Genomic DNA, 72,089 nt, shown 5'->3' on the forward strand with positions numbered 1-72,089 from the left:
CTTACAGAAGCTTTGAAGTTTTATGAGGTCCCACTTGTTGATTCTTGATGTTGGAGCATAAGCCATTGGTGTTCTGTTCAGGAACTTTTCCCCTTTGCCCATGTATTCAAAATTTCCCCACTTTCTCTTCTATTAGATTAAGTGTATTTGGTTTTATATGGAGGTCCTTGATCCACTTGGACTTGAGCTTTGTACAGGGAGATAAGAATGGATCAATTTGCATTCTTCTACATGTTGACTGCCAGTTGAACCAGCACCATTTGTTGAAAATGCTGTGTTTTTTCCATTGGATGGTTTTAGCTCCTCTGTCAAAGATCAAGTGACCATAGGTGTGTGAGTTCATTTCTGAGTCTTCAATTTTATTCCATTGATTTACCTTCCTGCCATTGTACCAATGCTATGCAGTTTTTTGTTGTTGTTTATTTTTTAATTTTTATTTTTTTATCACTATTGCTCTGTAGTAATGCTGGAGGCCAGGGATCCCCCCAGAAGTTCTTTTATTGTTAAGAATAGTTTTTGCTATCCTGTTTTATTTTGTTGTTGTTATTCCAAATTAATTTGAGAATTGCTCTTTCTAACTCTATGAACAACTGAGTTGGAATTTTGATGGGGATTGCACTGAATCTCTAGATTGCTTTCCCAAGATGCTTTCCCATTTTTACTATATTAATCTTGCCAATCCACGAGCATGAGAGATCTTTCTATTTTCTGAGGTTGTCCTTGATTTCTTTCTTCAGAGACTTGAAGTTCTTGTCATACAGATCTTTTACTTGTTTGGTTAGAGTCACACTAAGGTATTTTATATTGTTTATGACTATTGTGAAGGGTACTTATCCTTTGAGTATAGGAAGGCTACTGATTTGATTGAATTAATTTTATATCTGGCTACTTTAGTGAAGTTGTTTATCAGCTGTAGGAGTTCTTTGGTAGAGTTTTTGGGGTCACTTAAGTATACTACTATATCATCTGCAAATAGTGATAGTTTGACTTCTTCCTTTCCAATTTGTATCCATTTGACCTCCTTTTGTTGTCTAATTGCTCTAGCTAGAACTTGCAGTATTATATTGCATAGATAGGGAAAGAGAGGACAGCCTTGTCTAGTCGCTGATTTTAGTGGGATTAAAAAGATACTAAGCATCTCACGACAAAGCCAAAAGCAGAGAGGACACAAGCACATGAGCCACCTACAAAACATATCTGGAACCAACAGTCATCTCTCTTTATTAATGGACTCAACTCACCTATAAAAAACATAAGCTAATAGACTGGATACACAAACAAGATCCAGCATTTTGCTGCGTACAAAAAACATACCTCAATAACAAAGACAGGCACTATCTCAGAGTGAAAGGATGGTAAGAAGTTTTCCAAGCAAATGGTTCCAGGAAACAATCACTAGTTGCCATTCTAATATCAAAAAGAAAAAAAAAATAGACTTTCAACCAAAAGTATGATGAAGAAGGACACTTTATATTCATCAAGGGGAAAAATCGACCAAGAGAAAGTCTCAATTCTGAACATCTATACCCCAAATACAAGAGCACCCAAATTAATAAAAGAAATTTTACTAAAGCTCAAACACACATTGAACCCCACATGATAATAGTGGGAGATTTCAACACCTCACTCTCACCAATAGACAGGTCATTGAAATAGAAGCTAAACAGAGACACAGTGAAACTAAGAGAGGTTATTAGCCAAATGGGTTTAACAGATATTTAATCCTAAAACAAAGAATACACCTTCTTTTCAGCACCTCATGGTACCTTCTCCAAAACTGACCACATATTAATCACAAAACAACCTTCAACTGATACAAGGAGATTGAAATAATACCATGCATCCTATCAGATCACCATGACCTAAGTCTGCTCTTCAATAACATCCAAAACAACAGAAAGCCCACATACATGTGGATACTGAACAACTCTTTACTCAATGATAACTTGGTCAGGGAAGAAATAATGAAAGAAATTAAAGACTTCCTAGAATTTAATGAAAATGTTGACATATCATACTCATACTTATGGGACACAATGAAAGCAGTGCTAAGAGGAAAGTTCATAGCACTGAGTGCCCTGGTAAAGAAACTGGAGAGATATTACACTAACAACTTACCAGCACACCTGAGAGCTCTAAAACAAAAGAAGCAAACTCATCCAAAATGAGTAGAAAGCAGGAAACAGTCAAATTCAGGACAGAAGTTAACCAAATAGAAACAAAGAAAACAATACAAAGAATCAGCAAAGCCAAAATCTGGTTCTCTGAGAGACTCAACAAGATAAATAAACTCTTAGCCAAACTAACTAAAGGGCCCAGAGGTAGTATCCAAATTAACAAAATCAGAAAAGAAAAAGGAGACATAACAGAAATGGAGGAAATTTAAAAAATTATTACATCCTTCTATAAAAGCCTTTAGTCAACAAAACTGGAATATCTAGATGAAATGGATGGTTTTCTAGATGGAAACCACATAACAAAGTTAAATCAAGAGTAGTTAAACTATCTAAACAGGCCCATATCACACAAGGAAATAGAAGAATTCATTAGAAACCTCCCAACCACAAAAAGCCCAGGACTAGATGGATTTAGTGCAGAAGTCCTTCAAAGAAGACCTGATACCAATTTTCCTCAAACTATTCCATAAAATAGAGAAGGAACACTACCTAATTCATTCTATGAAGCCACAATTACTCTGATACCTAAACCACACCAGGACCCAACCAAGAAAGAGAACTCTAGAACAATCTCACTTATGAATACTGATGCAAAAATACTCTATAAAATTCTTGCAAACTGAATCCAAGAACACATCAAAACCATCATTTACCATGATGAAGTAGGCTTCATCTCAGGGATATAAGGTTGGTTTAACATATGAAAGTCCATTAATGCAATCCACTATATAAACAAACTCAAAGAAAAAAAATGACATGATCATCTCCTTAGATGCAGAATAATCATTTGACAAAATACAACACTCCTTCATGTTAAAAGTATTGGAGAGATGAGGAATTCAAGGCACATAACTAAACATAATAAAAGCACTTAACTGCAAACCAACAGCCAATATCAGATTAAGTGGAGAAATACTTGAAGCAATCCCACTGAAATCAGGGACAAGACAAGGATGCCCTCTCGTCCTGTATTTATTCAATATAGTACTCAAAGTGTTAGCTAGAACAATAAGACAACAAAAAGTGATCAAGGGTATACAAATTGGTAAAGAAGAAATAAAGTTATCACTGTTTGCTGGTGATATGATAGTATACATAAGTGACACTAAAAATTCTACCAGAGAACTTCTCCAGCTGATAAACAACTTCATCAAAGTGGCCAGATATAAAATTAATAAAATAAATAATTCAAATAAATCAGAAGCTTTCCTTTGCACAAATGATAAACAGACTGAGAAAGAAATCAGGGAAACAACTGCCTTCACAATAGCACAAATAATATAAAATATCTTGGGATAACTCTAACCAAACAAGTGAAAACCTGTATGACAATTACTTCAAGTCTCTCAAGAAAGAAATCAAAGAAGATCTCAAAAAATAGAGGGATCTCCCATGCTCATGGATTGGCAGAATTAACATAGTAAAAATGACCATCCTACCAAAGGCAATCTATAGATTCAACGGAATACCAATCAAAATCCCAACACAATTCATCAAAGACATGCAAAAAGCAATTCTCAAATTCATCTGGATAGGCAAAAAATCTAGAATAGCAAAAACAATTCTTAACAATAAAAGGACAGCTGGGGAAATCACCATCCCTGACCTCAAGCTTTACTACAGAGCAATAGTGATAAAAACTGTATGGTATGGGTACAGAGACAGACAGGTTGATCAATGGAATAGAATTGAAGACTCAGAAATAAAACTACATACTTATGCTCACTTGATCTTTTACAAAGACACCAAAAATATACAATGGAAAAAAGAAAGCATCTTCAGTAAATGGTGCTGGTCTAACTCTCTTTCTGTATGTAGAAGAATGAAAATAGACCCATATTTGTCACCTTGAACAAAGCTCAAGTCCAAGTGGATCAAGGACCTCAACATAAAACCACTGAATGTAATTGAAGAAAAAGTGGGAAAGAGCCTTGAACTCATTGGCAGAGGGGGGAAATTTCCTAAACAGAACTCTAGTGGCTCATCCTCTATGTTCAAGAATTGATAAATGGGACCTCATAAAACTGGAAATCTTCTGTAAGTCAAAGAGCATAGTTGATAAGACAAAGCAACACCCTCCAGATTGGGAAAAAAAAATCATCCCATAGAGGACTAATATCAAAAATATATAAAGAACTCAAGAAGTTATTCACCAAAAATACCAAACAATCCAATCAAAAAATGGGGTATAGAACTAAATTGAGAATTCACAACTGAGGAATCTTGAATGACTGAGAAACACCTAAAGAAATATTCAAAGTCCTAAGCGATTAGAGAAATGCAAATCAAAACAACCCTGAGATTCCACCTTATACCAATCAAAATGACTAAGATCAAATCCTCAGGTGGCAACAAATGTTGAAGAGGATGTGGAGAAAGAGGAACACTCCTTCATTGCTAGTGGGATTGCAAGCTGGTACAACCACTCTGGAAATCAATCTGGAGGTTCTTCAGAAAAATTGGAAATAGATCTACCTGAAGACGCTGTACCACTCTTGGGCATATACTCAAAAGATGCCCCACCATGCCCCAGAGGCATGTGTTCCACTAGGTTCATGGCGGCCTTGTTTGGGATAGCAGTTAACCCTGTTGTTGAATTAGGGAAGGGTGAAAGAAGCTGAGGAGAAGGGTGATCCTGTAGGAGGACCAGCAATCTCAATTTATCTGGACCTCTGAGAGCTCTTAAACACTGGACCACCAAACAGGCAGCATTCACAAGCTGATATGATGCTCCCAACACACATATAGTAGAGGACTGCCAGGTTTGTGTTCATTCAGAGATGATGTACTTAACCTTCAAGAGACTAAAGGTCCCAGGGAGTTTAGAGATCAGGCGGGATTGGGGGAGGGGACATCCATGTGGAGACAGGTGTGTGGAGAGGAGTTATGGGATGTGGAACAGTTGGAAGGTGGATGGGGAGAGGGAATAAAATAAGGAATGTAAGAAATAAATTAATTGCGTAACTGGGACCACCGGGACAAGGCACACAGGAACTCTGCCAGCCCAGTAGTTCTGGTTCCTTCCGGTCTGTCTGGGCTGGTGTCCTGAGCAGACCTTGGGCACAAGCTCCACAGCCAGTCCCTCAACATCCAGAAGAAGCTCCACTCCCAGGGCTAGCAGTTGACCCTGTTGTTGAATCAGGGAAGGGTGATTATGAAACTGTCCTGCAGTTTCATGAACAGGGTTCTGTCCTCGAAGGGAGGAAAAAGGGGAACCTGAAACACAGAGTTTGAGAACAAAAGTACAAGAAGCCAAGTTGATGGTTTCCAAACAAGGCTCATTTACTTGGGGATGTTTTGAGTTTATATAGGCAGGTAAGAACTGAAAGCTCCAGAAATAAAATATTTGCATAACATAAACATTGAGAAGTCAGGGAAGAGTCAGGAGGGAGTCAGGAGGGAGTCACCAATGGCTCAGATGTCTGCAGATGTCCTCAGGCGATAGGCTTTGTCACAGGGTAGCCATTTCTCAGCTGAACCTCTCTGGCAACTTCTTTCAGATATAAGATAGTCTGCAGAAGGTCTTTCTGCTTAATTCCTAGGTGACCGCCTCGGGTGGAAGCCGCCAAAGGCCTGAGGCTGAACTGGGCATGGGAGGCAACATCTCCTCCCTTTTCTTTTAGAAAAAAGCAGGACTAAGGCATAAATAAACGACACAGTTTTGCGTGGGGATTTTTATGGTGCTTAGACCGAAAATAACCTGTGCATTTAAATATCTCTGACAGATATCTTTACCCATCCTTAAGGTTATGTGCAGCTAGTTTGGTACTACAAACCAGGCTCTTTTCTTGTTTTTTCAAAAAGGGACCAGGCACACAGGAACTCTGCCAGCCCAGTGACTCGGGTTCCTTCCCATCTGTCTGGGCTGGCATCCTGAGCAGACATTGGGCACAAGCTCCACAGCCAGTCCCACAACACCCAGAGTAAGCTCCACTCCCAGGCACTCTAACACTCCCAGGATCAGAGGTGAGGAGGACCTACCATCTGTCCCAACACTGGGAGTAACTGGGACCAGCAAAACCTAGGCACATAGGAACTCTGCCAGCCCAGTGGCTCAGGTTGCTTCTGGTTTGTCTGGGCTGGCCAGTGACCTGAGCAGAACTTGGGCACAAACTCTGCAGCCAGTCCCAAAACACCCAGAGGAAGCTCCACTCAGGTGCTCTAACAAGCTCAGGGTCTCAGGATCCTAGAATCACAGGATCACAGAGACAGCTTGACTCTGAGGAGTTCACACAACCAGGATCACAGGAAGGACAGGTTCCAGTCAGATTTAGCAAGGGCAGGTAGCACTAGAGATAACCAGATAGCAGGGGGCAATCATAAGAAAATAAACAACACAAACCAAGGTTACTTGGCATCATCAGAACCCAATTCTCCCACCATAGCAAGTCCTGGACACACTATTACATGAAAAAAGCAAGATTCAGATCTAAGATCACTTCTCATGGTGATGATACAGGACCTTAAGAAGGACATAATAGCACCCTCAAAGAAATACAGGAGAACACAGGTAAACAGAAAGAAGTCCTTCAAGAGGAACCACAAAAATTTCTTAAAGAACTACAGGAAAACACAATCAAACAGGTGAAGGAAATGAGAAAACCATCCAGAATCTAAAAATGGAAATAGAAACAATAAAGAAATCAGAAAGAGAGACAACCCTGGAGATAGAAAAACTAGGAAAGAAATCAAGAGTTGTAGATGCAAACATCACCAACAGAATACAAGAGTACAAGAGATAGAAGAGAGAATCTCAGGGGCAGAAGACACAATAGAAAACATTGACACAACAGTCAAAGAAAATGCAAAAAGCAAAAAGCTCCTAACCCAGAACATCCAGGAAATCCAGGATTCAGTAAGAAGACCAAACCTAAGGATAATAGGTATAGAAGAGAGTGAAGATTCCCAAGGTAATGAGCCAGTAAATATTTTCAACAAAATTATAGAACAAAACTTCCCTAACCTAAAGAAAGAGATGCCCATGAACATAAAAGAAGCCTACAGAACTCCAAATAGACTAGAGCAGAAAAGAAATTCCTCCCGGCACATAATAATCAAAACACTAAATGCACTAAACAAAGAAAGAATTTTAAAGGCAGTAAGGGAAAAAGGTCAAGTAACATATAAAGACAGGCCTATCAGAATTACGGCAGACTTCTCATTAGAGACTATGAAAGCTAGAAAATCCTGGGCAGATGTCATACAGACCCGACAACACAAATGCCAGTCCAGGCTACTATACCCAGCAAAACTCTCAGTTACCATAGATGGAGAAAACAAGATATTCCATGACAAAACAAAATTTACACAATATCTTTCCACAAATCCAGCCCCACAAAGGATGAAAGATGGAAAACTTCAACATAAGGAGCAAAACTACACCCTAGAAGATGCAAGAAAGTAATCTTTCAACAAATCCACACAAACCTAATTCCACCTCTTACAACAAAAACAACAGGAAGTGACAATTACTTTTTCTTAATATCTTAATATGAAAATTAATATTACCAACATATCCTAATCAATTGAAATCCAATAATATGAGGAATTAGAAATTTGTTAATTGTTATCCAATGGTCTCTCTAATTTGGTAATTGGAGAAATAGGTCCAATATTGAACAATCTATACACACTTTCAGCTTGTTTGTTTGTGACAGTGTCTGGCTTTGTACAACATAAGGGTCTTTAAATGTCGCTTCTCCTATCTCAGCCTCTCTATTAGTAGTATTGTTTATTTCATGTTTTTGCACAATACCATGGTTTTCAGAACAGCTTACATATTTCAAAAGTAATTATATACCCAAAAGAAACATAGAAGATTAACTATGGAGGTTGCTTGTAAGAGAACAACAAAGAGTAAGACTGAATGCTTTGTTTGACGTTTGTAAATCTTGTATCAAGTTTGAAGAAGAGGACTTTATAAGTTATTCTTTCTCTGAGATGAATGCTTTTCCAAATTATCACAGCTAATGAACCAAATTCTTACCCTCACCTAATGTCTGTGCCACCCTCCAAGCAGAACCATTGTTCATTGAAACAGTTGGTGAATGACTTTATGGATAGACCATCTTAATACCTACACCATTTCTTAAATGAATGTAACCTGTTCTCTGTGGGCTGAGAATAAATTCACTCAGTCAAGTCAAATAGCTTTGACAATAGCAGGAAGTCTGTATCCAAAAACTCGTGCCTACAATTCATTTCTTGGTACAGCAGAACTATCAATTCTCAGCTTAGCTAAGATGGAGGTAAAATCCTTTGGTGATGTGAGGGTCATTGAAGTATAGCCTTATTACAATGAAATCCAATGTCTAAAAATTGTTATTTTGGCTTGTACCACAGTAAGAGCCAAGATTTTAAACTCTACTAAATACAAAACAAACAAACAAAAAGACTTTATATATCTATGTTCATTTAAGAAAATACTAGTAATGATGTATTATTTTGAAATATACAGTTAATATGTTTGGAGTTATTTCAAATTTATATTGAGAAAAATGTATTTTCACTATTGCTGTAGATGAGCATCTACATAAGACTGTTAAATTGATTGTTGTTTTATATAAAACAACTTTTATAATACTTATTTTTATTGTTATAATATTTTATAAATTTTAAGGAATATGACAAAAAAGATATTGTAGGTATTGAAGGGTTTCTCTGGGAGGAGTTGTGGTACAAAAGGGAAACAAGAATGTGATTTTATTCTATTTACTTAAAATATATTTTTTTTGTTTGTTTGTTTGTTTTTAGTTATTATATAGACACACCAGAAGAGGGCATCAGACCTCATTACGGATGGTTGTGAGCCACCATGTGGTTGCTGGGATTTGAACTCAGGACCTTCGGGAGAGCAGTCAGTGCTCTTACCCACTGAGCCATCTCACCCGCTCCTTAAAATATGTTTTAAAATGTTAACAAATTCAGATAAATTGAAATCATGTAACTTTTCTCATCATAAGGCAATAAAAGTTAAAAAAATTAATTAATAATAAAAGAAAAAAAAAAGAGATATCTAAATGGGAATTTTGCCAAGTGTGCAAACAGTTTGAGAATGAGGTTGTTGAGGAGGGTGTGAGGAGCACAGGGCTGGGCACATCCTAAGGGTTGGCCTTGGCTGGAGGGTCTTGACTTGCTCTCCTCTCTGCATGTCCACTGCTCTGCTGTCTGTTGATCATGCCATCTTCTCCTGCTTGCTTTTCCTCAATGGAGTCTTCTTGTCCACAGTTTTGTTTTTTGTTTTTGTTTTTTTTTTTTTTAAATCTGATCCTGTTGGTTTTTCTCCATATCCTAGAAAACCTTTTACTGACTAACATGAAAACAAGAATTCTTAGTGTATATGGTGAGCCTTTTCAGTGTGGACCAGGCTACACTGTTCTAATTACCTGTGTTCACAGCTTTGTCTCTTGCTCAAACTCCTCACTGTGCCCACCCTCCTTTCTAACATGTACAGGAAAGTCTTTACCTTAATGTTTAATGTTAGAATAGGGAATCAATTTGTAATTTGAAGCAAACAATTCTGCCTCTTCATTGGTCGTAAGGACAATTGAATATGACAATTTACATTTCAGAAAATGTGTCAGGCTGGGTATTTCTTTGTAACTGGACAAATTCCATGTTTGAATAATCACTAGCTAGTATTCTAGCTCTAAGTTCCAATATCCTGAGTATCAAGAATTGGTTTTAAAATCCAAGCCCATCAAGTAAGCCAGGAATTATAAATCTTTCTTCAATTGTTCAACCACCAAGGCACTTCAATTTAGGGGTAAAAAAATCAAGATACATTCCAGTTATTCAAGTCAAAAATGCCTTAACTCAGATTCAGGCTGGTGACAAAATATTCCAAAGGAAGAAAGAAGAGAAGAGAAGAGGAGAGGGAGAGGAAGAGGGAGATGGGAAGGGAAGAGAGAGGGGAGGGAGAGGGAGGGGGGAGAAAGAGAGAGAGGGTGGGGTTTATTTGCTTTTGTTTTTTCTTCAGGGAGATACTGTAAACACTTTATTTTTTTTTTAAAAGAATAACATTACAAAGTTGAGTTTCCAGTCATTGCTAGGGAGCTAAGCTGTTGACCTGAGCAGATGGAAAGGAAAAGTACTCTGAGATATCAGAACAACATTTTCATCCAGACCCTGGAATAGTCACCTTCATGTTTTTAAGGTGGTTAAGTCTATCTTCTGTATTGGTTTTCAAAGCATTATGATGTTGTCATTGTGAGATTTAAAACATAGTTACTGTTTTGATAATTTCCCTGTTGGGTTGAAACAAGAGGTCATGAAGTACAGTGACCCTAGTTCTTTCTTTGTCTCATTTAACTTTATACATTAAGCATGGAATGGCCCCATGCTGATTTCTGTCACACTGTGGAGGAGGCCCCCAGTCAGCAATCATTCTTTGTGTCTTGCAGGGAACTGCTAGCTAAACTTTTACTAGGAAGAAATAGAGGAGTTTAGAAGTTGCTGAGGAAGAATCTGGGCAACAAGTCCTTTCAGTTCTGCCTAACAAAGTCTTAGCCATAACACAACATATCATATTCATAAGCATGATGCTTAATTTTGATTGCTTTTAATTTTGTTTAACTTTTCCAAAATGTCCTAAACAGATCACTTGAGTGAGGTAAGAATTCCATGATTATACTCTAACTTCTAGTGCTACAAATGATTATTCACTGTAAAAAATACAGAATGCCAAGTGTAATTTACATTAAATTTCAATATTTCCACTTGAGAAAGCACCAAGCCCTTAGAACTTTCGTCTCACCAGTTGTTGCATGTATACTAGTGCTAGCCAGGACTTGGAGAGATTGGAGAGAACCCACCGCATTACTATATACTCATTCGTACTGTTACAGTTTCTTGCTGTGTGGAAGCAACATTTAAAATTGCTTTAGTAATTCTTCCAAACTATACTATATCTACTAATTGTATAACAATTGTTTTCCTAAGAAAGATAAAAAAAATGGCTAGTCTAAAGATTTCAGACATCAGAGATAGAATTAAAGCCAAATATCCCAATGTTATTTGTGTTTTTTTTTCCTTTCAAAGAATCATAGCACATTTAGCATTAGTTGCAACCAAATTTTTACATCAAATAGCTATTTATGACTTGTATTCTATTCCAAGAGTGCTAATCAATATATATTTTGTTTTAACTACTCTTGATTGTATCTTTTTTCCTAAAAATGATTTTCCCTAGTGACAAATGAAATTCAAGTGATGATTACAACAAAGGAGATTTTTTAAGAGGTTTTCCAGAACCAGAGTCATTGGTGACATTTCCATTAATCACACACAGTCTCAACACAGGCCATCATACAGAGAAGCCTCTCTCTAATAAGCATAATATACAGAGGTTAAAATAGCCCTGTTGTGTTTATCTTTCACTACACAGCTTACCCAAACCAAATTTCTGTCATCAACAATTATTAATCATCCATATGCCCTGCAGAGAATTTTAATAAAGCATATATGAACCTGAGGGTGGTGTTGTTGTAAGAAAGACACAAATGGGACTCAAATTTATAAAAGGAGATGAGGGTCCCTGTTACTCTACCACATCTGTTTGCCACATGTTCATAAATCACATCAATGTTTTGAACATTTCTCCTAGCACCTTCCTGTCACCTCAGTTTTATAGTTCATAATTCTGCCCTTCATACATACATACCCTGCTCCCCACCACAAACACATGAAAGGAAGGGAAAGAAGGAAGGAAAGACAGACAGACAGATAGAACAGACATAAAGGATGAAAAGAAGGAAGAAAGAAAAAACAGGAAAGAAGAGGTTCTTATTACATTTGGGCTTGTAAGTGACTTTTAATCAGGTAATGCCTGGTATAAAAAGAATGTCTTTTTCTAGAGATTTGGTCATAGGAAGCAAATTTGATAGACAGAAAAATTTTTTATTTAGGAACTTTTGGAAGGTTCCAAAAGTACCTTCTTTTAATATAAAGGTACCAATGACTACCTCTGCAAAGCCAATTAAAAAAAAGAAAGAATAGAAAAAAAGGGAAAAAGGGAAAAAAAAAGCAACATCAAGATTGAATCCATGAAGTTATGTTTCCAAAAGGAAATCTGCTGCCAATGTAGAAACTGATGATTTTCCTGGTAAGTGGAACATTCAGAGATGTCATACACATGGCTTTGTGCATTGTCACTTTCCAGTGTTGCTAATATGCGTCTTTATGTGTACAGTATGCTTTTCCTCTAGGAATTTGGCATCTGCAGATAATGAATAAATGTAAACACATACCAATTAGATTAAAAAGTAAGGCCAGGCAGAGGAGGCTCATGCCTTTAATCCCAGCACTTGGGAGGCAGAGGCAGGCAGATTTCTGAGTTTGAGACCAGCCTGGTCTACAAAGTGAGTTCCAGGACAGACAAGGCTATACAGAGAAACCCTGTCTCGAAAACACACTCGCGCGCACACACACACACACACACACACACACACACACAAAGATTCAAAAGTTCAGTTTTCAAAAAACAAGCACAGTGACCTGTTGATCTATTTAAGAGAATTGAGGAAACAGATGAAGTCAACACAGCCATGGAATTTGACAAGGAAGCTGAAGTTTCTAGTTAAAATATGGTAGATTAGCTCCTTCTATTCATTGCTCTGGACAGCCATTCTTGCTGAATAGAAACAATAGCCCACAAAATGTGCATATACCTGCCTACATTTTCGAAAAACAGAAGCCATATGTTACTGGGAATAAAGAGAGTCACTGAAGCTAAAATGGGAGCTAATGCCAAATGGCCCTTCCTGGATATTATCTGGGGTAGGGTGGGGGGGTTCAACCTAATAATAAAGTGTTGGCAAGTAAGGCAGGCATTGGGTTCTAGATTCATTTATAGAGAAAAAAATCCAGTACAGTATCAATTTAAAAGGTGAGAGCTTTGGGCTGGGTGTGGTCGTGCACACCTTTAATCCCAGCACTCTCAAGGCAGAGGCAGATTTGCGTCTGAGAGGGGCTTGGTCTACATAGTAAGTTATAGGCTGGCCAGAGCTAAAGCAAGCAAGCAACAAGCAAACAAACAGAAGAAAACAACAACAACCGAAACTGAGAAACACAACAGGAACAAAACATTGTGAGAGCCTGCAGAGAGAAGACCTTACAGTGTACTGGTTATATTCAAGAAAAGAAAATGGGCTGCTTATGATGGGTCAAGGTTGAACATGAAGTATTTATGCAATATCTGATCCAAGTGTATGTGGAGTATGGGGTAGAATTCATAGGTTATGCTTGGTGAAGTAACTACAGTCATAGAGTTATGTCAAAGTCTGGTTGACAGACCCACAGGTGTTAGAGGTAAACATGAAATCACTCATAATAATATTTTATTACCAGACATGATTCATCCAAAGATAGTGACATCTAAGACATAAAACACTCATATAAATAGATCTTTATGAAAAAACGGAATTGTAGCAAACAGGAAAATTCAATTCTAAACCAATAAAAAATACAGTAACATGAAAACATTTTAAATGTTTAAAAGTCTTGAGGACAACATCTAAAAATGAATAGACAAATGCTCAAATATATGAGCCCATGGGGGCTATCCTTATTCAAACCACAACAGAAGGAAACCAAGTATCTCTATTTTCAAGAATTAGATAGTTCTTAATAGATTAACTTTTCAAAAATACATACCATACATGTTGAAGTAAAATTTAGAACACCAAATATATATTTTAAAGTTCATAAAAGAAATTAGCGAAATGATAGCCTATCTATCAAGAAATGATAGTAGAGTTGACAGGCACTAAAGATGCCAGGATACAATTCCATGTTTTTGAGAGAGAATAAGTCCTCAATGAATATGTTCTGTTAAATAAACAATTATAGATAAAGACAAAATTAAAATAAAAATTCACACAGTCAAAGAGAGAAAGTTTGCATTTTCAAATTCTTGCAGAAATATTAAGAAAATATATACTTCAGCAAGAAGGGAATTGCAAATAGTAGGAAATAATGTGAGGAACAAGCAGAACCAAAAGGAAAACCATGAGGGCACATCTAGTTTCAAATGTTAATTATCTATGTAGTTCTAAAAATACAATAAAATGTAACTATACAATGGGATAAGAGAAATATATTAAGAATGGTGCATAGACTCACTTTAACTGGATCTCACTGATTGAATTAGGCTGTCTGGTTGGTGAGCCCCAGGAATCTGCATATGTGCACCTCCCTATTCCTGAAGTTAGAGGTGAGTGATGAGGCTCTGAATTCAGACCATTCTGCTTACATGGCAAGCACTTTACTGAATGAAGTATCCCCCATCCCAAAAGTATTGCACTTGAAGTAATGGAGAAAATTCAACTTTAAGACAATGGTGAAAAACACTAAATTACTTCAACAAAAATTTCTTCAAAACATTTCCTCTCTCATGATCTTATATAAATATGTTTTACACATTGACTGAAAATTATTATTTTGTGGTAGATAGACCATAATTTCTCTAGTTTCCTTTATGATTTTAAAAAATTAAGCAATACTTTCATATAATGTTTAATAATTTACATTTCTTAGTAGTCATTTGAATACTTGTATTTATTTATTTTTTGAAAGATACAATTTGAGGGCTTAAATAATATCATTCAACTTTGGCTTTTACATATACTTACCATGCTGTCTGTACACAATTGCAATTCATTAAAATTGGTTACTAGATGAAGAAATGAAAATCTTTGTAATAATAACTGACATTGGGGTATTATTTATGTAAATTAATTAATGTATTATTTATGTAAATTAATTAATGTTAAACCCACAGAAAGCTAATCATTCTAACGATCTCACTTCTCTCCTCAATAAATGGAAAATAAAAAGGAATTCTAAGATCAATGAAAGCACATATGCTTAGACAGTTTTAAGGTAAAGATTATCAGATTCTTCATGAATAGACCTTCCTGACACAGATTAAATATCTTAAATTTGAAAATAATAGATACATAAGGTGTTTCCTGACTTAACTATGCAGTTGTTTGTTTTGCTCATCATTGAAGTGATGTGGTTTTTTTTATGTAAAATTCAGAATCATATACTTTAATAGGTCTTATGTTTTTTCCATACAGTGGAAGGCAAAGGCAATCGATAATATGTACTGATTCTCAACTTTAGCAAGGACTTTTGTGTTTGCTTTCTTTCCCCTCTATCACTATATGATTCCTGGGAATTTCACATTACCACAAAGCCAAGTGCTAAATGACAAATCATTGTCTAAATAGTTTATCCATTAAGCTAAAGACAGCTTTATTTTAAAGAGCAGAGCTTAAGCTACACCTTACTCTGGGTACAGAGCCCCTTAAATGCCAGATGGTTTCATTTCTACATTAAGTTGCTGATCTTCCCATGACACTTGCCAGGAGAAAGTTTGGGACACCTCGTCACATGTTTCTTGAAGTAGCCTCTTGATACTAAGGAAACCTCTCCAGATGTAGACCAGTAAAGATAATGCCTTGTGAACCATAAATAAGATGACCTCTACTAAGCTCACTTCAGGAGACTGTCATTCTCTAGGAAGACTTTTTTCCCCTCCACAAAACTCAACCAATGGTTGCAAAAAAAAAGGAAGCTATAAAACGACTTCTGCACTCTGCCTTCACATTAGAACCACCCCAAAACAGTTAAATAGGCCATTCTCAGGAAGAGAAGGTCCAGGCATTGGTAACATAAAAAAACATTTCAGAGCTTGTTTTTGGTTAGGTAGAGAATTAGTGGTACAATGTCCAGTGGCAGTAGCACAATGTTCTTTAAAATTAGGAAAAAATAGTACACAAAGTCATCGTTGCTTTTAAATAATCCTAAGTAAGCAAAAAAGATCACAGCAAAGACTGACATGTGATTATGATTTCTAAAAAAAAGTAGTGACCTTGGCAAATTTTCTTGCAGATCTTTTGCCTGTGAAAACATGTGTGCATATAACTGTTTCATTTTTTACAATTTTTCTACATCATATGTCATAATTACATTTAGGATCATTATTCCATGGAGAAAATGGCCAAAAGTGTCCAACATCACTTAGCTTGTATTTATATGTTTCACTGCAAGTGGTCTAATTCATAAGAAGAATGATCATGTTAACAGGCTGATTTATTTCTCTCTTCCCTGCCCCCTCCCTTCCTCCCTCCCTCCCATTCTGCCTTCCTTCTTTTCTTCTTTCTCTCACCTACTCTTTGCTTGCTTTCCAGAATGCAAATTTATTTCCTTTATTCTTATGATGTAATTTCCAAAAAAACAATTTAATGTGGGAAACCTGGAGTCCTCTTACTTTGCTGGTAAAAATACAGATTGGTGTAGCTCTTTGGGAAATAGTTGGCAGTTCCTTACAAAAATAAACATGGAACTATATGCCTTCTTATAGTGTAACAAAATACCCAAAACAATAAACTGAAAAGAGGAAAGGTTTGTTTAGAAGCTTTCAAGGGTTTCTGTTCTTGCTCAGTAGGTCCCACTGATGTATACCTGTGGTAGAGCAATAAATGTTGGGGACATCATGTAACAAATTTCATACCTCATGGGAAGATTTCAAGGGGAGATGGGAAGCAGCAACTTGGCTAGCTCAGTAGATAAGGGTACTTGTAATCCAAGTCTGAGAATAGTACACAGATGGTGGGAGGGAGACCTGATTCCCTCAGGTTGTTCTGTATACATGTACTACTGTGGTACAGAGAGAGAGGGAGAGAGATAGATGGAGGGAGGGAGGGAGGGAGGGAGAGAGAGAGAGAGAGGGAGGGAGGGAGAGAGAGAAAGAGGGAGGGAGGGACAGAGGGAGGGAGAGAGAGATGGAGGGAGGGAGACAGAAAGAGGGAGGGAGGGAGAGAGGGAGAGGGAGAGAGAGAGAGAGAGATGCATTCGTTCATACATACACACATGTGGATGCACACGTGCACACACACACACATTTTTCTTATATAAAATAAAAATGAGTACTATCACTATCCTCTTCAAGGACAGAGCCTCTCTGAGGCTCCAACATAAAGGTTCCACCATTTCTAAATAATGTCATTCTTTAGGAAAAGCTTTTAACACACGAGGAATCAAGACACATTGTAAATCCAAATTTGGTAAGTCAGTGTAGAATGCAGCTATATTCTGAGCCTATAGTCAAGATAAATTACAACAAATGTTACCCACAAAAATGTGTACATATTCAGAATAGGTCACCACAGATGGGAAGTCAACTAGTGGTTGCTCTTAGAGGTTGATTCCAAAAAGCAAGAGAGTTCTTTTAGGAACCATGAAAATGTTCCAAGGTTAGCATGATTACACGGGTAACCAATGTTTTGAATATGTCCTAAATCAAATAGCAGACCTCATATAAGTGAACAGGGTGGTATGTGAGGAATAGCTTAAAACAGTTATTTGAATTAGAGGTTTGAAATACTTATTTTACAACTCAGTGTTGTGAGGATTGGAAGGGACCATCTTCCTTTCTTACTCTTCCTTTTCCTTCTTTCTGTAGTTCTTTCATAAATGCAGCTTAGCAGTGGCTGAATAGAGATGATACTACTTTACTATTAGCATTTATTAATATTTGGCTCTGGTTGAAATATTTAATACTACAAATTGCCATCTCTTGACAGTTTTGAACTCTATACAAAGAAAGTCGGAGGTAAAGTATGTGTCACTAAAAGACTCAATTAATATTCTTTCAACATCAAAAGAACTACTTTATGTGTGCGTGTGTGTGCTTTTGTGTTTGGGTTAACATGCATGTGGAGGACTGAAACTGACATCCAGTGTCCTTCTCAATCATTCTTTATCTTTATTCTTTGAAAATCTTTCACTGAACCCGAATCTCACTGATTGAGCTAGGCTAGTTGGCCTAGCTTTACTCATCCCAATGTCCCTGTGTTTGCTCTCCAAGGCTGGGGTGACAAGCATGTTCCAAAACATGTGGCTTTTTCATATGGTTTCTAGGGATCTCAGTGCAAACACTCCTGTTTGAACAGCAAGCACCTTATTGAGTGATTTCCTTACCTCTAAAACAACTGTATTTTAAGATGTGACTTCTTACTTTCAGTTAACTGTGTTTCTGATTTGTATATACACACTTTCAAATAAATTCTATGTTATTTTACTCTTTTCTTTCATTCAAAACATCCATCCTCATGGTTTATCTTCTGAAAAATAAAGGTATAACTTAGATTGGCAATGGGTTGGAATGAGGGAAAGAGTATGTTGGGGCTGCTAAAAAGTACATTATGAAGTGGAGAGAGTTACTAAGTTTGAGTAGCATTTTATATTGATAAGAAGGTACCTAGTAGTAAATTCCTACTCCTTCCCTATGTGTTGAGATTTAACTAGATTAAAGACAGGTTTAAGTCAGCCAAAACCACAGAGTTACTCCAACCTACACAAATTTGACTGTTTCTTGAAATTGTTCTTGGATACTTGAGATAGCAATTTGGGAGCTATCTGGGGATTTTTTTTCTTCCATTTGGCTTTCAAGTGGAGCAAAATATTGTCAAATTTTCTGGCCAATAATTAATTGATAGAGTATGTATAGTAAGAAGTCAACCACTAGCTAATCTCCCAGGCAGACATCCCAGAACTGGTGGGTACATTCCCATAAATTAAATTACTAGTTGAAGACCATGGAAAGAGTGAATTAATTGAAATAAAAAACTTGAAGTAACTTCCAATTGTGTTTAGATTGGAAATGATTTTTAAAAAACTGCAGAAAGGAAAGGTATTTTAAATCTGTAGTTAGTAAACTAGTCCATATCATAGCTGCCTTGTGATCTATGCAGGATGAGAAATCCATATAAGAAATAAATAGCACAGAACATAAATCTTATACTATGACCATCCTGTGGCAAGGGCTATCATTAATTCTTGGAGAAAAAAATACCTTAATTCAGGGTACAGGCACTACTTTTGAAAGAAATGCTAAAAATACTGCTTCTGGCCAACTCTAAATGTTAATTTGCTTTTCAAATTTACTTTATCTTTGTTGCTAGTGGTGGTATTCTGTGTATATGATTTTCTTCTTTGGGTTTGTTGTGAAATGTTTGGTTTCATATGTTTTCTTGTGTAGTTACCCTCTTTGTATTGGAGATTTCTTTTCAGTATCCTCTGTAGGGCTTGATTAATAGAAAAATATTGTTTAAATTTGGTTTTGTCATGGAATATCTTGGTTTCTCCATTTATGATGATTGAGATTTTTGCTGGGTATAGTATCCTGGGCATTTGTGTCCTCTTAGAGTCTGGATAACATCTGTTCAGGATCTTCTGGCTTTGAGAGTCTCTGTTTAGAAGTCTGGTGTAATGCTGATAGATATGCCTTTTTATGTTACTTACCATTTTCCCCTTTCCGCTTTTAATATTCTTTCTTTGTTTTGTGCACTTAATGTTTAGATTATTATGTGATGAGAGGATTTTTCTTTTCTGGTACAATCTATTTGGTGTTCTGTAGGCTTCTTTGACATTTATAGTCATCTCTCTTTTTTAGGTTATAGAAGTTTTCTTCTATGATTTTGTTGAAGATATTAACTGGCCCTATGAGCTGGAATTCTTCACACTCTTATATTCCTATTATTCTTAGGTTTGATCTTTTTATTGTGTCCTGAATTTTCTGGATATTTTGTGCTAAGAGCTTTTTACATTTTATGTTTTCTTTGGCTGATGTGTCAATATCTTCTGTGATATCTTCTATACTTAAGATTCTCTTTTCTATCTCTTGTATTCTGTTGGTAATGCTTGCATCTGTAGAACTTGATCTCTTCCCAAGTTGTGCATCTCCAGGGTTACTACCCTTTGTGTTTTCTTTATTGTTTCTATTTCCATTTTTAGTTCTTGGATCATTTTGTTCAATTCCTTCACCTATTTGATTTTAGTTTCTTGATTTTCTTTTTTATTGGATATTTTCTTCATTTACATTTCAAATGTTATTCCCTTTCCACATCCTCTCCCTCCCCCAAGCCCCTATCCCATTCCCCTCCCCCAGCTTCTATGAAGGGGTGCCCCCCAACCACCCATATACTCCTGCCTTTCAAGGGATTTATTTGTTTCCTCTTTAAGAGCTTCTACCTGTTTATCTGTATTTTTCTGTATTTCTTTAAGGGAGATCTTTATGTCCTCCTTAAAGTTCTCTATCATATTCATAAGATGGGATTTTATGTCACTATCTTGCTTTTCAGGTGTGTTAGGGTATACAGGCCTTACTGTGGTGGGAAAACTGGGTTTTGATGGTGCCAAATTGCTTTGGGTTGTATTGCTTATGATCTTGTGCTTGCCTCTGCCCATTCTTTGTGGTGTTAGTTAGCCTGCGTGTCTCTGACTGGAACCAGCCTCCTTGGAGCCAGGTAGAATTATGTGATCTGAGTTAGGGCTGGTCTCCTTGGAGGCCAGCAATGCTCTCTCTGGTTAGGGTGAGCCTCCTGTGTCACTGGTTGGAGCAGGGTTCCTATATCCCTGATTACTGCAGACCTCTTGTGTCCTTGTTTCCTGAAGACCTCCTGGGAGGCTCACAGGCTGTAGGGTTTGGCTGAAATTGGGTTGCTGATCTGGCCAGGGTAGGGAAGTGGATTGGAAGCAAGTTGGAGCTCAGGGGGTGGGGATGGGGGAGATGGGTTCTGGGTCAGTTGGGGCTTGTGGTTGTCCCAGTTGGCATGGGTTTTGGGGCATTGAACAACCTGGGAAGCATGCAGGCTGTAGTGTTTGGGCAAGTATTGGTCCACTGATCTACATCTATTAATTTTTAATGGCTCTTTGCATGCTATCTTTCTTTCACCTTTAAGAAATTAATTTCTCTGCATGTCTCCTCCCTGTTCAAACTCTTTTACATCCAGCACTTACAATGGTGATTATCAGAGGTGAATAAGGACTCCTGTTCTTATGACTTGGGAAAATTGTGTCACAACCTTCAGTGCAATTATGAATCCTCTAGGTTCATAGAGGTTCATTCCATTATCATTAAGACAGGAAGCATGGCTGCATCCAGGCAGACATGGAGCTCAATGGTTATTTTTGATTCTTGCATTATTCAGTCCAGGAAGACAATTTCATTTCTAACATTTTAAGGCATTTCAACATATCTCCTTACATACCTAATATTTATATTTAGGATACATATGTATGTTTGTATATGTATGTGGTATATGTATGTATGTATGTGTATATGTGTATATGTGTATGTGTGTGTATATGTACACTGCATATCCAGAACGGACTAAACAAAATGATCAAATTCTAAAATCAAAGTCATCATAAAAGAAACCTGTAAGTAGGATTCTTCTTAGCACTTATCTCATTCCAAATATATTCCTGGTGTCAGAGAACAGAAGTTCACACCAATAAAAGAAAGTAAATTCGATGGATGGCTGTGAGCCTCTACATCTGTGTCAGTCAGATACTGTCAGAGCCTCTCAGGAGATAGCTATATTTAGACACAGATGTAGAGGCTCACAGCCATCCATCGAACTGAGTGCAGGGTCCCCAGTGAAGGAATTAGAGAAAAGACCAATGGAGCTGAGGGGTTTGTAGCCCCTTAGGACGAACAACAAATTGAGCTAACTAGTACCCTCGGAGCTCCCAGGGTCTCAACCACCAACCAAGGACTGCACATAGAGGGGACTGATTGTTCAAGCAGCATGTGTATGGTAGAGGATTGCAAAATCGATCATCAATAGGAGGAGAGGACCTCGGCCCTGTGAAGGTTCTGTGCCCCAGTGTAGGGGAATGCCAGGGCCAGAAAGTGGGAGAGGGCGGGGTGGCTGGCATGGGGAGGGGGGAGGCAACAGGGGTTTGTTTTTGTTTGTTTTTTTGTTTTTTGGAGGGGAAACTGGGAATGGAGAAATTCACATGTAAATAAAGAAAATGTCTAAAATAAAAAAATAAAAAAAAATAAAATAAAAAAAAAAAGAAAGTAAATTACACTGACATATTGTTCAACAGCCAGGGAAAATGTGTACAGTGAAGGCTGAATGTGTGAGACTGTTGAGGATCATGGCAGCGAGAATTTTTGTGCTGAGAGTCTCTCACCTCCCAGGTCTCTGGTACATTCTGTAGGGTCCTCCCAACCTCCTAACTCACAAGGTTGCCTGTTTTCATTCTTTCTGCTAGCCTTCAGGGCTTCAGTCCTTTTTCCTCACCGAGTACCAAATCAAGTTCCCTTATCGGCCCCCCTCTTCTCCCATATCCCCTTTCTCTCCCAGGATCCTCCTTCCCTCCTCACTTGTGATTGCATTCTTCTCCCTCCCAAGTGGGATTGAAGCATCCTCACATGGGTCAGCTTGTTGACCTTTTTGAGTTCTGTGGACTGTATTTTTTTTTTTTTGGTTAATATACACTTATTAGTGAGTACATACCATGCATGTCCTTTTGGGTTACTTTACTCAGGATGATATTTTCTAGTTCCATACATTTGCCTGCAAAACTCAGGATGTCCTCGTTCTTAATAGCTGAGTAGCATTCCATTGTGTAAACCATATTTTCTGTGTCCATTCTTCTTTCATGGGCATCTGGGTTGTTTCCAGCTTCTGGCTATCACAAATAAGGCTACTATGAACATAGTGGAACATGTGCCTCTGTGGCATAGTGGGGCAACTTTTGGGTGCATTCTCAAGAGTGGTACGGAGACCCCAAGGCCTGACTCTATTGCTGAGGCTAAGGAGCACTCATGACTATCCTCCAAAAGACCCAACAAGCAGATGAAAGAGTCAGATGTAGATATTTACAGCCAACCAATGGACAGAAGCTGCTGACTACTGTGGTTGAATTAGGGAAAAACTGGAAGAAGCTGAGGAAGAGGGCAACCCTATAGGACCAACATTCTCAATTAACCTGGATCCCTGAGATCTCTCAGATACTGGATCACCAAATAGGTAGCATACACCAGCTGATTTGAGTACCCCAATACATATACAGCAGAAGACTGCTGGGTCTGGGCTCAGTCAGAGAAGATGCACCTAATCCTCAAGAGACTGGAGGCCCCAGGAAGTTTAGAAGTCTTGTGGGATGGAGGTGGGGGTGATGACATCATTGTGGAGACAAGGTGAAAGGGAGGAGGCATGGGATGTGCAATAGTTGGAGGGTGGATAAGGTGGGTAATAAAATCTGGAGTGTAAAAAAAAGGAAAAAAAGAAAAATATTAATAAAAAGAAAAAACTTTTGTGTTTTAAAGATATACCTTTATTCAGACCTAGCTACACAATATTACTGTGCTTTCAACACTAATATGACTCAGATGTACTGCAACTGACTATTCTTATTTTACAATTACCTTGATTTTAGAACGTGTATTTTATATACTTATATATAGACACATATCTACATACATCTATATGCATAAATACATTTATATGTATATATATGTATATACATATAGTATTTTGTATATATGTATATATATATATAACACTTTGATGGGCCATATCTAATTTTAAAATCACAGCATGAAAACACACACACACACACACACACACACAAACACACAAAACTCACATCCATCCAAATTCAGCCCTGATATTAGCAAACAAAAACTAATGTATGGTTGTTTCAAACTAGAGAGCAATTTTTGACAGCATTTAAGTCTCAGGTTGGAAGCATTAAGTACATGGTCGATCCAGAGTTCTTATACAGAGTCATTAAGTTTGATCTATTCTATAACCACTGAGGTTCCCACTTATTCCGTCACCTTGATCCTTTGAGTTCATTACCCACAATGGGGACCCTAGTATAGTGTAAGTGGATCAATGCAAGCCCACCTCTCTTACAGGAATGTCTTACATTGGATACAAGTTAACATCTTCATATCAAGGAGGCTAATTTCAACCATCATTAAGTCATGATCAAGACTGTTATTAAGGCAAACTAAAAACAATTAAACAATGTGGGAAATCAGAGAGCAAGGCAGCTGGGCCAAAGCTGTAGTGTATAAAAAGAGAAAGGGTAAAAGGGAGAATGAGTGTACACACAGAGAATGAAGGGAATAAGAAAGTAGAGAGATCAAAGAAAGAACAGGTAATATTGTAGTTGAGGTAAATTCACGTGAACTATCGAATTAAGGCCCTGCTTTAAAAGACAACAATTTGGAAAACATGTCAGTATTTCACTGTGTATGTCTCTCTGCACACACACACATGCGCCCATTTGCACATGCAGAAAGAGAGAGAGAGAGAGAGAGAGAGAGAGAGAGAGAGAGAGAGAGAGAGAGAGAGAGAGAGAACATACCTGCAACAACAATGTGAGCCTTTTATGCAATGAAAAACTAACGTTTTTAGATTTATCTATGACAGGCAGAATTTGTGACCTAGAGTCCATGCTTCTTAGTGGCTTGAATTTAAAGAGACTTTTAAACACAGATGGGAAAGATTCTATACTTACTTTTCTCATCATCCAGTCAAACCTAGAATTTCCCCCAATTATGAAATAAACAACAATGTACACTAATACTAGTAACACTTGAGGACACATCATTGGTTAGTTTTGCATATTTTCATAACTAATTACAATTAGTAGATATATTGTGACACGCCATTTACATTTAATTCTTTTCTGGAACTTATGAGATACTGCACCTATTTTTTACATTGTTATTAAATGTGTCAAGAACAACTCTATTACTATGTCATGAACTTATCTTTAAATATTTTTATATGTGCATTATTGGCTTCTTTCATGCTCATGTGTATTTCATCTCATACATACACAAATGCATTTGAAAGCAACATTTCAGGTTTCTCTATATGAAAAAAACTGACTAAAGTTTAAGGTTAGTAGTTAAGGGGATTTAAAACATCTATGTAAAGATGCTTTCATGGTTTTAGAAATTTATTTTATAAGCAGCAAATAATCATTGTTAATAGGGAAAGGAAAAAATAAAATAATATAGACAAAATTCAAGTTTGAGTAAAAACCAAGTGTCTTCTGTTATTTGCATAGATACTTACTGCCTCATTTATTTGCTATGGGATTTTCTAGGTACATTTCATATCTTATCAGATAAATCTATTTTCAATCTATAGACACAGGTGAACACAAGCACAACACACATGAAATTCTACAGCAAAATTTTATCAATTTATTACAGACATTTCTCCATATAAGTCCATATAGATTTTCCTAATTTTTTTATTTTATAGTTTTTGAAGACAGGGATTTATGTATCTTAGGATACAGCAGAGGAAAAACATGAAATCTCATCTGTATTCGTCCTATGTGCACAGTCATGGGATTATAGGCATTCAAAATCATACCCAGTTTATGTGGTGCTGGGGTTCAAATCCAGGCCTTTGTTCATACTAGGCAGGCACTCTCTGACTAACAAACATTGCCAGATAACTCGTTAGCATTTTAACTGGTGCTTAATACTTGCTAGTGTGATAACTGCACAAATTGTGCAGTTTAATTTCATTGTCAATGGGCATTCCTTTCACATAGATGATATCAAATTATTTTAAGATTCTTATGTTATAGGTACTGATGGATAAACATGGGTCTCTACTTTAATGGTAAAGAGAGGCCCTAATGGTCACCAGTAGTAGGAATGTTATGAATCCTTTATTTTCTGGATCACTTAGAAGCTTTACACAGGGAGACAGATGGCTGAGATATAAAAAGACACACCTATGAAGCTCAATGTAGTAACTGTTTCAGTAGGTATAGATGTGTTTTAATAGCCCATAAGGCTACAGTTCTGCCAATTGGATATTTTTAATGTCTAGTTGAATATGTATACTTGGGCACTTCTGAACTTATATGTCGCTTAATTGCTATAGTGAAATTGCTAACATCAGGGGCACTTTATATTGTTATACTGAAATATAAATTATATTATATTGTTATATTTAGATAGAAATTACATTAAAGAAAGCATACTACTTTGTTCTTCTCAGAAGTCATCAATGTTATTTTTATCTGTTCCTGTGATAAATTCATAGTACCAAGTATCAGTCTGTGCTTATATGTTTACAGAAACTGTTGTAGTTCTCTTTAATTTTGCACTTGTAGAACTACGTGATACTGGAGGTCATCTCACAGTTTATGTAATGAGTGCTTTCTTTTGAGGTCAAGAACAGATTACTTTGTCCATTTGCTCCTGAGTTTCCAGGACTTAAAAATAAGATGCACACTTTAATTGTGTACCTTGGCTTTATTGGATGTAAAGAGTAAACATTGTTTGTATGTGTTTAGAATGATAAGCCTTTCCCCTTGGAATTCCAGCTATGTGTCACCTTTCAAAGACTTTGCTTTTGTAAGATTATTAAAGACAGTTATCAAAGCTCTTTTTAGACTAGCTTTATGGCTTTAGTTTAATATTTTATCCATATGGAATCTATTTCAGGATAACAAGTTAGGTAAGAATCTAGCTTAATTAGTTTCAAATTGGCTAGCTAGTCATCAACACATAATTTATTGACTAATAAGTGCTTTCTTAACAGCTTATACTAAATTCCCAATATTTTCAATACTTTCTAAGATAGAACACTAATTGTTTTATTGTTTTTGTATTGTACTATTTTTCTACTATAGAGTTGTATAATATTTTAAATTTAGTAATGTTACCTTTTTAATACTTTTAAAATTTAGACTTTCCTTGATAATACAATGCATATATGCTAAAGAAATTATTTTAAATTTCCTAATTGGAATCACAGTTAAATTCATAGATTGGGAGTAAATGAAATAACAATACTTTTTAGAAAGTATTCCTAATTGATATCTTCAGCATTCTTTAATGTTTTTGCTTTTTAAAAACAATGTCTCTGATTCTTAGTTTCTATTGAGAATTCCATATTTTGTTTCTATAAACTTAAAGTACTTTTAAATATGTATAGGAAATCTATTGTCATTATTATTGCTGTTGTTGTTTTAACTAATGTTCAGTTATTGTTTATTTTCTTTTTTGGAGCCAACTCGTGAGGTTACTAACCACTTGTAAATAATGCCTCTACCTTTGACAACAGTTTGTTTTTCTATTTCATTTTCTTGTTTAATTACATTTTTCCAAAATAGGAAAACCATCAGAGTGTAAGGAAGTAGATAGGGAAAATTTTCTAGGGACAATATCATATTAAGACCCTTAACATAACATAAAATTCTGAGAGTCTTTGTCTTAGAAAGTCACTTTTGTGTGTATTCTTCATTACATAAATTGTTTGGGGGTCATATTTTGAAGTTTAGCAGTTCAGCATTCACCTCCTGCTCATAATTACTTCAATAATTTTAAAATAAAAATTGATATCTGTAGACAGCTATAAATAACCCACCTGGAGGGCCCTCATTCACATCATGGTTTTAAACACAAATTGTTTGGCTTTATTTTGCCAGTAACTTAAGACATGTGGAAAGGACAAATTTTTCTGCATGTGCACATTCTTCAAATTGCTTTAATAGCAAATGATAGCACTGGACATGTTTTTATTAATTTATACACTTTCGGACATAACAGGTCAGTTCTTCTAACAAGTGAAAAGTTAAAACAACAACAACAACAACAAAAACCATATACTATCTTAAATCAATGATTCATTTTTTAAAAAATATGTGTTAAATCATGTTTATGGAAGACAAACTTTATTGGATAGACTGATGTGCATTCAGTTCTAGTCCATCTTCTGGAAACTAATGTGTCAATCACACAATATATCTATTAAATACCATTCAGTGATTACTATGGGATGTTGAAGGTAAATTCATTGATAGATTCCAAATATCCTGAATGTCTTAGTGATCATCTTGTTAAACTGAAGACTGAGCTTCATGACATAGAAATGCACCAAGCTAGTCTGTTTGGCAGAGATGTTGTGGGGCAGTCCTAGGAGTTGATAGAAGTAATAAACAGAAATCTGTTACTTAGAAGATCAACAAACTAACTTAACTGGGATTGGAATGAGAATTCCTCAGGGTACCTTTCTTTACTTTGTAATGAAAGCACTTATTTATATCACATAGCCTTACAAACACAGAGTCTGATGATCTCAACCACTGACTACGGGGTCCCCAATGGAGGAATTAGAGAAAGGACTGAAGGAGCTGAAGGGGTTTGCAACCCCATAGGAGGAACAACAATATCAACCAACCAGAACCCCCCAGAGCTCACAGGGACTAAGCCGCCAACCAAGGAGTATACATGGTTCCCTGTGCATATGTCGCAAAGGACAGCCTTGTCAGGCATCAATGAGTGAAGAGGTCCTTGGTCCTATGAAAGCTCAATAGATGCCCCAGTGTAGGGGAATTGAGGGCCAGGAGGCAGGAGTGAGTGGGTGGGTGGAGGAAGATCCTCATAGAAGGATGGATGGGATGGGGGTTTCTGGGAGGGGGAAAACCAGGTAAGGAGATTAACACTTGAAATGTAAATAAATTTAAATAAATAAATAAATAAAGGAGTCTTTGTGGTGTGCTTATGTGTACCATGGCCATTTTCTGAGATACTGAACACTGGGGTCTAAAGCATTAGTAAACAGAGAAGAGATAAAAAATTGTAATATATGTTAGAGATTATCTAAAGCCAAGGTGGTGACTGTTTAAAACATAAGTTTTATAGCTAGTCAGTTCCAGTACTTTTTCAGATGAGTACAAGAGGCTCTCATCTACATTTAAAGTGATATTATCAGTCTCCATCATTAGGGAAGAGTCAAGTTGATGACATATTTATATTTACCATTTTATTTTGTTTTCATTGAAAATTTGGTCTCCTTCCTTAAGGTTTTTATTTTACATGAGAAAACATAAAAATGTCAAAATTTGCTGTGAGTGGTTAAGATTGATGCTTGGGGGATCTTGAATCCAATTATAAACAGAAAGATTTTCATAATGACTAGGTACATAGGAACCAGAAAGAGAAATATATGAAGGAGTACAGAATTATAGTCTATATTTTGAGTGCAGAAAAGCTAAAGGTAATGATGTAAGTGCTGGTCACTACCACACAGACCATCATATATGTGATGTATGCTGCAGACACTGAGATGTAAGTCCTTGAGATATTAGATAGTTCTAGAAATTTGAAAACATAGAGGTTGCAAGAATTATTTTAATAATCTTTGGCACTCTGTCTATGATCCTCAGACAGATATACATATTGCCATTATATGACCAGGTTTGTTTTAATTTCCAAATTGATACTGTTAAAGGCACAGGGGTTTATAAATCTCAAATTTTCATAAAGTTTCCACTAAAATCATGTATTTGGAAAGTGAAACATGCACACATGCATGCACACCAGAGATCCAGCTTTCCAATTTGCTATGAAGACTGAGACTGCTGGTTAAGTTTAATTCTTTTTTTCTCATTAATTTATCTATTTATTCAGTTTACATTCAGATCACAGCTCTGCCTCTCCTCCCAGTCCCCATTTCACATGCACACTCCTCCAACTCTCCCTTCATCTATTATATGGAAGAGGTTCTCTCCCTCCTCCTGACCCCCACCAACCCACCCTGGCATCTCAAGTCACTACAGGACTAGGCACATCCTCTCTAACATAAAAGAGTAGAGTGACAGTCAATATTTTGAGTGCCAAAAAAAAAATAATAATAGAGGCAACCCAGTTAGGATCCATAGGATGTCCATAGAGCCAGGGACAGCCCCCACTTCATTTGTTGGGGAACCTGCATGAAGACCAAGCTGCACATCTGCTACATATGTGTGGGAAAGCACAGGTCTAGCCTGTGCATGCTTTTTGGTTGGTGGTTCAGCCTCTTAGATCCCCAAGGGTTCATGTTAGTTGACTCTGTTGGTCTTCTGGTAGAGTTTCTATCCCTTCTAGGTTCCTCAATTTTTCTCCCAACTTTTCCACAAGACTTCCTGAGCGTGGTGTAATGTTTGGCTATTGAGATATAATTCTTAGTTTAATAGTTTCCTGACAAGTTGGCTAGAAAGATAAGAAAAAGCAGTCATAATGATCTTGAAAATGAGTTCTAGAAAATTTTAATTTTAAGAGAATGTATACCTTATATTTAGTTCATGAACTTGAAAATATCATCCTGAGTGAGGTAACACAGTCACAAAAGAACTAACATGGTATGTACTCACTGATAAGTGGATATTAGCTCATGAACTTGAAAATATCATCCTGAGTGAGGTAACACAGTCACAAAAGAACTAACATGGTATGTACTCACTGATAAGTGGATATTAGCTCAAAAGTTTGTAATACCCAAGATTCAATTCACAGACCATATGAAGCCTAAGAAGAAGGAAGATCAAAATGTGGATGCTTCATGCTTTTTAGAAGGGTTGAACAAAATACTCAACAGGAGGAAATACGGAGACAAAGTGTGGAGCAGATACTGAAGGAAAGACCATCCAGAGATGTCCCTACCTGGGGATCCATCCCATATACAGTCATCAAACCTAGAGACTATTGTGGATGCCAGGAAGTACTTGCTGATGGAAGCCTGATATGGCTGTCTCCTGAGAGGCTCTGCCAGAGTCTGACAAATACAGAGGTGGATGCTTTCAGCCAACCATTAGCCTGAGCTCGGTGGTCCTTGATGGAGGAGTTGGAGAAGGAACTGAAGGATCTGAGGGTGTTTGTAGCCCCTTGGAGGGAGCAACAGTGTCAACAGGTCAGAACCCCCGGAGCTCCCGGGGACTGGACAACAAACTAAAGAACATACATGGAGCCACCCATGGTGCTGGCCTCATGTGTGGCAGAGGATGGCCTTGTTGGACATCAGTGGGTGGTGAGGCTCTTGAGCCTGAGGGTGTTTAATGCCCCAGTGTAGGGGAATGCCAGAGTGGGAGCACAAGAGTGGGTGGGTGGGTGGCGGAGCACCTTCATAGAGGCAGGAGGAGGGGGGATGAGGTAGGGGGTTACTGAAGGGAGGATCTGGAAATAGGAAAACATTTGAAATGTAAATAAAGGAAATATCCAATCAAAATAAATAAATAAATAAATAAAAATTAAAAAAGAGATGAACAATTGAAATAGAAGAGTCTTTAAATGCAGATACACTCTGCAGATGTAGGCAGAAATTATTTGGTTTATTTAGGAATAGTATTATAATAGTTTTCATTGCTATGACAGAATAAGCAAGAAGCCCAACTTAAAAAGGATGATTTACTTTCAGAGGTTTCAATTTAAGGCTGCCCACCCTTTTCTTTGACCCTTGGGTGAAAGGAAGATTACTTTGGTGGTAAAAATGTATATGGTTCCAGAGTCATTCACACTAGCCAGGACTTATTGAGAGATAGAGGCAGACAGGGAAAGGACAAGATATTGTTCCTAAGGACACTGTCCCACTAACCTACTTTGTTCATTGAGGATCTAACTTTAAGTTTTTCCCAAAGTCTCTTCATATTATCATTTCCTGACCCAATGAGAACATCAGTCCACTGACTAGATCAGAACTTTCCATATCCAGTCACCTCTCAATTGATCGGATCCATTACTTGGCGACCAGGACATTAAACACATGAGCCAATGGAAAGGGCACTTCATATTCAAAATGAGCATTTACAGAGCTATGCTTTTACAGGCTAGAAACACCAAGGTTGATATAATGACCCTATTCTGATGTGAGGGTAAAAATCATTCCCTTATTCTTAGTACCAGAAAACTATTAGTAGTTTATGGGATTAATCAGAATGTTTTCAGTACTGAGAGACAGAAATACAATTTAACTGATTTTGGGAAAAAATGGTAATTTATTATTGATACATGTAGCTGGGGAGGATACAAAGGTAATTCATGAAATAAAGGAAACATTGAACTGCTACCAGGAATCTGTTGTTTCTCTGCTTTTAATTGATTTTTTCCTGTCCCAAGTCTTTGGCCTTTGCATTATGTTGTTAAAACTATCCTATGTGGAGTAGAGAAGTAAATTACTGGTAAGTACACTTCTCTGTCTTTCTTTCCATTTCCACAGATGCCTTGTGTTTTCAGTGTACAAAGTTTAAGTGCCAAGGTTAATCTTCTAAGGCTAAAGAATAAAATGCTTTACAAATCAGATAACTTGTATGAACACAAATAATGTGGAAGATTTTAAAAGTCTCTTAAATTTTCTATTTTTTATGAGGCTGCTCTGAGAATTAGGGGGATTAGGGAACACCATGTGGATCCTAGAAAACTTAAAAAAGGAGACAAATGAGCATACATACCCAATTTTAGCTTCTTTTCAGTTCTACCATAAAGGATGAGAAAATGAATTTGTATTGAACAATATACTCCATATAAAAGCAAACAGGTAAAAAAATAGTACAAGATCCTTGAAGCTGTTCATTAGGTGGTAATGACTTAGGAAACGAGAATGCTAATGTCAAGCCAGTAGTAGATATAATAAGTATATAACCCAATTTGCCTCACAGAGTCTCCGTTTCTCTCTGGAATTAGTGGCTTGAATGTGGAGATTATAGGTAGAAGGGTGTCTGAAAAACAATTAGAGGCTCCTCCTCTTTGCTGTGCAGCTGGTAGATGGTTCCAGTCTAATTCTGAGGTTTAAAGTAAAATTCTGAGGTTTATTACTTCATGAGGAAAATACACCAGAATGTAGAAGACAGTTCTGGTGGGGGTTGGGGGTCAGTGTGTAAAGTCTTGCAATTGGAAGTATATAAGCAAAATATCCTTATGAAGTTATTCTATTGTGATGACAAGTTGGTAATTACACTTCACACTCAAATCTACTTGTCAAATGTTGGTCATCTGCCTTTTAATATGAGAAGATTTCAAGATTATAAACATGTTTGAGAGAAAAAACTTTCTCTATGGGTACATAGGAAAAGAAAAAAATTACAGATATTGGAAGACACAGAGCCTATTCCGTGAGACTAAAGATTGACAATCATTAATAACCTCAACGTTTGTGAAGATCATGTAAACTGAAAATAATCCAGAGTGCTTAGAAATTAAACATATGAGTAAAAAAGAGTTAAATGGGTAGGGACATGGGAAGGCAGGTGAATGGAGAGACCATGTGATTAACCAACACTAAAGACCTTTAAAATGCCCCCTAAAAGCCTCGTACTTTAGAAGCCTAGTACTTTCCTAAAATATATGCATATCCATGTATAAACCGAGTTTAAATTGAGTTATCCTACACAGGAGGCATAATCTTCCTATCCCAACATTATACACTTCTCCACCTTCAATTTTCCCTGTCTCCTGTCATTATTCCTTCCCAAATTCATATGCTCTTTTAAAAAATACTATTTTATTAATTCCCTGAAATTTCATAGAATTTATTTTTGTCATATGTGCCTTATTCATCCCCTCAGTTCTTCTAGGCTCACCTTATCTCCTTGTCTACAAACTTCATGTCTTTTAAATAACCCAGGGAGGTTTTTTGCTTGTTTGTTTGTTTTTTTCAGTGCTAACCATGACTTTATTCACAAGTACAATAGCATCTTGGAACATGGTCAACTTACCAGGGCCCTCACTCTTAAAGAGAACTGACTTTCCCTCTCCTAAAAGCCATCAACTTTTCATAGCTCCTTAGTTAAGGGCTGGTGAACACCTCCACATGCTGTACTATAGACTGACTTGATTTTGTGCAGGCGACCACAGCTGCTGTGAGTTCAAGAGTGAGTCAGTATTAGCATATCCAGAAGGCATGAAAATAAGAAAGCAGTCCTGGTCACGGTTTAGTCCTGCCCACCATCATGGTTTCAGTTGTAGACCAAATATTCTACTTCTTGTCCTGACAAGATTCATCCATGGGGACACTGAAAGGACCTGCTTATTCCAGCCCCCTGCCTCCTGATACTGTTTCCAGAGACTTGCTTCCAGAACAGCTTCAGAAATAGCTGCTGATTCCTGATGGACTCGGTTCATCCAGCCTTTCAGAAAGATCTCGTCAGTGCTTCAGTTAATCCCTGAGCCTTCTAAGCATACAGAGACTAGATGACAGATGCTAAAGCTAGCTCCCTTAAGTCTAACCAATTTTTCCAATTTTCCTACCCCTTCCCCCTTAAAAATATAATAATTCATCACCCCAATTCAACAAGAACTCAAAGAGAGTCATACTTGGGTTTGGGTGTCTGGTTATAGTTATTTTATAAATTATAAATAGGTTGTCATTTTAAGGAATAAAGTAGAAATTGTCATAATTTTGAATATGAAGGAAACTATATAGAGAACTTAGACTTGGGGATTTCTGTCTTTCCTTTCCTCTTTTCTATCCTTTCTTTCCTAGATAAAAGGAAGTGGGTTGAAGGAGAATGAGGATAGAGTAATATTATAAGAAATTAGATATATTGGATAGATACTAAATTTATTGTTAAATAAAGCATTGTATAGCCACAAACTTACATTGGTAGAAATCTTTATATTTGTTACAAATTGAAGTTATAATTTTTTACATTGATACAGAATTTATATATTGATATAGGTTTAAAGTTTTCATTGGTATAAATCTTTATATATTGATACAAAATTTGAAATTAATATTGTTACTTTTAGATAAGCATTGTACCTATGCAAATCATTTATGAATATAAGGCTTTGGACCCAATTTTTCTATAGTTGCTATTACAAACTGTTTAAGATGATTAAGTAACACAAGTTAAGGGCCAGATACTAAACTCATGGTTATATTAGATTTTGATTTTATTATAATGAAGTGTTTCAAATTCTATTATTCAAATAGAAATAGCCAAGAGTAGTCAAGGTTTAACAGTTCAGGTATACTTTATAAAGACAATCTTCAAAAACATCAGAAATCCACAGAACATGATATTTATAATCATTTTATTATTTTGACTTAGAAACCTGTCTGTTCCTGATAGTGCATCCTTCATGGTTCAAAGAAGATATTTAACATCATAACCTCCATGTAGAGTTGATCCAGTTGTGACAAGATAGCTACTGGGCAAGAATTGTCCTAATTCATGTACAGACAAAAAATATTGTGGAAAAAATGGACATGAGATGCAGGATAGACAACAGCTTAGCTCTGCCAATACAGAGTAAGCTAGTCCTTTACAATTCCTGATTTATATAAGGTCTGTCAGATGGTTCTGGGTGAGAATTGGGGGACTGTCCAGATAGTCAGCTGTCTGTACAAATTGGTTAAGTTTGAAAGATATGTTTTTATGCTTCCTGTATATTCAGGTAATTTATTTGATTTGTTCTTGGATTTCTGACTTGGTTGAAAACAAGTTTTAGTTTTATCATCAAACTTAAGTTGTTTATCACTAAGGAAGATGTCTAGATTTGAAAGTATGTTTTCTAGATGAGTTAAAATCAAATCATAATTCAGATGTAGAATTATAGACTCTTTAAGTTAGGATAGATGTTAGAATAATATATCTAAGTTGTTGTATTGATGGACTAGACATTATTAGTGACTATCATACTTTGTAGTTGATATAACTGTTGTGACTATGCTCATTGCATATCTGAGAAAAAAGCCCTTTTAATGGACAAAAAAGGTAAAATGTTGTGTTTTACCCTGATGCTGTTTGTATTCAGATGTTATTTCTGCTTTCTCAAGAGGGGTTGTCCCTGACAAACAGTTGATCAGGTATTCAGGTGATCTCATGTGAACCTTCTCTGCATTCTAACTGTTGAAGGTTAGAGCCTGTGATTGGACAGTGGTGAGGTAAAGAAGAATGAGAAGGAAAGGAGAAAGGATGGAAGAAGAGGAGGAGGAAGCCAAGATGGAGCAAACCCATGTGGCACAAATAACAAAGGTTCTTATAGCTGGGAAATAAGTTAGTATAGTATTAGATCTTCCTAATCTAGGCACACAGCTAATAATTATAATAACCTGATTATGTGTTTTTTATATAGGCTTATTGGGGTTTAAACTTCCTACAATATCAACTTTTCTAACACTTTTCTAGACTGCGGTGTCAAGCTCTTCCACAGTCTTCTATAATGTGGAATGCTTTAGAATGCTATAGAAAGCAAAAATCCTTCTGTAATCTCTACTCTCAGTACCAATTTTCAGTATTAGTTACTTTTTTCATAGCTATCACAGCATACATGAAAAAAGAAGCTTACAAAAGGAAGGGTCTATTTTGGCCCATGTTTTAGAGTACAATCCATCACAGTGGGGGATGTAAGGTAGTAAGATCAACTCTAACTTATGCAGGAAGAGTTGATCACACTGAAGAGTGTTCATATTCATTAAGAGTGAGAGATGAATATTGGCACTTGCTCACTTTCTTTCTTTTATAGAGTCCAGTACCACCTACATTCAGGATGTATTTTCTCACCTCAGTGACGTCATAGACATACCCTAAAATATATCTTCTTGCGGATATAAATTCAGTCAAGTTGAAAATTGAGATTGACCATGAAAAACGGCATGCCTTTAAAGAGCCTGTACAAAGTTATACTGGTATGAACACTGACTAATGAATAACTGAAATGGTGTCATATATATAGCAGAAAGATTAAGTGTGAGAAACAAGTGTATATCTGAAGAGATGGTAAAAAAGAATATTGATTTGTTTAAATACAACAAGAATGTAACAGTAGATAACTTTTTTTGAAAAAGCAACATATTTAGAAATATAGAAATAAATAACAAAAAATTTCCCCTAAACATTGATTTCTATAATAATGCATCTATACTCTCTAAAGAATTTACTTATCTCTGTTAAAAAATGAGACTAAGAGAGACATGGTAGCATATGTCTTTATCTTAGCACACAGGAGACAGAGGCAGGTTCCTTTCTGTTAGTTATAAGCCAATCAGGTCTGCTTAGCTAGACCAGTTTCAGGTCGACCAGAACAACACAGTGAGAAATTGTATCAAAACAATAAACAAACAAAGAAACAAAGAAAACCAAAAAACTCACCTTCATTATTATTAGTTAGAAGCATTATACTATGACTGATTATTTGAGGTGCAAATTGGTGAAGTTGTACACAATTAAGTCTACATGCAATGATTTTGACTTATTATAGTACATGCCATTTTTTATTTTATAAAATAAACCCAAATAATCTTTATAATCCCTTTGAAAGCTTTTCTTTCTTAATGCATTCAATACTCTGATGATGTGTTATTTCACTGAAGTTTCAAAGATTGAGAAAAATTTTTAAAAGTTTCCTAATACCTCTTAAGGAATTTGGACAGTGTAACATGAGTGGAACATAACATTCCAAGTTCTTTGTCCTTATGCCACAAAATCTTGATGATTTTCTTCAACTATTTTAAAGATAATAAACAACTCCTGCCACAACTAATTTGAGAATATGAAAAAGAAATAAGGATCAACAATGCAGATAGTACTAAGAACTAATATTGCATATTTGACAAAGATTCACACATTCTTTTTAAGTATAAAATGAATGAACCATATTTGTCCAAACTATGGTGGTTATGATAGAACAAAGGCTATTATGAGAATTCAAAACACATTGAGTGAATTACAGATAACATCAAATATATAGTCAGTGAAATCAATGAAGGGGAGAGAGATGAACACACACAGAGACATTTATTCCAATTACTTTTTATCAGTGGATTAATTATTTCTGCATTTATTTTGTCATTTTATTCACTAGTTTTTGGTCAGAATCTTATTTAGGTCTAGATTACATAAAATGTTGGGAAAGCAAATGGTAATACTAATAACTCAGAGAAAATCAGATAGCTATAAGATTTATCTGCAAGGCTGCTTGTTTAGAGCTAGGATCATAAAGTACACATGTAAGACAGGTGAGATGACCAAGGTGCCATGGAATAACATTAAGAGGCAACTGAATAGCATTTCAAGACATCTGAAAAGACAGACTCTAAGTGCAATTCTTCATCTTACTTTGCTTTCTGCTATTTAGGCAAGCATCCTAATAGATATATTAATTTTTCCCATACTTCTTCAGCCCGAGATCTACTCCCCCTCAATTTTCTGTTTAGAAAAGCAATATACTCGACAGAACTAAAGAAGCTAAGCAAGAAGGGAGGTCCAAACAAGGATGCTTTAATCTCACATAGAAGGAGGAATGAAATAGTCACTAGGAAGCAGATGGACGGAGGGAGCTGAGTGGGAGAGGGGATGGGGAAGGGAATAGGGAATCAGTATCAGGTGTGGGGAAGACAGAAGAGAGGGCAAGAAGGCCAGAAGAATGAATGGAAGTCTGCATCTGCTGGGGGCTGGGGTGTATTTCTAGTAAGTACTAGAGACCTGGAGGTGGGGAGGCTCCTAGGAGTCAATGTTATTGACCTTAGCAGAGATACCTAACAGTAAAGACATGAACCTCAAAAGGCCACCTCCTGTAGCCAGGCGTGACCCTTCATTGAAGGATAAAAACAGCAACCCACCCAGGAAACTTTTGATACCCAATTTGTACTGACTAAAAGAAATGTAGTGAAAAAGATGAAGCAGAGACTGATAGCATGGCCAACTTAAAACCGGCTCAAACTGAGACATATGCCTCACAGGCAAGCACCAATCTCTGACACAATGACACTCACCTATGCTTGCAGCCAGGAGCTTAGCATAACTGTCTTCTGTGGGGCTATCTACCCAGCAGCTAACTAAAACAGATGCAAGGACCCACAACCAAACATTGGATGGAACTCAGGGACTCTGATGGATGAGCTGGGGGGAAGAATAGTTGGCTCAAAAAGGAACAGGAACTCTCAGGTAGCCCAACAGAGTCAACTAACCTGGACCCTTGGGAGCCCTCAGAGATTCTGAGCCACCAACCAAAGAGCATACACAGGCTGGACATGACCCCATGGCCCCCTGAACAAATGTAGCATAAGTACAACTCAGTCTTCATGTGGATTCTCCCTAAAGCTCTTGCTTGTCCCTGGAATCCATTTCCTCTTCTGGATTGACCATCCTCAGTGGGAGAGCATGTACCTAGTCTTACAGAAACTTGACACACCAGAGGGAGTATGAGGGGGCACCTTCTCAGAGGAGAATAAGAGGAGAAAATGGTGGAAGGATTGTATGACGGGGGTTGGGGTTGTGGGGCATCAATCTGGATGTAAAATGAAAGAATGAATGAATGAATGAATGAATGAATGAATGAATAAATAAATAAATGAGAAAAAAGAAGCAGGTCTCCAACAGACAACAGCAAAACATGACAAAGCAAGATACAATAAGACCAGACAAAAGGTCTTAAGTTTTGTATATATAATTTATGTATAGCATATTAATAAGAATATCTGATTGATTGCCCATAAATTTAGGATTTGAAATCCTAGCACAGGCAGAAGAGGAATATAGAAAGAAAATAAGACATATTAAAAAATGAGTTAGCTCAGTTAAAAATAATCTTCTAATGACTAGTTTTCTATTTTTTCCTGTTCCGTATTGGGCATATTCTCCAAACATTTCGTTTAATAAAATGTTGGTTAATAACCCAATGATCTTTTGTTAGTTGCTCTTTGGGAAATGAACAAAGTTAAGTTCATAAGGAAAAGTCACTGAGGCAAGGTAGTGAATGGGGGACAGGATTGGGAGCAGGGAGGTGACTGGATTCTGAAGACTTTCCATACCTCCACTGTCTAAGGAATACCTAGGAAACTGGGGTGGGCCTACAATCATAAATAAACTTTGATGGGACAAGGGCACTAGATTTCAAAGTTTAGAAATTGTTACAAAAGCTCTGGGACCACAAGTTCTGTTTTATTATTTATGAAGAAAGTTGACTCACATATGCCATAATAACCTCTGAATGACTGAAGTGACCTCAAATATATCCAAATCTTACAGGGTAAGGTATGTTAGCTTTCTGTCAGTATGCTAAAATACTAACAAATTTATTCATGGAATAGATTTATTTTTGGTGTACAGTTTTATAAGGTCTAGTTTGTAGTTAGATAGAACCATTCCCTTTACTATTCAGTGGAGTGCAATGGCGGAAAACACATGATGGAGCCAAGCTGGTTACTTATATGGACAGGAGAATTAGTGAGTTGGCTCCACAGAGAAAGGTGCCTGCCACATAAGTCTGCTGAATAATTTGACCCCTGCATGGACCCCTGTAAAGGTGGAAGGAAAGAAATAATTCTATAAAGTTGTCTTTAGATTCTCTCACCTCAGTCTAATAATTAAATTTTAAAATTGTAAGGCCAGGAAGAAAAAAAGGATTAAGTGATTAAAGTTCTATTTTCTCTTTCAGGGAGCATTCTTAATGATCGTAAAGACTTCTTTCTAGATCCATCCTTTTCCTTAGGAACCTTTCAACACATGGGCTTCTGGTAGGCACTTAAGACCTAAATTGTTACAAGAGAGAAGGGAAATCTGACTTACTTAAAATTTGCATATTCCTTTGAATAGAAAAACCAGCTTAAGAGGCAGGCTGATTTCTGAGTTCGAGGCCAGCCTGGTCTACAGAGAAACACCAGCTTAACATACAGTATGTAAAAAAATGCAAAGTTTTCAAAATGCAAGTATCATTTAATCTATGTGGTATAAAATTGCTAAAAATTACTGTTCATGTTTAAAGACAGTACTTTTAACAGTACTTTTATGAGGAAATATAACCTATATTCACAACCATATTGTACATAGTTTCTATTCCCTATTATAGTTAAAGAGAATTGAATTTCATAAACCCAGTCCTATAAAGAATCTTTAGGTCAAAATAAAAAAATCCTAGGTATTTTTTTTATCTAAGTACTGATGAAAGTATGAAGCCTAACTATAATAAGGCAGAATTTAATTCCATTTAAAAGAAAATATTCTGGAGAATAGGAACTAGACTTAGGAACTGAAACACTAAGGAACACAATTATAGTTTCTAAATGAGTTCATACTAAAATTATTAGCTTGTTGTGTATCTAAAAGTCTATGCATGAATCAGTGCCAGATGTGGATCTCTGTATCATAAAAATTTGATTTTCCCATAATGACTTATTTGAAGCAGAGAGAAAATCAGTTTTGTGCTTATTTATATCTCCCAAGCATGCAATCCTTTCTAATTACAATGGTGATAATTGCTATTTTTATAGGCTTGGTGTTGAAAAAGCCGACTTAGCTTTGCTTTCTGTTTCTATTTATAATCTAAATTTAAAAAAATCTATTGATTGGAAATGATGATGGCAAAATTCACTTAGTGCTTGTCTTTTTTACTATGTTTTACTTTAAGTTGTATTTGAGGTAAAATATCATTTTATGTTTAATTACCTCATTTAATTAATAACTTAGTTATACATATGTATTAGGCATGGAAGAGGTTCTCTGTATCTATGCTTTACCCCAGATTTAGTATTAGCAAGATAGATAATAGAATTAGCTATTGAATATAGATCACAGTTCTGTCAAAATTAAAATTATATAGCAAATGATCTAAAAGCCAATGGTAGTATATTTCCTATTCAAATTTTCTTTTATGAACACAACAGTTCTATGAGTCATATACCATAGTATATCTTCATTTATCAACAAGGATGCTGAAAATTAGAATGGCTAGCACCACAATTGGTAAGTGGAAGAAATGAGTACCTAATGGTTTTACCATATTAAATTGAAAAGATCACTTTAACTTAACAGAGACAAATTTAAAAAAAAAAAAAAGCATCAGAGAAGAACGTCTCCGAGTAATCAATTTTAACAAAAGGATCATGGTTGCTTCCATAGATGCTCCTCTTTTGAAACTGTATTTGTTCTTCATTATTGTTAAAAGTAGAGGCTTGGCATGCACTGACCCAATCAATATTCGTTCTTTTTGGCTTCTGGCTTTCTTTTTAACATAAATCCAGAACTTGAAGAAGTTGGCAGGTACTTTACCCAAGGAGATTCTCCTTATGTCTTCTTCTCTTTCCAGGATCCTCTGCTTGCCTGTGGGCCCAGAGAGAATGAGCTTCATATGATCTACAGAGACTAGTACTAAGCATTTACTTCCTGGGGCTGAGGTTGGGAGATTATCAATGAACCAGTTCTGTAGCAGTGTTGGTAAGACAGAAGAGTAGAATGGAGTTGGCAAGGCAAACAATAGAGTGGGCCCAGTTTTGTTCAAACTTCCCTCTGATCAAGATTAGTTGACAACGCAAAACTGATTGATTACTAGCTGGATATCTCTTGTTATTTCACAGAGCAAAGATAGCCAAGGCTTATAATTTGCTTTTGTATTCTAAACAGTAAAAAATGAGGAAATTGCCTACATAATTATATAAAGAAATTTAATGTGTATAAACTCTGTCCTTGGTGGTGGTGTTTTGCTAATTTCTCTAACTTATGCATGTAAGTTTTTCATTCCAAATTATATTCTGATTTCTCCACAGCTTCTCATCATAAACACAGACTTATTTTATTGGTGAATATATTAAAAACTAGACTGACAATAATCTCTAACTAGTGTGAGTTTTATAGAAATCATAATTTTTCTATTTATGCAACTTTGTCTTTTATGGAGTACTGTTTTTGAAGAAAAGTATTTGGTTATAAATGTCAAGTAAACAGAAATGTTGGCAATTAGAATCAATAGGAAGTCACACCATTTTAGAAGTCATATAATTATTTGATTTGAAGACTTTGTTATTTATGTCTTAAGGACTTTGATCCTGTATTTTATGGAATCTTATTATATTATAAATAATAGCCAAAAATTAAGAGTGTCTACTTACAGAGTAAAATGCCATTGATTTAATTATCCTTAGACTCTGTGTGCCTTTTGCTTTTCCCCAGTAGTGTTTCACCATTAGTACCCTTATTTCTCTTTCCTCACTCCTGCCTTATATAATGCACACCCCATATCTCCCAAGTAGACATGAATGTCCATTTACACTAATTGTTTCTAAGGCATCAGAACAGCTGGAAGTTGTACAAATATTTATTAGAACACTCTGTAGCCTTGTACTACTTTGGCTTTTCTAACAACATGTTGCTAGTAATTTATTACAACACTTTACCAAATTAATATCAAACCCATGCAAAGATTCAAAAATACTACAATTTTTTAAATAATAAAAACAGGATTTAAGATGCCCCCATATAGGCCCCTTACATATTTGTAGCAATGTAGTTTCTGACAAGTGAGTATGTTCATTATTTCATTATTAGCTCAATATATTTCTTCAGTGGGTTAGATAAATCTATAAGTAAGCTGTATGAGCAAACCATATAGAATGATAAAGATAGAAAGATGTAGGAATTCAACATCAAGGCAATCATTTCTTTTAAGGAAATTTACAGGTTCAAAATTCCTTTGCTGAATATTAAACCAAACCCCATGTATAAGTAACTTCCAACCCCAGCTTCATTTCTGATGAGGAGAGAATAGAAAAACAACATGATGGCCATCAGCCCTGAGAGGTGGGGCCACAGTATTCAGATTGTCATCTGTGATCTCCTAGCTTTAATTGGCCTCCTGAGGCACTTAGAATGCTCTGTGTTTGTCACACTTGTAAGGATCTTGGCATAAACTCTTTACAGCTGTTTGGACCCTTAGCCTATAATACAAAGGGCCTGCTGGGTCTGGCATTTGCTGACACAGCCTTGGAGTCAACAGATAGGTCTGGCTTCTTTTCTGAGGTTCCCATAATGTAGAATTTGCAGACTGTAAAGTATACAAGAGGTTAAGAATCACCCTTGCCACAGCCAACTCTTTTCCACGGGGACTCCAGGGCTCTGGTTAATAACACTTCTTTATTTTCTTAAGAGCTCTGGAATATTTTCATCTTCTGGATTTGAATAATGCTTTCTACAATACAAGTACTACAATATTGTCTAGATTTATCATAAAAAGATACTATAATGGTTATTCCGCAACAAACGTAGTAGAATGGTAACTTATAGAGTGAATCCAGTGAACAAGCATTTGACATCTTCTCCCCTTTTCCCTTTGTCCCTCCCCCATTAGTATTCTCTTGGTGTTTCATTTTACTTTGTTTAGCTAATTTGAATCCATTGCCAGCTCTTTAAAATCAGGACATTTCACATTTGTAAAAACCCAGACTGTTAAATTTTCTAGCAGTACAAATCTGAGTTCTTACCTGGCAATAGATGAGTGTTGAGTATTGATTGTCCTCTTTAGAGCTGCTATGAGTCCAGCATACCAAAGACCCATGAATAGGCTCTTGCTTAGATATTACCCAAATGGCTCTACTAGGCCCTTCCATTAGCAATCATTATTACAAGTAAAATGTTCTTTTAAATATGTATTTCGAACAATAAAGAACAATTGCTCTAATGAAAAACTAAAAAGACTTTATGCAGAACACATCCTTCTTGTTATGTTCTTTATGTTTCACAAATTTCTTTTAAAGTAGTAAATTATTATACAGAACTTCAAGATGTCTTTACTCTTTCCAAATCTCAGTCATATTTCTCCATGTATATTGACAACCATGATCTTGATTCTAACTTGTTTGTTTACCAAGTTTCTCCTACTCTCATCTCCATATTAGTGTCATTCGTAAGTGGTAATACAATCATATCAATTCATTGTCTAAAATTCTACAAGGATATTAAAAAATCAATTATAAACTTTTTTGTTGTTTTGTTGTTGTTGTTTCGTTTGTTTGTTTGTCTGTTTTTTGTTTGTTTTTTGGAGACAGTTTTTTTCTGTATAGCGCTGGCTGTCCTGGAACTCACTCTGTAGACCAGGCTGGCCTCAAACTCAGAAATCTACCTGCCTCTGTCTCTGCCTCCCAGGTGCTAGGATTAAAGGCGTGCACCACCACTACCTGGCCAATTATGAACTTTGTAAATGCAGCATCTCTGATCTCAGTTCTTAGCATTCTCCTTTGGATGTTGTTGAGCTGGAGATTCTACATCTCTTGAGGACTTCCTGAGCCTTCTTTCTGAAGACTCCCTCCATCTCAGATTGCCCCCTGGCTGTTGTTCCTAGAGTTTTCATTTAACTACAGATCATCACACTCTGAAATGAGGCTACTTATTTGATTATGTTTCTTTACTGAAATACAAATTCCATGAAGGCAGGTCTCTTTTCATTCTTATTCTTAATAATAACCATATCGCTTATAGGTACCTGACCCATAGATATAATTAATGTTTTCGTGAATAGATGAAAATTATTCTTTCTTCTCCCCGATAAACATTTCCCATTATGTGAACTTTGAATTCTGTCTGTCTTTACTGAAAGGAAGAGATTCATTATCAAGTGTTAGGAAAGTGGTGAAGAATGAAGATATGGCCAGGCTTCTTTTGACAGGTGTGAACAAATAAGTACAATTCTTACAAAAATTTTCAGGAGATGTAACCTAGTGCATCTCTCCTCCTACACCTATATTGTGCAACTTTCCAAGTGAGCTGGACTATGAATGTCAGCCTGAATTAGGTTCTCTGTGAGAACGCAGTGTCTCAACATAGACTATGACCATCCCTGTGCTAGAGCTCCTGCTCAATAGGTCCAGGGCCTTGCTTGGTTATGAATAATTGTGAAGGGTGGAGCTCTAGTATCACTTGGGGGATACAGAGTTCCTTTTTCAGAGTTATGGACCTCTCAATAAAAGAGTTTAAAAACTAATTCAGAAAGGAATTCAAGGAGGATGTCTTCAGAGTTACAGAAAGAAAAGCCAGAGAGATAAGAAAGGCAGAGAACTTAGCAGCTTCCAGGAGACAGGAGATAAAGGAGGGATAGAGGAAGTCAGGCTTTCTGATACAGAAGTCACACAAGCTGTGAGGTTCAGCAGCGAAGGCCTGGGAGGCCTTACACAGTGAGAGCCGGGGAGCTGTGAGTTAGGAGGGATTTAAGAGAGAATGAGATCGGGAGTGTAACATTACAAGCAGTGTCTAGAAAAGGGCAAAGAAACAGGAAGGAGAAGGCAGGTTTTATAGTGAGTCTGAAAGAAACTGCATGGAAGAAGGGCCTTAGTGGATTGATGTACTTATCTCTTTAGAGAAGTAGTTATTACTCCCATTTTCTTAACATATCTTTAGGTACAACATATACTTTTTTGCCCATTGGCTTTGTTCTGGTCTTCTTCTAGTTAAAAAAAAACAGGATTTTCTTCATATTGCAAATTTCTTGCTCTTCTTTGGTAAGGGAAGCAACTGCCATTTACATCACAAGGGTTCTACTGGTCAGTGACCAAACAACTTGTGTGAGAGTATGGAAGTAACTCATCATCAACCATGATATTTGTGTCAAAGATTGTTAGCATGTTTGTAGTCATATGCCTCAAAGAGGCCTTTCCAACATGGGAGAAAAGATGTTCCTGAGAATGGAGCCTGCCATTTGTACCAAAGGAAGCTGATACACTCATATATTATAAATGGTGCCTGGGAAGCAGCAGACTGCCAATGGCCCCTTTCATTACCTTTCTTCCTGCCTAGCTTTCTGCCACTGATTTCTGAATCTTAGACTCTTCAGGCCATGTTTTTGCTCTCTTCCCTTTCAGTGCCTCCACCCATGAACCACCCGCAACCCATGCAAACTTTTCTCCCACAATTATTCAAGTTTAGTTCCTTTCTATAATGTATCGTGTCTTGAAAGTCATAGAATTGCTATCTTGACCCTTGCAGTGTAACACTTGCATATCTTATCTTTAGACTCCATACAATCTATCATGTCAGCCTTGATTGATTCCTCTGATGCATACCTTTAAAATAGTAAGGGGATTCAGCTTCCTCTCTTATTCAAGGAAAGTTATATACAAGGTTACAAATTCAGCAGCTCAAAAATGTTTCTAAAGAGGAGGTTTCCCTTCTTTCTCCTCCCTCCTTATTAATCCTTACAAACACCCTTAAAACATGATGTAATCCATTCTTCTTCTGGTATCTTCCAGATTCTACTGAGAACACATAGACACTTGTAGTGCAAATTGACCTGAGGCCTCTGCAATGATGATGATGCTAGCTAGCATGGATGGTAAGGAAGCCAGGCCTCGGATGGGAATTGAAATAAAAAGTGATTCAACAGCTATGTCTGAAAGACCCAGTTCAAATGTCACAATTAAGGCCAGTACAGTCCCAAGAGTCATTCTATCTGTTTCAACACTAGAAATGGGCTCCAGAAAACAATGTATATGTAACTTCATGAAATTCTTAATGTTGTATCTGTCATGTAAATGGTTTGTTTTGGAAAAAAATAGATGAACAATGGATAGAAATCAATAATCCATATCCAAGCAGGTCAGCAAGTCAACCATGGCCCCTACTTCTGCCATGTGTCCTTAAAACAATCAGTGGGTTCAGCCTTGTTTCCATTTTCAAGCAGTCTGGATATTTCCAAGGTTACAAATTCAGTAGCTTAAATAAAGTATTGAAACCTGGGTTTTCCCCTCTTTCTCCAGTTTCAAACTGTCTTCTGCAGCTCTAACCTTTACATTTTCATAACTCCACTGGAGTGTCAAAAACAGATACAAATCCCTGTTTCTGTCACATTTTAAATTGTGAAGAACTTCCCCCAAATCTCAGAAAGTTGACTACTATATGTGGTACAGTAATTCCTGCTTTATCAAGGACAAGAGAAGTGGAGTAATTGTAACTGATTGTTGCTCATCGGCATTCAGTCTGAGAGTTGGAGAGAGCAATTTGTCATTGTCATACTGCCACATACTTGAACAAAGTGACTTCTGTCTAGAAGGCATGCAATGGAATGAAGAAAAAATACAGAATAGGCAGTGTATTCAGTTAAACTGAGTGTCACAATGACTCCCCTACATACCCATGGCTTCTCGTTGCACTCTGTTCACGAGTATTCTCTGCCCATTGGAATGTGCCCTTAGAATAAATTCTCAAGTAATGAAACAGGAAATTGATGGATGCCAGGTTCCTCATTACTAGAACACTTCTGAGACAGCTCTCAGTGTCTTACCAACACAATGATGCCAGTTACTGTGGGAAGCCACTTCATAAGCACATCGCCATTACAAGATGGCGATGACATCCGGCTTGCCGTTAGCATAAAAATGCCTTGTGCGCGTGTGCCTGTAAATCCCAACGATCTGCAGCGGAGTGCCTTTGGTCACGTCAAATGGCCTGATCGTCACACAGCCTATTATGAGTCGCCACGTCTGAGGCGGGCATAGAGCTCTATATAAGGGAAGGGTTTTGAGATAGTCGGGGTCCTCCTCAACTGAAGCTTGTGATCTCACTCTCAAGATGCATTAAAGCTTGTACTGCAGAAGGATCCTATGTGTGCCGCGTTGTTCCTGCTGGCGGGAGATAGCGCGGGACAAGTTACCTGCTGATATTCTGCCCTTCTCATGACCTCCATTCCTTATAATATATCCTGAGATTACACTAAAATCTTAGTCAGCAATCAATAGAGGGTGCTCCCTTGAACTCCGGTTCTTATCTTCTCTGATGTCTTCCTTTACACTCAGTCAAGAGTTACTTATTACTTTATTTGACTCTTTACAGAAATTCAGCACAAAATACCATATGTGGAGTATACTCCTTGCTTATCACATTGTGTGCTTTTTAAAGTGAGAAATCTTTTGTTACAGCATCAAGTGTATAGTAGGTACTGTTCCAGTGTTTCACACATGACAGAGCCCACAGAGCTCAGTGTGAGTTTCTTACCTAAAGACTCAGCCAAAAAAATATTGAAAAGAAAGCATAATTCTTGGAGTACCCAAGTCATCCCCTTGACTGTCATCACATCCATTACTCTCTACTTCAACTATTGCCTCAGAGTTGAAATATCTGGGTTTCTGCAGCCACACAATATATTCATGTGGGGTAGCTATGTTCTCTGTAAGTTAAAGTCCCTGAAGACATTTATTTTCTTTGCCTGTGTTTCAACATTCCCAATCCCTGATGCAGATCTTTTAACCTAAACATTTCTTCACAGATGGCAGATCGTCTCCAGATACACTGAACTCCTCACTGTGAGAGCCCATAAGTCACTGGCCTAAAATATGGGCAGCAGAGCAGAGGGCTCAATGGCTGCTGCTGAAAGGAAACTGTATTTGAGAAACTCTAATTCTTACTGACACATTTAGTACATTTCCATTTTTTGTCTCTTAACTTTATTGCCTCATCAGTAAAGTTGAAACTACCTCCAAGTATTGAAATGGAGTAGTTGGGAGCTAAGAGTTCAGGAGGTATTGAAGGGGCTGCTATGCATTTGTTTTACCCTTATTCTTAAATTTTAAATCCCACATAATAAAAATAAAGAAAACTAATTGTTATTAAAAATAGATGATAGCTCCTGATGTAAAATGACAGTGAAATGGAAAAAAAGAAGAAAATATGGAATCATGAGTAAAATATTTTCAGAGCAATTCAGACCTAGAGCCATGCCCATGTAGTGAGTGTCATTACTGGGTCAGTGTTAGCACAGTCACAGCTGTTTTGATGACACTGGATTCTCATAGTGATGCCCAGTTGGGCATGAAATCAACAGTAGTTATGGGAGAATGGAGAAAGAGTTGCATCAAAGGTCACATCTAATAAGCTGTGAGATGAATAGTACCCTAATGTTACATCTTGCAATCATTGGGCATTAGACAAGAAGAGACCTGCTGCAATCAAGATTGCAGTGTAGTTAATGGGGAACTTATGGGAGAGATCTATGAACATTAATTACATTTTAGGTTCCTCTCATCTATACAGGTTCTTTTAAAGGATCTGTACCTAATTTTTATTCATTATTTTTTTTGTCTTAAAATATTCTTCTAGGAAAATTCTCAAAAAATTAAATATATGTATGTGTGTTTAAAAATAGAATAGTATAACTAAGAAATCATGATATAAGTTCATAAATAGAACTATTGCCTAAAAATATAGGATATTTATTTAACTAAGAGTTACTAATTATTGTCTATGTACCAGCTTCTATAGCAGCCAAATGCATATCTATAGTTAACAAAAATTACCTGAAAAGTCATATGATGGAAAAAGTGACATTGTCTTTTTAGGAAATATAATACAAGACCCATCTATTACATTCAAATAGTAATGTTATAAAGTATGTGTTGTTCTAGAAAATTCTTATATTTTCTGTGAAGGGGTAAGCATACTGATTTGTATATTTTTATTCAAATTATTTATTATTATTATTATTATTATTATTATTATTATTATTATTATTATTATTATACTTATTCACTTTACATCTTGCTTCTCTGTCCCCTTCCATATTTCTTCCCCTTATTCCTCTCTCCTTCTCCTCTGAGCAGGTGGGGACCTCTCCTCCCTTGGTATACCCCAACCCTAACACATCATGTATCTGTGAGGCTGGATGCATCCTCTTTCATGGAGGCCACACAGTGCAGCCCAGCTAGATGAACATATACTGCCTGCAGGCAACAGCATTTGGGATAGTCCAGTTGTTCGGGACGCACATAAAGACCAAGCTACACTTCTGCTACTATATGCGGGAGACATAGGTCAAGTCCATTTATGTTCTTAGGTTGGTGGTTCAGTCTCTGAGAGCCCCAAGGGTCCAGGTTAGTTGACTCTGTTGGTTTTCCTGTGGCGTTCCTATCCCCTTCGGGGCCTGCAATCCTTCCTGCTATTCTTCCATAAGAGTCCCCGAGCTTCATTCACTGTTAGGCTATGGGTGTCTGTATCTGTCTGAGTTAGCTGCTAGGTGGAGTCTCTCAGAGGACAACTTGTTCCTGTCTGCAAGCATAACATAGTATCATTAATAATGTTAGGGGCTGGTGCTTGCCCATGGGATGGGTCTCAAGTTGGGCTGGTTAGTGGTTGGTCATTCCCTCAGCCTCTGTTCCATCCTCTGTGCCTGCATTTCTGGTAGACAGGATAAATTTTAGGTTGAAATTTTTGTTGGTGGGTTGGCATCCCAATCTCTCTATTAGGGTTCCTGCCTAGCCAGGTGGGGACTATTTCAGGTTCCATGTCCTCAGTGCTGTGAGTCACACTCCCATTGATTCTTGGGTACCACCATTATCCCAGGTCCCTGTCTCTTCTTGAAGAAGCTCCCTACCTCCCCAAACCTGTCAATTGTAGATTTATATTCATTCTCATGGCTATCTGATGACTTGTACTTTTATGTATTAGAAAATAGTCAAAACCTTCTCAGAGATCTCACATAATAAACACTGGGTTTGGAGGAAAGTGGGATTACACCATGTGCCTTATATATGCTAGGCAAGCACTCCAGGACTGAGCTATCTCTCCAGCCTTTCTCTTATATTGATATCACGTCTCCCTAAGTTGTACAGTCTGGCTTTGAGCTCACTCTGTCACTCAGGCAGTTCTTGAAGTCATGAGACTACTTTCTTAGCACTTCTAATATCTGGGTTTACAGTCTTGCTACAACAAGCCTAGCTATAATTGAGTTTTAAAATTATTCATGTCATTTATGAAAGACCAGTCACAGAATCAACTAATTTGGGCTCATGGGGATTCACAGACTGAACTGACAACCAGAGAGCTTACATGGGACAGACTTAGCCTCTTTTCATATATGTTACAGTTATATAGCTTGGTTTTCTTGTGGGTCTCCTGACAGTGTGTGCAGGGAGGGGTTATCTCTGATGCTTTTGCCTGCTTTTGGGACCTATTTCCTCATTAGTACGTTGCCCCTTTTAACAGTAATATGAAGGGAGGTGCCTAGTTTTATTGCAACTTGGTAGACCATGTCTGGTTGATATCCCTGGGAGCCCTGCTTTTTTCTGAATGGAAATGGAGGAGGAGCGAATTGGGAATGGTGGGGAGGTGGGTAGGGAAGAGACTAGGAGGAGAGGAGGAAGTAGATACTGCAGTTAAGATACATATGTACTGAAAAATATGTGTGTGTGTGTGTGAAATTTGAGGTATAATGTAGATAAAATTTAACTGCTCAATATTAACTAATATTTATTAAAAAGTACTTTACCATTTTGATTCCTTTATTTTAGAAAAATGAATGAATATCTATGTACATCTATAAGAGATAAAAGATAGAGAGGTCTGATTTTGGCTTTGAAGTCAACAGGTTTGAAATTGAGTTTTTGTCAAAATGTAATAGCCACTGAAAATCTTGCAAAACTGTGATTAAACTCCTATTTGAAGATGCAGTACATTTTAAGAAGCAGTGCATATAGTAAGTTCCATGTGGAGAGATTAATATACACTAATCATGGGGCATGACTGCTGAAAGGAGATCAAAATGGGACATTGAAGGAGGAGTGAAATTAGATATGTAGGGGAAAGCTTAAAGGGGGGCAGGCAATTAAAGGGGGTAAGGGCAATTCAGTGACCAAAAGCCTTGGAGGATAGGTCTGTGTGGGAGAGAGAGAAGAATATACAAGTATGATTGGAGTGTATTTTTCTGTTCAAACTGTAATGGACTCAGTTTGTCAGGCTAGAAATTTTTTGCATGAAGAGACTAGAAATTTCATGTATAATGTATAATGAAAGTAAGATTTCAGGAAGCAATAATTTGGTAACTTTGTGAATGGAGGATCCATTAGAAAGTGAGGAAAGTAATAAAAAAAATATGAGCTACAACATAAAGCCTGAAGTAAGATATATAAATCTTCTTCCTCTTCCTTATTTCTTCCTTCTCTTCCTCATCCTTCTCCTCTTTCTCTCTCCTCCTCCTCTTCTTCTATTAAATAAACCACCAGAAAGCTTTTCTAAGATTATTTTTCTTCTAGTAGCAAATGCATAAGAAACAAAAGAACTCCAATATATTTTTATATGAGCTAGGGCTGCATTGGGAAAGGTGATAGGACTCAAAATTACCTTGAACATTCCTATGATGTTACTAGGGTGAGGTTCATGCAGATGTTTCATGAGGATGGTTAGAATAGTGGGACATGGGGGCCTTGTGTCCTGCATATAATCACTAGTCAAATTAGTATTCTCAATGACCTGAGCTGTAGGGAAGGCAGATGAGGGAACTAGAAACCCAAGGGAATTAACAGATGGGCAGGCTAGACTATTATTAAAATCTAAGATAGAGGCTAAGCAATTTAGTACAAATCAAATATATACATTAGTATTCATACTTGTATTTTGTTGTTCCAGTTTTCAAGTGGGTAATGGACCAATTAAATATCAACCCCTTTGAGAGGGGGAAAGGATACCTACCACAATGAAAACCTTCACACCTGCCTTGTAAGGACTGGACTTCCTATATTAGCAAGGAGGCAACTGTGTAATGCAGATGTGTCCTAGGACCTGGCCTTATATCCTCTGTTCAACTGAGTGTCAGTAGTTGAGTGACAAGTGTTAATCACTTCAGGCCTAAAGTATACAGCTATTATTAAAACCTGGGTTTGGTGGTGGATCTGTAGATTTAGTACTTGGTGGGGCAGAGGAAGTGGAGAATCAAGAGTTTGAGGCTGGGCTGGAGAGATGGCTCAGTGGTTAAGAGCACTGACTGCTCTTTCAGAGGTCCTGAGTTCAAATCCCAGCAACCACATGGTGGCTCACAACCATCTGTAATGAGATTGGATGCCCTCTTCTGGTGCATCTGAAGACAGCTACAGTATACTTACATATAATGAATAATATAAATGCTAAAAAACAAAAAAAGAATTTGAGGCCATTTTGGAGTACACAGTTAGACCATGTCACTTACTTACAAGGGCCTAGTTGCTGCAATGTTTTAAAACAGTGATTCTTAACTCCCCTAATAATGAAATGCTTTAATATAGTTCCTCATGTTATAGTGACCCCCAGCCATAAAATTATTTTTGTTGCTACTTCATAATTGCAATTTTGCTACTGCCATGAATCATAATGCAAATATCTGTGTTTCCAAAGGTTTAGGTGACCCCTGTGAAAAGGTCATTTGACTCCAAAAGGATTACAAACTACAAGTTGAGAACCACTGTTTTAAAAGTTCTTGATGGAAAAAAAGACTCAGTTCTTCTTAATAGAATATAAGCATGATTCAAAATAGTTTTTAAGTAGTTCATATGTATATATGTTGTTTATATATTATTAATATAATGGATATAATAGGTACTTAGCAAAATACTTGAGCTTTTCTGTTTTTAACTCTTTTGAGATAAGCTATGAGGTGAGGATAGCCGAGGACTCTCAATATTGTTCAGCCATATAAAGGCTAGCTAGCATTTGTGATCTAGGAAAGAAAATATAAACACATATACTTTCAAAGGTAGTAAAAACACAGTGCAGCATATACACAGATATGTCCTGTTAGCACATAGGTAATCAACTTCTCTAAGACCATGATGAGGAACAGAAAGAGATAAGAGATAATTCTTAGTTATGGGATTCCCTAAACTACTCTGTGGCTACAGTGGCTATAAGTATCTTTAACCTAATTTAAAGGAAGTGCTGTGGTAGTTTATTCAAGTTTATTACTTTAAGGTAAATGTCATTCGTTGTTTTAAAGATAGAATCCAGTCTTGGCAAGTACTGTAAGAGTTGTTTTATAGCATAGAATTCAAATATAATCAGAAATAGTGAAAACAGTGTGGTTATTAATTCAGCACTGAAGAAAACAAGCCCCTTGCTCCAAATATTTCAAGACTAACTTTGACAAATGAGACCCAAAGGGCAAGAAGGATAATCAGGAGGTGTTGGGATTAGATGCACACATCCATTACTATGTTACAGTTGGGTGATTGGAGATTCCAAAGCTAATGCATATCACCAGGAATCAGAAACTCCCTTGAGGGCCATGTATACATGTGTAAAAATAACAGAGTCTGAACACAAGTGTTTGTACTCCACCATTTAGCCTGAAATTCGATCTTATTTATTCAAGCCCCGAGAAGTGTACTGTTTTAGCATGAAACATCCCAGCTTTAGAAGCAAAATATTAGTATTACCATAGATGTGCCCACTTTCCTAAGCATTCTCCATTTCATATGTTCTTAATAGAACTCTGACATTGCATCTAATCAATCCATATTATGAGGCCAGCAATAGCATTTGACATTTCTTCTGGAAAATACACATGTCAGTATAAAATCTGGGCATTTGCCACAGAGTTGTTCTGTATTAAGTGAAAACTGCTGTTTAAGAAAACAACAAAATATTTCCTGAAGAAGATTTGGAACTTTTTATCCAACTTAATTTGATATAGAAATGCCAAAAATGAGGCAGGATAATAGATTGCTTTTTCTACATTGGTATTTATGCACCAAAGGGAACTAACTGTTTTTGTTGTTTGTGTCTTTGTGCCTTTCTTGACCCAGTTTATCCCACATTAAATCTAATTTTAAAATAATAATCTTTTGAAAACTATAAAAAATACCCCTTATCCTGAGGGAGAAACTCAGTTACAATTTGTGTAGAGGAGGCTAATTGGGATAACTAGACACAGCATCTTTCTAGAGAGTCTGTGGTTTCACTATGGGCAGCTTACAACTGTTCTTGAGATAGAAGTATTGTATAACAGCAAGAAGAAATGCAACTTTTATGAATTTTACCTTGATAGAATAGTTATCTTTAGTGCCAAAGTCATCAATGTCTAATTTTCACTATTTAAGAAGACATGGTGTATAGGCTGTCCTTCCTCTATTAGATACTAATTTGCATTGTCCAAAAAGTTATCATTAACACTATTCAACCAATCTGTATTTATTCAGTTTTTATAAGTTATAAATACAAGCTAAAATTAAGATTTTATTTGGCAAAGTCACTGTTAATGACAGTAGATTAGATGAGAGTATGAATACGCCGGCATCATAGGCATCTTCATGTTGTGTTTCCCAGTAGCTAAGTTTCTGTTGGCTAGAGTCTGAGATTTTCTTTGATCTCACTATTCTTTCCTCCTCAATCCACCTCTTGCGTATGGAAACTTTAGGTTTTAATCTTGTATCCGTTTCTATTTTCTGTCTAGGTCCTGTTCCTAAGCTCTGCAATGTGTTTACTTACTGGGCTCTAAAAAGTACCTCTAGAACACACCACTCATCTCAGGTGCCTTTTCATCACCACTTGGATCTCTGTCCCTGTGAGAATCTAGCCTTCATTCCAGTTCACCAACTGGAATTCAATCCATCCTTGTTTTCTGGTAGAGCATCTTCATTGACTTCCACTTCTCTAAGAATTAAGTTAAACTTCCTCATCATATTCTAAAAGACTTTGCCTTACCATTTTCTAACTCTTCACTTCCTTTCTCATAGATCAGGTTATAGCATATCTGGTCTCCAAGTTCCTTGTAATGGCATTTGCTTTATTCAGGGTTTTACATGTTTGTACTACTCCCTCACACACACTTGTTCCTACAGACTTGCTTATCTTCAACCCCTGTGTCAAGGTGACAAGATTAAGATCTCTACTTCCTCTGAAAACTTTTCTGTAAGGTCTTTTTAGCTGTTTGTTGAAACCTCTCATAGAAATTATTATTTATACTGTTATTTTCTTCTTCCCTCTTTCTTCTTCCCTTCCTTTCTGCTTCATAATCATGACAGGCTTCATTTAATTTATTTTCTGTATTTCAATTGCTATGTATGTGATTTTTTTCTATACTGCTAGGTAAGTCCTATTTTCTCTTCAAGTAGATACTGCAAAGACTCAATTGAGTGCTAGAGTATAGTCACTGTAACCAAGAATGCAAGGAAAAGGGAAGAAGCTCCTTACTTCAGTGATTCTACAAACATCATTTGGCTTATTTATGTCATTTTTACATTGACCATTACAGGTTAAAGTTAACTTCTAAGACCCACTTGTCCAAGGAATGATAACTTCCTTGAATGCCTGGGGCTGTGGTTCCTGTGAGATAACATATTACATATTTTTGATTCCCCCTACACATTTGTTTGATTCATCTGTACCGGATGTACTTGATTGGGTGGAGGTGAGAGGTGTGTGTGCAGGAAGTATGTCAGGATGCATGCTTACCCCTGATTGGATCTGATGAGAAAGACTCAATGGTTTTGCCTTTCTAAGACTGCAAAATGTGACTCATGGCCATTTTCTGGGAACCTAGAAACAGAGTCAGCCAGCATCCTGGCCAGTATTTTAAAGCTTGCTTCAAATTTGGCTCAAAAATTGTGGATCTGGTTTTCCTCCTACAATTCTCAGGTCTAACATATTTTTTTTGAAAAGAAAATATTTTTTTTCAGAGAAAAGTGTCTTTAAAAAGGAAGATTTTTCCTATACTTATTAATATTTTTTAAAAAGTAGACCAAAAATATAATTTGTTATAAATCAGTTGATAAATAAGACTGCAAAGGCTTCATTTAGGGGCAAGATTGTAGAGTAAGGGGCTTCATTTGATCACTCTCTCTAGGCTGAGCTGAGCAAAGGGAGAGCCTGTACTCCACCCACTGCCTTTAAGGGACCTAGCATCAACATTTATGGGACAGCATTTTGGATTGCTATCTACCAGCTGAGACACTGAGCCAGATGCCTGAGTCAATTTTCTTATCTATAAAATTGAATTATTTTTGACCTCATCAAATCTTGATGATAAGAGTAACTATACTTGTGCATCAATTAAAGCAGGGCCTGTTAGGAAGAGGCCAGTACTAATTATTATTTTTCAGTGTCTGATAATCTCTGACTCAATGTTTAAAGTTGTAGGTTAGGCTTCACTGCCTCTTGGAAGTCATGAAGATTATTCCGTTTCTAGTCTGTTTTCCCCTCAAGTCCTTGTGTCTCTGAACTTTGAATTTACTTTTTGACTCACGAAACACTCATACTTTGAAATTATTAAGCACAATATGGGTGGGTACTATTCAAGTACTTCTCATTCCTCCTAAAAGAACAACATTTTCTATGTTGCAGGTTCCTATACTAGCTGTGTTTATATAAATTATAAAATTATAAAATTTTACTTTCTTGGAAACGTTTATTTTCTCTGAGGAACTTTCTCAGGCATACTGTCAACTTAAATTTTTGAAAGATCTCAAGAGGAATTTATATGCTATTCTCAAATGTTATGTTTTTATAAACTGAAAATTCCTCTAAGTGATTTATTGTTGGAAGAGGCAATACACTTTCCTGTTCTGAGCCTAATATGAATATCCCCATCTCATACTTAATGGCATCATTATTATAACAAAATGAATTCATAGCCTAATTATTCTCAATTTCATGTTGTTATGTCCTTTCTTTTTGAGAGACTGCTTTACTTAGAAGTCTACCATATCCATTTGTTGAACTTCTGGAAACCATACTAATTAAGTGCTTATGGACTGGTACTCCAGGCTTGCTACTCAAGCTATAATTATGTAATAAACTATCAGAAACAGAGGAAGGAGAATTAAATAAACCTTAAGTCAAATGAAAAATTTTAAATTTTTCTCAATGAAAATGTATATTTATACCTCATACAACTATTACTAAGCAGATATTCTAGGGAAGCCTTTACAAATATGACAGATCCATGGCTACAGCTTCTGAAATGCTTCCTAATTCCTGTCAAGTAAATTGTTACTTTCTCCCTCTCTCTGTCTCTGTCTCTGTCTCTGTCTCTATCTCTTTCTCTCTCTCTCTCTCATAAACACACACACACACACACACACACACACACACACACACACACAACCGAGACACTCAGGGTTAAGTTTCCATTGACCAATGTAACTGAGAGAGTTGATTTCTTCAAATAATAGCTCTAATTTGTGCAAGTGTTGAATTTTATCTTGGTCCTAAAAACTACAGAATCACTGATCTGGATAGTTATGCTAAAATAATCAGACTCCTTTTCCTTTGTTTATGAAACCTTCCTTCTTTCACTCAGTGTCATGCTAATGTTGGAAAGACACTTGCATTCCACGGGACTCTATTGTAACCGAAGTGCTTAATCATGTTTTTCTACCCTTAAGAATGTCTTATTTATTCTTACCTTCTGTCCTACTAAATACCCTTAGCTTTTTGCACCAAAGTGCACCTAAGTCTCTCATCTTATCCACAAGATTTACTAAATGTGAAAAAAAAAAAAAGCTGTGGTATATTTTAACTTAAGTGGGTGCTAATTTAATGTAAATACTAATTTTGTTTTTTTTCTAATCATCTCTATCCTTCTATATCTCGTTGACCTTACCCTAAATCTCTAACTCTATAGGTTTTAATAGCCCTGAGTTCCCATTCTTACCAGTCTTTAGCATCCTATTAGAACTTTAGTGAGGGATGAACTTGAGCTGGTGTGTGAAAGTGGACATGTGACAGGGTAGATAGAAAGCAATTGATCTAAGGATGTAAGCTTAGAGAAGGCAGAGGATATTTGACACCAGACATGGGAACTAGGCCCAACCACCATCATTGTTACAGTTAGGAAAATGCACCACTTCTGGCTCTTTATTTAGTGTATGACACTCATTTTAAGCTTTGTTTCTCTAAAAAAAAAAAATTAAGCTTAATGACTACTAAAAATCTTTTTAGAGAATACAGTGCTTTTAAATTGCCAGGGAATAAACAGAACTTATTGAACCCCAAACTTATCAATTTAAATTAGGTAAATAGTAACTACATGACTTCTGATTTGATATGATTCCTCTTGAGCATGTTTTTACACATAAAACAATCTAAGGGCCAAGTGACTTCATTCTCACTTGAAGGGTGGTTTACCAGCATGGAATGTATTATTGTGGTTTTGAAATAGACTGTGTGGCACATTTGTCACAATTAAGATATTTTGAAGGAAATAGTATATGTCTAGTTAGGGTTTTATTGCTGTGAAGAGACAACATGACCATGGCAATTCTCATAAAAGAAAATACTTAATTGGGGCTGGCTTATAGTTTCAAAGGCTTAGTTCATTATTGTCATAACAGGCACCATGGTAGCATAAAGGCAGACATGGGACTGGAGAAGGAGCTAAAGAGTTCTATGTCTGGATCCTCAGGCATCAGGCAGAGAACTGAGCCACTAGATATACCCTAAGCTTCTGAGACCTCAAAGCCTACCCCCTAGTGAAACACTTTTTCCACTAAGACCACACCTACTTCAACAGGTACCCAAGAGAATATTTAGGAAGGTTGTTTGTTGTTTGTTAGTAACCATGGTCAAAGAAGAAACAGAAGAAAAATTAGATTTGGAGATTTTCCTAATTTCTCTTTCCCCTCTATTTTTTATTTCTCTCCTATCTAGTGTTTGGGGGGGGGGGAAACTAGGAGGGATAAAAAAGGAAAAAGAATAACCCATAAAGTAGCAAACAAACAGCTGTAAGTTCGAGATGGGTTAATAAGTAAATTCAATATTATTAAAAGACTATATTTTATTTTGAGCTGGTGTTAACTTGGTTTTTTATCTATTTGTTTGCTTTTAAATGTATTTTAAATTGAAGTAGAATTATATCATTTGTCCCCTTACCTTCCCTCACTCCAGCTCATCCAAGCTACCATTTCACGGACCTCTCTCATGTCTCCTCATCTACCACATTTATGACCTTTTACAATTTTTTCTCTTTGAAATTATAATATAATTAGATCATGTCTTCCTTTTCTTTCCTTCCCCCGAAGCTCTCCCATAAATTCCTTCTTGCTCTTTCAAATTCATGGCCTCTTTTTTTATTCATGTTATGTGAATATACTTGGTATTGGATAACCAATTGGTGTGCTAGTCCCTAAAAAAAGGACTATTTCTTTCTTCTTTACCTTTCATAGTTGCCAGTAGTTCTTTGTGTATAGAAAAGTCCTTGTGAGATCTCCTTGTCCTTTAACAGGTCTATTGCTGTCCCTTTCCAGTTTATGGTTAGGTAGTCATGTTGGTGAGACTTTATGGAATAGCATCTGATATCTCCAGAAAATATAGTTTCAGAGCAAACTCTACTATCCTCTGGCTCTTCACAGACTTTTTGACCCCTCTTCTGCAATGTTCTCTGAACCTTAGGAGTAGGTGCTTTTATCTAACTATATTACAAAAGAAAAACAAGACAATAACAATAACAACACAACAACAACAACAACAACAAACCCAATGAGTTTGTAAGTCAGGCATTCCATGAAAATTTTGCTGGGGTTTACTAGAGCTTAAGAGAATGCAGCCCCTGAGCTGCTGATGACCTGTACTTAATAAGCACAGTCTGGGAAGGAAGTAAACATGTAGGATTAAGTAGTGATCACTTTTGTAAATTCGGAAGATCTCTATTCAGTTCCTGAGCCACTGAAAAAGCTTTGACTCAACAGTCATGAATATAAAATTTATTAATGAAATCCCACTAGCCCCATATTTATAAACAAAAAAGGTGTAACAGTAGATACAGGGAATGGATGGACATTGTGCATAGGAAAATGTTTGAAAATAAGGGAGAGACATTCTAGTATATGTCATGAGCAACAGGCTAGAAGGCCACTGGGGCTAGATAGAAAAAGGGGAGAGATTAATAGGCAATGAAATGGAAAGGCACTAGATAATTAGGCTGCTGTATTTTCATATGTTCAAAGTATGGCGGAAGCTGTGGGATGAACTTTAATTGAGAAATGTTGAAAGCATGGTAGCACACACTTGCAAACTCAGCACCGAATGGTAGAGGTAGAAGGTATGCTACAAATTTGTGACTCCCATTGGCCACATGATGATTTTGAGGGCAGCATGAGCTACAAGGAGATCTTTGTGTCTTAAAAGCAACAAAACATGGATTGCAAGCTATTTTTAAATACTTACTGGATTTTATATTAATTTTAAAATACAAGAAATTTTGCAAGAACCAGCAAGAAAGTAGTTGTAATAATCCAAGTGTGAGTGATTTGTGATAAGAAGTGGTAAAATTGTGTATATATTTTCAAAGATAGGGTCAACAGAATATGCTGACTGGTAGGATGTGAGGGGTGAGAGAAAGATGATAAGGTTTTGGCTTGAAAAACTAGAAGGATAAAGATGCATTTACTGAGGATGGGAGACTATTGGGGAAGCTGGCTTAGCATGGTTGGAAGATTAGAACATCAGGAATTTAGTTTAATCATGGTAGGTAGGAAATGCTTACTAGACATCTAGTTGGGGGTATTGAATAGACAGATACATGTCTGAAGTCAGAAAACCACTTTTCATACTGAGAAGAGAGTGACATTTAACATTCTGGGACTGGATGACACTATTAAAGAGTGTCATCTCAAGTACAGCAGCAACAACAGACCAAAAAGACATTTCTAACCAAGTTTATCTGGCTGAACAATGAATTTAACTAGATTTTCTTACATTAGCCTAGATGAGGCATAAAATAAAATAGATTTAAGTATGACTGTGACAAGAGAGTGAGACACTTAGGAAATGACAGTATATGCACAAGACAAGGTTCAGGAGTTTCAAGAGAGTTCCAATTAAGTGTTTTAGTAATAGTCATATTTTTGATTTTGGTTACTTCTGGAGTTACATTGTTCAAAAGACTTTCTAAAAAAACACAGTTTATACTCATTGTACACAGGGTATTGTATTATATAAATCCATTCTCATACAAGTATACACTGTGTGTTGAACATGTTCATTCCCCCACACCTATGTTCTTTTCTTGTCCCTTCCCCTCCATTCTTTCCTGTTTTTATTATTCCAATAATAGATAATTTCACTTGTATTTTATGTCTTATGCATATGATTTTATGTATCTACACAAAATCTAGGAAGCACATATAAGAGAAATTGTCTGGTATTTAATTAGCTTTATGTGATTACTGCCAGTTAACTCCATTTTCCTGAAAACAATATAATTCAATCTTTACAGTTAATTTTTTTCCATTCTGTACATGTGTCTTTTTCTTTATCCATTCCTCTGTCCTTGCTTATCTAGGTTGTTTCCATATTTAGCTATTGTATATAAAAAGTGACATGCAAGTATCCCTGTGATATAATGAATTCCTTTGGGTAAATACTCATAAATGGTCCAGTTAGATCATTGGGTAGATCTATTTTCTTTCCCATATAAATAGTACAGATAAGGGTTTCCATTTGCAAGTGTTTTTATGCTTATTATTCAGAAGTCAGAAAACCCAAAGTAAAGCAGAACAGGGGAAATTCTGGACTATTATATGTTGATGATAGGAAAGGAATTTGCTTAGTTTGGGATATTGGTCACAAATCTTGGGAACATACTCATTTTCAGCCACTCTGTGCTTTCATTATTGAACTCTACAACCACACACCAAGCACCCCGGCCCCACAAGTCAAAAGGCTTCACAGATCTATTAATAGAAATCAAATACAAATAAGTCACACATAAGAAAGCAAGAGAGTATGGTTCAGATGCCTGTTCTCCTATGTGAGCACCCTTGTGATAGTTTCTATTGCTAAGTAACAATCTTGTCTCCTTTCTCTCTTTCAAAGAATTCCATTACAGATTTCACCATCTTTGTTTCCTTTCCACTGTATTATACTTTGGTATTTTTTCTATTCCTTTATTTGGTTTATCGGGGGTTTTGGAGGAAAATGAAACAGAATCATTTTAAGCTAGAAGTTTTCTTCTCATCTGATGATATAGAAACTCTGACTCCACTGTGCTTTCTTAATATATTCATGTAAACAGTGAGGGGTTTCATAATGATACTTTCATTCAAGTATAGCTGCAAATGCAGCTGGGGCTATGGATCCCTCTAGTCCCCCTTTTCTCTACCCTTTTCACTAATGTCATTCTTTTCCTCAAATAGTCTCCCATTATGCATGGAAGATTCTTTTATCCATTTTATATCAACTGTACATATAAGCACATTTGAAAAAATGCATGCATGTGGCTTATTTCATTTGATAAAAAGATCCATTAATCCATCCATTTTCTAGAAAATTAACTTCGTTTTCTTTGGAGTTCAATGAGAGTGTTTTGTGTATATATATATATATACATATATATATATATATGTATATATATATATAATTTTCTTTTTTTAATTAGATATTTAATTTATTTACATTTTAAATGTTATCCCCTTTCTCAATTTCCCCTCCAGAAGCTCTCTACCCCACCCCACACCATGTTTCTATGAGGGTGTGCCCCCCACCCCCAACTCACTCCTATCTTCCTGCCCTGGAATTCCCCTACACTGGGGCATCAAGCCTTCACAGGATCAAGGGCTTCTCCTCCTATTGATATCCCACAAGGCCTGCTACAAACGCCGCTGGAGCCATGGATCCCTCTAGGTATACTCTTTGGTTGGTGGTTTAGTCCCTGGGAGCTCTGGGGGATCTGCTTGGTTGATATTGTTGTTCTTCCTATGGGATTGCAAACCTCTTCAGCTCCTTCACTTCTTTCTCTAACTCCTCCATTGGGGACCCCATGCTCAGTCTGATGGTTGGGTGCAAACATCCACCTGTATATTTGTCAGGCTCTGAGAAAGCCTCTCAAAAGACAGCTATATCAGGCTCTTGTCAGCAAGCACTTCTTGGCATCCTCAATAGTGTCTGGGCTTGGTGTCTGTATATGAGATGGAACACCAGGTGGGGCAGTCTCTCGATGGCCTTTCCTTCAGTCTCTGCTCCACACTTTGTCTCCATGTTTCTTTCCCTGGGTATTTTGTTTCCCATTCTAAGAAGGACCACAGCACCTACACTTTGGTCTTCCTTCTTCTTGAGCTTCATGTGGTCTGTGAATTGTATCTTGGGTATTCCAAGCTTTTGGTCTAATATCCACTTATCAGTGAGTGCATACCATGTGTGTACTTTTGTGACTGAGTTACCTCACTCAGGATGATATTTTCAAGTTCCATCCCTTTGCCTAAGAATTTCATGAAGTCATTGTTTTTAACAGATGTATAGTGTTCCATTGTGTAGATGTACCACATTTTCTGTATCCAGTCCTCTGTTGGACATCTGGGTTCTTTCCAGCTTCTGGCTATTATAAATATGGCTGAACATAGTGGAGCATGTGTCCTTATTACATGTGGAACATCTTCTGGTTGTATACCCAGAAGTGGTATAGCTGGGTCCTCAGGTAGTACTATATCTAATTTTCTAAGGAGCCACCAGACTGATTTCTGGAGAGGTTGTACCAGCTTGCAGTTCCACAGTGGAGGACTGTTCCTCTTTCTCCATATCCTTGCCAGCATCTGCTGTCACCTGAAGTTTTGATTGAAGCCATTCTAACTGCTGTGAGGTAGAATCTCAGGGTTGTTTTGATTTGCATTTCTCTGATGACTAAAGATGTTGAACATTGCTTTAGGTGCTTCTCAGCCATTTGACTTCCTTAGTTGGAAATTCTTTGTTTAGCTCTGTACCCCAATTTGAATAGGGTTATTTGGTTCTCTGGAGTCTAACTTCTTGAGTTCTTTGTATATCTTGGATTATTAGCTCTCGGTCAGATGCAGGATTGGTAAAGATCTTCTCCCAGTCTGTTGGTTGCCGTTTTATCCTATTGACAGTGTCCTTTGCCTTACAGAAGCTTTGCAATTTTATGAGGCCCAATTTGTCAATTGTTTATCTTAGAGCACAAGTCATTGGTGTTCTGTTTAGGATGGGAATAGCATGAGGACAAGATGTAATTATAAGTGTCTTCCAGTTTCAAGGGCAGATCCATAAGGATTCACTACCGGAGGATTTAGATTTAATATGGCTTACAAGATTAGGATTTTAGTTGCTGTGCAACTATAGGACCCAGTTATACCACTCCTGGACATATACTCAAAAGATTCTCCAACATATAGCAAGGATACATGCTCCACTATGTTTATAGCAGCCTTATTTATAATAGCCAGAAACTGGAAAGAATCCAGATGTCCTTCAACAGAGGAATGGATACAGAAAATGTGGTACATTTACACAACAGAGTACTAATCAGCTATTAAAAGCAATGACTTCATGAAATTCTTAGGCAAATGGATGGAATTAGGAAATATCATCCAAAGTGAGGTAACTCCTTCACCAAGAACACACATGCTATGCACTCACTGATAAGTGGATATTAGCCCAAGATACAATTCATGGACACATGAAGCTCAAAAAGAAGGAAAACCAAAGTGTGGGTGCTTTGGTCTTTCTTAGGAAGTGGAACAAAATACTCATGGGAGCAAATATGGAGATGTGTAGAGCAGAGACTGAAGGAAAGGCCATCCAAAAACTGCCCCACCTGGGGCTCCATCCCATATACAGACACCAAACCCAGACACTATTGTGGATGCCAAGAAACGCTTGCAGACAGGAGCCTGATATAGCTGTCTCCTGAGAGGCTCTGCCAGAGCTTGACAAATACAGAGGTGGATGCTCCCAGCTAATCATTGGACTGAGAATGGAGTCCCCAATGGAGGAGTTAGAGAAAGGAGTGAAGCAGTTGAAAGGGTTTGCAATTCCATAGGAAGAACAACAATATCAACTAACCAGACCTTCCAGAGCTCCCAGGGATTAAGCCACCAACCAAGGAGTACACATGGAGGGATCCATGGCCTCAGCCACATTTGTAGAAGAAGATGGCCTTGTCTGTGATCAATGGGAGTAGAGGCCTTTGGTCCTGTGAAGGCTGGATGGATGCCCCAGTGTTGGGGAAGTCTAGGGTGGGAAGGTGGGAGTGGGTGGGTGGGTAGGGGAACACCCTTATAGAAGCAGGAGGGGGTGGATGGGATAGGAGGTTTTGGTGGGGGTGTGAAAGCAAAAAGGGGGCTAACATTTGAAATATGAATAAGGAAAATATTAAAAAAAAAAAAGGTGGAAAAAGAGAAGAAAAACATGGACATGTTGGGGGAGGCTACTGTTCCAGGGCCATGCCTTCCATGCTTCCTGCCATGGTGGTCACGAACTTTAGCTTTCAGAAACTGTATGCACCAAATGAACTCTTCCTTTTATATTCTGCCTTGGTCATAATCCCAGCAAAGACTAATAACTGAGAAGCTAGTCATGTAATCACTATGTAAACAACTGGTACTTTACAATGTATTGTTTTTAGTAAATTATGATGTCCAGACTAGGTATACTTAAAGCATTTTCTAGCTAGAATTATCTTATCTTATAGTTAGTAGATGGCTACAGAACCTCATTACAAGTTAGGTATCATCTTCCCACCCTAGAATTCCCCAACACTGGGGCATCCATCCAGCCTTCACAGAACCAAGGGCCTCTCCTCCCATTGATCACAGACAAGGCCATCTTCTACTGCAAATGTGGCTAAGGCCATGGATCCCTCCATGTGTACTCCTTGGTTGGTGGCTTAATCCCTGGGAACTCTGGAAGGTCTGGTTGGTTGATAAATATTATGTGATAATTTTAGAATGTGGAACCAATTTATAAGAGTTTATTCTTTTTGTTTTGTTTTGTTTTGTTTTGTTTTGTTTGTTTGTTTGAGACAGGGTTTCTCTGTATAGCCCTGGCTGTCCTAGAACTCACTCTGTAGACCAGGCTGGCCTTGAACTCAGAAATCCACCTGCCTCTGCCTCCCAAGTGCTGGGATTAATGGCGTGCAGCACCACTGCCTGGCTCCAAGAGTTTATTCTTAGTTGGTAATAATAATTCCCTTGTTTTCACATCATCTTAATGTTTTATTCTTACAAGCTTATTCTTCATTGGCATATTTAAATTTACATGGCAAATGGCATTAATACTTAAAAGTAGTCATTTACTACATTTTACTATGTAATGGTAGTAACTTGATTGGCAAACTTTACTTTCAAAATGATACTAAGGTGCTATGGAGATCATTTACCTCGCAAAGACTCTTGCTGTACAAGCCCAAGGACCTTGTTCAATTCCAGCAACCGTGGGAAAGGCTGGATGCAGTGGAGGGCATCTGTAACCATCCCAGCACTGTTGTGGAGGTGAGAACAAGAAAACTGACTGGAAGCTTGACCAGTGGAAGGAACAAGAGAGAGTGAGACAGTGTCTCAACAAACAGGAAGGGAGAAACCAATGCTAGTAACCTGCTCTCTGACCTCCACAAGTATGCTGTGGTAAACTGCTACAAGCCCACATGCTTTTACAGGAGCGTGAACATAATTTCATGTTTTTATTTTATGAACTTCATTAATTCATGAATATTAATAAACATAAAAAATTGACCAATGAAAATAGCTCAGTTGTTTCCCGATAATGTTAGTGGCTACAACCATACAGTGTCACCAACATGACTGCCTAAACATGAGTGGAACAAGGATACCAACAACAATGCCAACAACAATACCAGCAACAGACATGCCAAAATTGGTGGATGGGGTTGGTGTGACTACTTGTCTCTACAGAAAGAACTGCAACTTAAGGATGCTGAAAGGAGAAATGTTCTTCCCCAGGAAACAATATGTAAGTGGTTATTCAACATAAAATGTTTATCTCTCAAAGCATACATATAAGTAACCTTTTAAAGACTGAGCAGGTTACAGTAATATATATATATATATATATATATATGTATATACATATGTAACAAAAATATATATATATAACAAAAACTAATAAAAATTGGACTGTGACCTTGAAAAAGAGCAAGGAGGGATATGAGATGCTTGAGAGGGAGTAAAGGAAATGGAAAATGATGTAACTATATTAAAATCTCAAAAATAAAATAACACATTATTAAAATGAAATAAGAATCAGCTCATATCAGACCTTAGCCATTGGTTGTAAGAAATAGAAACAGATTCAAACTGGTTGAACACTAATGGAGAAAATCTTAAAGAAAGGTTGCATGAGGCTGGAACAAGAAAATGAAGTACTATCAAGATTCAAGATATTTACTTCCTTTTTAAAATTCTCTTTGTAGAACATATCTTCTATGTTGAACCTGAATCATTAGTTTTTCTCTAAGGAGAAATTTTTCTGTGTGCCACTTACAGAAGTCCAAATACACACACTAAAAGGCCACTTTTATGCGATCTCCTAAGATGCCCCCAATTTGTTGCCTAGAATTTCAGAGTTATGATAAATGGTTGAAAAAGAGGATCTTAGCAGCTCATTTTGAGAGAACTGCCTAGACCTTATTTAATCAAATGTATGTGTGTATGCATGTATATATGTGTCTATGCACATGTGTGTATGTGCGTGCGTATATGTATGTGATTGCCTTTGTGTTTGTGTGTGTGCATGTGTATGCATATGTGTTTATGGTGGTAAAGAGGATTGTTGATATGATATTATAATCTTAGGGACTATGGGAAGTAAAGCGTTCATGGGAAAAAAGGGCACATTGATGAACAAGTTTGCTATTTAAGCTCACTTGATATGGACAAAAATGGTCTCTTTCAATTTCTAGCTCAACTTCAACAAAGTGAAGAATAAATAAATATAGAATGATTGACAGGAATTCTAAATGATGTGGTAAAGTATAAAACATATACAACAGAATATATATATATCTTATCATACTTGAATTACTCCATCATGTGTCTGCACTGGGGTTTTAAATCAAGGGTGTTACAGGAAACTGTCCAGTCCTGCACTTTCCTTTCCCCAGGCATTACCATAGCTGACCACCATTTTAGGATAGAATGAGTCCCTTGTGAAGTGAGTTGCTCTTATGAATTTTATCTTGGTTGCTACCAGTATGAGTAAAGACCTTGTATCCTAGTTTGTCTTCCAGAAGTTCACATTCATACTGTTACTGCTTTGTTTATTATTAAAGGATGAAAGTTACATTTGTATTAACAAGTGTGTAAAGTCATTTCTTATTTTTCCATGTGCAAGTAACAAGGAGGAAGACTAGGAAGATGAGAGATGGAAGGAGCAAATCCTAGAACCCAAAATATCTAAACTAGTGTGTGTGTTGCCATGAAAGAACTTTCTATGTTCCCTTATTGAGAATTGTCTTCATTTCCTTTTGAAACTATAAATAACTAAAATAATTAAAATTGTGTTATTTGATACTTGCATAAAGGCTTTCCATTGTTAAAAATGCTAAAGGAAAAATCTAAACAGAAAAAAAACAGAAGAAAAAATCTTATATGTTAGTAAGTTTATCACTAGTATTTTTTTTTCTTTTTTTTTTTTTATTTTAGATATTTTCTTTATTTACATGTAAATTTCTCCTTTCCCAGTTTCCCCTCCAAAAAAACAAAGAAACAAACAAAAACAACAAAAACAAACCCCTGTTGCCTCCCACTTCCCCATGTCTGCCACCCCGCCCTCTCCCACTTTCTGGCCCTCGAATTCCCCTACACTGGAGCCCCGAACCCTCACAGGGCCGAGGTCCTCTCCTCCCATTGCTGATCGAATTTGCAATCCTCTACTATACACATGCTGTCAGAACCATCAGACACCTCCATGTGCAGTTCTTGGTTGGTGGTTGAGACCCTGGGAGCTCTGAGGGTAGGGCAAGCCAGAATAAATATAGCTATCTCCTGAGAGGTTCTGACAGTACCTGACTAACACAGATGTAGAGGCTTGCAGACATCTATTGAACTGAGTACAGGGTCCCCAGTGAAGGAGTTAGAGAAAGGACCAATGGAGCTGAGAGGGTTGCAGTCCCTTAGGATGAACAACAATATCACTAGTATTTTTAATGGCTAAAGAGATAATATTTTGGGTTATACACAGCAAGAGATGGAAGAGATAGATGTGACTTTATCTAATTATAATCTCACTGCACTTGAAACTTTCATGGGTTTCCTTGATGATTTTGTAAGTATAGGGAAATATTTGTGCTTCTTTGATTACTTGTTGAATATTCAAGACAACTGTCTACATATTTGACAACTTAAAATATATAGATTGGTGAATTATAGATAAAAAGCTAACAAATAAAAATTACCTTTGCTCCTTCTGAGATGTTTTTAAACCTGCATCAGTCATCTATAATTGTCACTAAGCAAATATTACGGAGTTTGCTAGATCATCCTGTACCAGAACTGAATGATGAATGGAAAAGAAAATAGAAACAGTCCAAGAAACTATGACTTCATTACAGTGATTATTTTAACCACTCAAGACTTATTCATGTGTTAAGTATTGTGCTACATATTCAGATATTTTTACATTTAATTTTCTCAAGTACCTTCTAAGGTATGTAGGATTACCATCTATCCAATAGGATAGTCAGACTCATATGAGCTTCTGTGTTTGTTTGCTGTGTTTGTTTTGTTTGTTTTTGTTGTTTTGCTTTGCTTTGCTTTTTTTGAAACAGGGTTTTTCTGTGTAACAGAGTCCTGGATGTCCTGGACATGCTTTGAAGACCATGATGCCTGGCCTCAAGCTCACAGAGATCAGCTGCCACTGCCTCTGAAGTTCTGGGATTAAAGGTGAATGTCCCCATGCCTGGCAAGGTTATGTTTTTAAACACCAATAAAGCCAGAAGCTGAGCCAGGTTAAGATCTGAAGAACAGCAATGCTGGGGCATACCAGCTGCAATTGAAAAACAAAAGCAATTGATGAAGTATCTTTTATACACAGTGATTGCGGCAAATCGTATGTACCTATATTTGTGCCATGTATTTGTTCAATTTATTTGCATGACTATAATTTCATTTGAGTATCTATTTCTTAATGACATTTCTTCAAAAACACCATTCTCTCTATATGTTTGTCTGTTGATAAACCAAAGAAAGCCTCAGAGTACCCAAGTTTTTCAGCAAATACTTTTATTTTTAATAAATACACCTTTTTCTCCCTCAAATATTAAAAAAGTGTTTTTCTAGTTTTGACAAATTCTCTACTTGTTAGTTACATATAACTTAATCTTAAGTGACTATAATCTGAAAAGGCAGATAACTACCCTTAAAATAAAATCTGACCAGTGCACTCTGGTTGAACTGTTGTTTTTCACTTAATCGTGCTTAGCATGCAGTTTATTGTTGATAGTCTTGCCTGTGTTGACACTTGGGTATTTATTCATTGATAATATGCTGCCAATTATAACTAGTTTCCTGAGTGATAAACCAAATTTAGTTCCTGATAGTTCAAAACTATTTAACTATTATCATTAACAATTCTCAAAAATGATACCCACATCCTTTCATTTTTTAATATTTTTAGACTGTCAAAACTTATGCGGATTTATTAGTCTATTTATGAACTAAATCAAAACGTACAAGACCAATTTACATTGTAAAACTATATAACACAAATCTGCTTTCTTGTGCTTTTTACTCATCTTGGTGTGTGTGTGTGTATGTATCATTTTGGACTATTAAATTATCTCTTAAATATAAAAGTTTGATTATACATGTCATTCATTTTAAAACAGAGTCAAATATATTTTCAAAGAATTGTGATAAAGTAAAATCCACTGCACTATGTAATAAAACCACAAATAACTCTGTGAGATCATAGTATTAAGAGAATTATAATTCACAGTATGTCCAATTTTTATCCCTACACAAAGATATCCCTAGATTCACTATTGTATTTGAAGTTATTTAGAAAATATACCCACAAAATTGTATCATAACAGAAAATAACATGATTTCTTTTTAACAGTAGTATTGTAATTGAGTATAAAAAGAATAATAGGCATGTTTTCCCTCCATAAGGATATCAAGGAAGTTA

The 72,089-nt window shown here is 36.7% G+C and overlaps 1 long non-coding RNA gene across 2 annotated transcripts; it reads right to left on the reverse strand.

Annotated features, from left to right (window-relative positions):
* Positions 1-41,579: 41,579 nt before the first annotated feature.
* LOC116081714 lies at positions 41,580-47,876 on the reverse strand. Of its 2 annotated transcripts, none has more exons than XR_004114978.1 (2): positions 47,767-47,876; positions 41,580-41,825 (listed from the first exon to the last, which is right to left on the reverse strand). It is a non-coding gene; the product is annotated as an uncharacterized LOC116081714 (long non-coding RNA). The 2 variants fall into 2 exon arrangements; XR_004114979.1 differs by having other exon boundaries at positions 47,617-47,876.
* Positions 47,877-72,089: the final 24,213 nt, after the last annotated feature.

The sequence above is a fragment of the Mastomys coucha genome, unplaced genomic scaffold, assembly GCF_008632895.1.
Source record: "Mastomys coucha isolate ucsf_1 unplaced genomic scaffold, UCSF_Mcou_1 pScaffold7, whole genome shotgun sequence".
Taxonomy (NCBI): Eukaryota; Metazoa; Chordata; class Mammalia; order Rodentia; family Muridae; genus Mastomys; species Mastomys coucha.